The 60,948-nt window shown below is 38.9% G+C and overlaps 1 protein-coding gene across 1 annotated transcript; it reads left to right on the top strand.

The window, feature by feature from the left end:
- Positions 1–9,627: 9,627 nt before the first annotated feature.
- Positions 9,628–52,143, top strand: Atp6v0d2 (ATPase H+ transporting V0 subunit d2). The gene is made up of 8 exons (XM_057791010.1): positions 9,628–9,757; positions 25,643–25,814; positions 42,700–42,878; positions 45,851–45,930; positions 47,150–47,227; positions 50,315–50,491; positions 51,776–51,850; positions 51,953–52,143. The coding sequence occupies exons 1-8, from the start codon at positions 9,628–9,630 to the stop codon at positions 52,112–52,114; spliced, it is 1,053 nt and encodes a 350-aa protein (XP_057646993.1). The 3' UTR covers positions 52,115–52,143.
- The last annotated feature ends 8,805 nt before the right edge of the window (positions 52,144–60,948 follow it).

The raw sequence follows: 60,948 nt of genomic DNA on the forward strand, positions 1-60,948 counted from the left end.
CTAGAACTTCTGAGAAATACACTGCTTTGCTCAAATAAAAGGCACTTTATTCAATACTGTTAAGTGGGGTTTCGTGTACCAAATAACTGAAAAAAGAATTCTGGTAATTTGACAGTAGAAAAAACAGTGGGGTTCAAGACAAGAATTAGAGTATCAAATATAAGCAGACTCACACTGATAAACAAAACATGTCTCATAACAAATTCCTGTGATCATAGCCATGCTACAGTCATTTTCTGAATACATACTTCTCTGAGACACCACATGCACTTTGAAGACATTAAGTAGGGATGGAATCCAGCAGGGGAGAATATGTCACATTGTCTTTCCAGATCCGCTATCTCTTCTCCTCCACCCCATCTTCCTCAAAGCAGCCTCAATGCCAGCTTAATAAAAAAACACAGTCATCCCAGAGTTTGTATAAATTGGAAATATCACTTCAGCTGCTCTACACAGGGGTTCCTCAACATGGATTTTTTGAAATAAAATATGGAAATACTGTAATATCCCTTTCTGTTTGACAAAAGCAATTAAAATAAGTTTCCTAAAATAAAAATTAATAAAGTCAGATTTAGATTCTTTCATCAGGCTGGTGATTACATTTAATTGGCAGGGTACTTGCTTAGTATGTGTGATGCTTTGAGATAAATCCCTAAGACCACACACACAGAAAGATAAATTCTCTCATCCTTATTCTGTAAGCACTGTAAGTGGAATACAATAGGAAGGATGGGTGTGTTCTAAGATGCAATTTAACTACCAAATTGGCAAGTAGCCTGAGCATTGGGGACTCAACTCCATGTAGGTTAAAGATAAGTGTTAGTTTCTGATGCACTTAATCTGTTGAAATCCCTTTACAATATGAAAGTGTTGCATTAAAAGAGTTAATACCTCTAGAGTAGAATCCCCTCCCTGGTTACAGATGACCAGATGGGTCATTTTGCTAGCTTAGTCTTTAGAAGATCCCATATCTACTAACACATTTCCAGTCCCATCAGTCACCACTGCTCTTCTCTAAAATTAGCTGCTACTGGGCTTCCTGTCCTTCTGTCATCATTGTACCTAAAATACTTTAGAAAGCAAGAAAATTGTTGTACATAGACTCTTGGCAGAGGACTATGATAAAGGGAACACACAATGCTAGGACTTGAAGTACTTGAGAAGCCAGCTGGGCTTCCTTTTACTGCATCTTATCAAACACTGAAGAAGGAAAGGAAATTTTATTTCTTCTCTCAACACGTCCAGCATGGTACATGCTACTCTGTCTTGTGCTCATCAACCTTCAATCATCCTACATTGGGCCAGTGAATGTATTTCTATTCAGTGAAGACAAGCATTGCACTAATAACTAAATGAGGACTTGGAACATTCTCTGTACAGTGCAACTTACTTACATTGCTTTGGTTATGGTTATGACAGCTAGAAGCTGCTATTGTTATTTTATAAAGATGGAAGCATAGGAAGAAGAAGGGCTAAAGAACATTGCAAATGACACAAGATAGAAGAGATGAAAATGGATATAGGTTGGATGTCCAAACCAGAGAACAATTTCTGTTCTAGTAACTACACTCGTACATCCTAGAATTTAGCGGTGGAAATTTCCCAAAGCAAGTCTAACTGGGTGCAGCAGCCCACCCCCCGTGAGTGACAATACCCCTTTCTTCTAAGGAGTTTATAGGAGTTGGAAGGTTTCCTCCTTTTAACTCCAAGAACAGGGGTTCCCTCCCTCTCGCTGTTTTCTTGCTCTCCTTTCCTTTATCACTGCCCTACTTTCTTAAAGATATCAAAGGTAATTGTGCTGGGCATGGTAAAAAACATCAAGAAAGCCTATATTCCCACTATCTCAACAGTGTAAAGACTATTCGAGTAAAAGAAAGGGGGGCAAATCAACTCTATTCAAACAAAAATTTAAGAACCAGGTCCAGTGCCAGTATGAGCCAGTGCAAAAGGCATGGAGGTCACATGGGGAAGGATGTGTTCTCAATTATGTCATTCATACTAGATAACTGATCTTGCATAAGCTTGGCTGATGTGGGATTCCCCTCTGTATGCTGTGAATACCATTGATTAATGAAGAAACTGTCTTGGGCCTGCTCAGAGCAGAACTTAGCTAGGCGGGGAAACTAAACTGAGTGCTAGAAAAGAGAAGACAGAGTCAGGGAGACATGAAGCTCCATCGGACACAGTCGTAACTTTAGCTGGTAAGTCACAGACACATGGAGATACACAGATTAATAGAAATGGGTTAAATTAATATGTAAGAGTTAGCCAATAAGAAGCTAAAGCTGATGGGCCAAGCAGTGATTTAAATAATATAGTTTCTGTGTGATTATTTTGGGTCTGAGCTGCTGAGCAGCTGAAAACCAACAAGCAGCCAACAAGAAACCAACATTTGGTTTTTCTCTTCCCAGGGATACTATAATGTAGGTGTTAAGTTGAATTCCTGGTTAATGGGAATTCCCCACTGTGATGTAATAAGCCGATTAAACCAAATTAATAAATCCAGGTTTATTCTGAGCAAAACATTCCTGGGTGGTCCCCAAGGAGGTTGAGGAGACCACAAGGAGAACCCACAAGGTGGGGGCTTTCAATACCCTGGATGGTGGAGCCACTGGGGGCAGAGCCCAGACTGAGGCAACTCCAGGGGAGGGGGTTTGGAGTGGAGCTTCCACCTGAACAGTAGGATCGAGTATTTCTTGATTATTCAGAAGATTTGTGTTTCAGTAAGGGAAGAGACAAGACAGAAAATTTAGGGACATCCAAGTTGTACAATCTCAAAAATCCTATTTGGTCTTTAGGTAAGTAAAAAGGGAGTATTGAGGCTGTATTTGCCACTGTTTTACCTTTGTCAAGTCCCAGGCTCCACATGGCACTTTTCCTGACAAGGACCTGAAAGTCCAACTTGTTCCATAGTCAAACCTGCATCTTACGCACAGTTGGGCTGACAATGCCAGTTTGGGTTCTACTGCCCTTGCAGTATCTAGGTTTTGATCCTCTTGCTTGACTAAACCCTTTTCCCTCCCACTTTATTTTTGTTATGGTGTTTATCACATCAGCAGAAAGCAAAAAAGAACATAAGCATTAATATAGTAGGCTACTTAGACTGAAGTGGGAAGATCATGAGTTTGAGGAAAGCCTAGGTAACATAAAGAGATCCAATTTCAAACAAAAAAATGTACAATTTGTCTTTTTGAACTTTGCTGGTGAATAATCTGGTAATTTAAGGAAGGAGATATTGATTTTCTTTTCTCCATCTCATCACAATTATTTGTTCTATGTTATTTTTTTTAGTTTTTTTGGTTTTTCGAGACAGGGTTTCTCTGTATGTAGCTTTGGTGCCTGTCCCGGAACTAGCTCTTGTAGACCAGTCTGGCCTCGAACTCCCAGAGATCTGTCTGCCTCTGTCTCCCGAGTGCTGGGAATAAAGGCGTGCACCACAACCACCCGGCTGTTCTATGTTATTTTTCTTCCCTTTATAATTTGTTCCCCTATTTTTTCCTCAATAGTCCTTTTTTAATTCAGTTTGAAATAAAATCTCATTAGTTAGTCAAAACTGGCCAGAAACTCACTTTGTAGACCATACTGGTCTGGAACTTTCAGTGATCCTCCTACCTCAGTCTCTTGAGGACTGGAATTACAATATGCATGACCACACCCAGCTAACTTGTTTTGGGGACAGGGTCTTATACCACAGGCTGTCCTGGGAGTTCTTTTTGTAGTCGAACCTTGAACCTCTAATCTTCCTGCCTTTCTTTCCTGAATACTAGACTTACAAGAAATGTGCCACCACCACCTGGTTTATGCTGGTCTAGGGATTCAAATCCAGGGCTTCTTGCAAGCTAGGCAAACATTCTACCAACTAGGCTACAGCTCCAGGCCCTAATTCATTATTTATAAAAATATTCCATTTTTGTTCGACCTGCTCAGGCCTGCCCATTGTCATGTTCCTTTCTCAACTGATGATATAGTCTACGGAATCAATACAAATGTCTTTCCTTTCCATTTGGTTTTCAGTAACTTAACACAGATACCTTAACATTTATGTAGGAATCATTCCATTTTCCCTCCATTGTTTCTGCCTTTTGTGTAGTACTGAGAAGGACTTCCTGACACTCAGATGCACTGTGTAATAATGTCTGAGTTCTTTTGACAAAAAACTTTCTCATTTTGTGCTCACCTCCCAGATATGAGATTTACAAATTCATCACAGAGGTCACAGATCATTAAACTGGTTCTCATTGCTTTTAATAATGTGCAACAGGAGAGTGGTGACCTCACTGTCTCCTAAAAGTTTGCTCACCCAAATCTTTATAGTCTGTCCCTGATACTTTGTGTTTTATTACCAACCATACATCCAACCTGTTGATTGCCTCTATGAAGTCCCACATGAGCTCTTCACCTGCCTTCTCTCTATTGTTCAAAGCAGAAAAACACAGCTCCCAACTACAAGTACAGCCCCATTTCAGAAAATAGTAAACACAGCTGTGAGTCAAACTGAGCAATGCTCGTTCTTTAAAAATTGCATAAATAGAATGAGCCAGAAAATTGGAATAATAACATTTTTGTTTTCTTCACATTTCTTCCTGTTTAACTTTTTCTTGTGTTTTAAGATCAGAAGGCTAGTTTTTATTATACTGTTCTAAGTTCCCCATCATTTCCTGTATGCTCAAAACTTCTAGTTCATGCATGTGGTTTTTAAAAAAAAGCCCAATCATTTCAAATATCTTAAAGCCACCTCATAGTGATTTTTAAGAGAATTTGGCTAGCCAGATCTTAAATAAATAACATATATCCTGAAAAATAAAACTAACAAATTCTAGCTTCCATGGAAAAGTGTTTTATTTTGCAAATAAGCACACCACAAGGGTGTTTTCCTGTACAGCAATGACAATCGTAATCTCATGGTTCATTGATGTGTAGAAATGGCATGATTTCTTTGTTTTTATAAAAATTAATTTTGTGTGTGAAAAGGAGAAAAATTTCCTGACGTCGCTGGACATAAGAAATGCATGTGGTGCACATTCCATGTGTCATTGCCATACATGTTCATATTGAGTAACTCTTGAGAAATTACACAAATACTAGTGCACAAAAAGCACTTAAGCTAAATACTTGTTTATATTGTTCTTAATAAGCAAAAATTAGGACCAGCCCTAATGCCTATCAGCTGAAATCTGAATGGACAAATATACTATATCCAAATATAGACCACTAAATCAAGATGTGTACACATGCCTATAATCCAAGCACTGCTTGTTCAAAATTTACATGGGCTACATAGAAAACTCTAGTCTCAAAACAGGAAGAAGGGGAAAGGGGGGGGCTAAATAAATCTAATCTACTCTATTAATAAAAGGTGTTAATACATGCAGAAAAAATAATAAACATATCAATTTCTTCATACACCCATTTGTTGATGAATAACTCAGATATTTGCAAGTCTTAGCTATTTTGAACAGCGCCACAATATAAACACAGAAGTATAAATATCCTTTTGAAATACTGGTGTCAATTTCTATAGCTACATATATCCAGTTGTGGACTGAGAACACAATTACTGTTTGATCTCACTTACATATGGAATCTGAAAAAGCTGAATTTATAGAAACAGGGGTAATAATTACCAGGGATGGGAATTGGAGAAATGTGGAGATACTGGCTGCAGGGGATACACTTTTGGTAATAAGGTAAATAAGCTCTGAGGTGCTCATGTCTAATGTAATGACTATAGTTAATAATAGTGTTTTGTATACTTGCACTAAATGTGAAAAAAATGACTGCATGTGTCTGAATTTCATTTGTTCTACAGAATGTGAATGTGTTGTTGTTTTCTAGTTCATATAAAAAAAACTTTTAAATACTGTGACTAGAGAGGAGGCTCAGAAGTTAAAAGAAAACAGAGGACTAGGGTTCAGTTCTCTGCATCTACATCAGATGGCTCACAACTACCTGCAATTCTAGCTCCAAGGGATCTGATGTCTCCCCTGGACTACTCAGATATCTGCACACACTCAGCAGACATATAAATGTATATGCATATGTATGTATATGGGCAAATGGTATACTTTGCCCAGCATGTTCCAGGGTCTCATTCAATAATCAGCACTGAAAAAAGAAAAGAATTAGAAAAGAAAAATTACCAAAGAAACAATAACCTCATACACTTAAATAATAGTGAAACAATAATGTGATAAAAAAATTTTGTTGTTTTATGTAACCAGAGACTGCTCTTTTGTTTCCCGGCTGCCCAGACCCAAATAAATACACAGAAAATATATTAATTACAACACTGTTTGGCCAATGGCTCAAGCATACTCCTAACTAGCTCTTATATCTTAAATTAGCCCATTTCTATTAATGTGTGTATCACCACAAGTCTGTGGCTTACTGAAAAGGTTCTGGCATCTTTCTCCTTTGGCAAGTATATGGCATTTCTCTGACTCCACCTTCTCTCCCTCTCTCTCTCTCTCTCTCTCTCTCTCTCTCTCTCTGTTCATATTTCCCGCTTAGCTGTACTCTGCTAAATCATTAGTCAAAGCAGCTTTATTTATCAACCAATAAAAGCAACACATATACAGAAGAACATCCCACATCAGTTATATGTTACTTGTAACATCCATTCATTTTTTATTAAATTTTTTTTAATTAAAAATTTCTGCCTCTTCCCTGCCTCCCTTTTTCCTCCCTCCCCCTACTCCCCATCCCCCACTTCCCTCCCCCTTCCTCTCCAGTCCAAAGAGCATTCCAAAGTGCCCTGTGGGCAGTCCAAGGTCCTCCCCCCTCCATCCAGGTCTAGGAAGGTGAGCATCCAAACCCGCTAGGCTCCCACAAAGCCAGGACATGCAGTAGGGTCAAAACTAAGTGCCATTGTCCTTGGCTTCTCAGCAGCCCTCATTGTCCACCATATTCAGAGAGTCCGGTTTTATCCCATGCATTTTCAGTCCCAGTCCAGCTGGCCTTGGTGATCTCCCAATAGATCAGCCCCACCATCTCAAAAACAAAAAACCCAGGATAGCCAAAACAATCTTATACAATAAAGGAACGTCTGGAGGCATTATCATCCCTGACTTCAAACTCTATTACAGAGCTTCAGTATTGAAAACAGCTTGGTATTGGCATAAAAACAGAGAAGTCGATCAATGGAATCGAGTAGAAGACCCAGATTTTAACCCACAAACCTATGAACACCTGATTTTTGATAAAGGAGCTAAAAGTATTCAATGGAAAAAAGAGAGCATCTTCAACAAATGATGCTGGCAGAACTGGTTGTCATCCTGTAGAAGAATGAAAATAGATCCATATCTATCACCATGTACAAAATTCAAGTCCAAATGGATTAAAGACCTCAATATCAGTCTTAACACACTGAACCTGATAGAAGAGAAAGTGGGAAGTACTCTACAACATATGGGCATAGGAGAACACTTCCTACATATAACCCCAGCAACACAGACATTAAGAGCAACATTGAATAAATGGGACCTCCTGAAACTGAGAAGCTTCTGTAAAGCAAAGGACACTGTCACTAAGACAAAAAGGCAACCCACTGACTGGGAGAAGATCTTCACCAACCCCGCAACAGACAAAGGTCTGATCACCAAAATATATAAAGAACTCAAGAAACTAGACGTTAAAATGCTAATTAACCTAATTAAAAACTGGGGCACTGAACTGAACAGAGAATTCTCAACAGAAGTCCAAATGGTCAAAAGACACTTAAGGTCATGCTCAACCTCCTTAGTGATCAGGGAAATGCAAATCAAAACAACTTTGAGATACCATCTTACACCTGTCAGAATGGCTAAAATCAAAAACACCAACAATAGCCTTTGCTGGAGAGGATGTGGAGTAAGGGGTACATTCATTCATTGTTGGTGGGAATGCAAACTTGTGCAACCACTATGGAAAGCAGTGTGGCAGTTTCTCAACATCCATTATTTTAACTATATAAAATGACAGCATACAGTCATTTTATGACAACACACAGTCATACAGACCTATCAAAGTGATGAATAAGCTTGCAAGATTCTTGATAAAAACATATTCAGGCTATTTATAGATGGCAGAATTGTGGGAGGGCTGGCCATGGCAATATAACAAAAACCTTGGTTGTCCACCAATTGCAGACTTTCAGATGTGAGCACTTCATAAACCTAAGAGTGATTCTCTATGGTTCTTAGAAACTATGGTGAAGCACGATTAAGAAAAACTCAGAGTCAGAAATTGGGGTTCAACCTGGATATCTGAAAAGCAAAACAACCAGACCCTGGCTCTTACCTTGACCTCAGTCTAAAATGACGATCCTGTCTCCAGGAATCTCTGAATGGATGGTGTCTGAGAGCTGTCTTACCCCATTTTATATTCTTCTCTAGAGCTGTCATTAAAGCATGCTCCACTGGGATTAAAGGTATGCACCACTCGATTTCTATGGCAACTAGTGTGACTACTAGGATTAAAGGTGTGTGTTTCCATAACCTGGTCTGTAAGGCTGACCAGTGGGACTGTTTTACTCTCAGATCTTCAGGCAGTCTTTATTAAAATACAATTAAAATGCCACCACACTACAGCAGTATTTACATTGATTGGATCTCTTCTACTCCCAGTCAATGTGGACATGTTGAGAAAAGCCCAGAGCAATTCTGACTTCTTAACTTTATGTGAGCATTTGGCAGAATACATAGGCAATCCTACCTAGGAAATTCACACTGAAGACATTTGTTAGTTTGTGATCTAAGTATATTGGGAAAACAAGTAATCCTTTTGGAGCAATTGTGTGCTGGCTTTGTTGATACCTATTGCATTGCCAGCTGTGCTTTCTGAGCAACCTCATAGCTTTTGAAATCTGATCTTTGTGACTTGGGGAGTCAAAAGTGTCTCAAAGTAACCAAAAAAAAAAGAATATAAAAAGTGCATTATAATCTGCCCAGTTGTGCAAAGGAAGTTGTGGCTTATTGTTATATAAATGTAAGGCTCTGGTCCTAGACTAGTTAAGAAATAACCAGCAGCCCTTGGCAATTGCAAGACATGACTAATTATTTGTTTAACAAATACACTATATTACAGAATTATCCCTTCTATCTGCAAACATTTGTTATTTTTTTAAAAGAATGCTTTTTGATTATTTTATTTTTAGAGACAGTTTCACTCTTTAACCCAAGTTGGTAAATTCATAGCAAATCTGCATAAGTCTCTCAAGTTATACTTCTAAAGGAACAAACCATCACACCCAGCATTTTCAGTGTTTTAAAAAGAAACTTTTGTTCATATTAACAATCCTCAAAAAATGTAACATAATTAAAGTTCAACTGTGGAAAAGGTGTATTTACACAACGTCTTGGTCTTTCATTGAGTCTCTCATTGGCAAAACTCTCTTGACCTTGACTATGGGAGAAAGAGATGACCAGGACCCTTCCTCTCACCTTCGCTCCTCCTAATAGTGAATTTCTCCTGGGGTGTACTTGGACCATCTGACTGACTCACTGTTTATATAAAAACAAGATCCAGGCACTGTGTTGAAAGCTGCTGAAACTGGAGCAAACTAGTCAGTAGCAGCCTGACTAACTGAGACACCCACACTTTTCCAGACCAGGGCCAGTGTTCTGTGGCAGCAACTTCAGCCTGAGCACTATGCTTGAAACTGCAGAGCTACACTTCAATGTGGATCATGGCTACCTGGAGGGCCTGGTGAGAGGATGCAAAGCCAGCCTCCTAACTCAGCAGGACTATGTCAACCTAGTGCAGTGTGAGACCTTGGAAGGTAAGTCCCTCACTTCATCCCATTAAAAGAAACACAAACAAAAATGATATTGCCCTCTGGAAGGGAGGAAAGGGGGAGGCAATCACCTACTCAGAAGGTCAGAACAGGTTCTTAGTCCTGGAATTCAGATGCCTTTGGTTTAGGGACCTTGGATGTGAGAAAAAAAAGATTGATATCCATTTATATAATTTAATAGTTTAACATTCCCTTCCATTGTGAATGCAGGAGATAAACCATGGCCAGTGGTCTGAGCATCACCTGCTACTGATACCCACCCAGAAACCCACAGCTATCCCCTGATGTTCTTGCAAGTATTCTCAAATATATTAATGCTTCTTAGTTTGAATTTAGATGTTACTCTAATTTCAAGGATATTTTTACCTTGATTTGTAATGTCTCAGTTAAGAGCATATTTTACACATTTTAAATATATTCTGATAATTATACTTTAAAATATTGTGTTTTCTTTGTCATCCTAACTCTCTTTTTATCCATATAACTATAAACACTACTAGGTAATACCCTTCACCAACATGAGTCTATGGAGAAAGAAACAGCTAAGAGTTTTGGTTTAGAGAGATTTTTGTCTGGCTCCAGCTTTTCAGTACTGATTTGAGAATTTGTTTGAGATTTGCCTTTAACCGAAAGACAAGTGAAAAAGAAAATCCAGGAGTGTGGTGGATTAAAAGTCTTGGTTTTAATCTCTGCTACATCTAAATTGGTGACTGAGTTTTCAAAGTCTCTGAGCCTCAAAAGTCTTCCCTTATACACAGGGAAAGAATTCCTACTTAGTTATTAAGGAGAAAAATAGATATGTACCCAGTAAATGATAATTTTCCTTAAATCACATTTTTCTTAAACCTTAACAAAGAATGCACATCTGTAACTGTTTTATTATTAAAAACAGCTTTGTTTACTCATTTTGAGAAGCATACAGATTATACTAGAAGTAAAAGCAATAAGGGAAAAATTCTTGGAAGAGTAATGAATTAGGTGGCATACATGGGTTGAGGGTGGACAACAAACCATGTTTTCAAAAAAACCTTTTGAAGGTGACTTTGATAGTTAACTTCCTTGTAAGGCTGAAGGAAGCTGAGATCACCATTTTATAACAGTGACTAGTTATAGCCAGCATTAAGGGCTCAAGGTGATATCAGCCTTGTCCTGCCTTTCAATTTACTTTATAAATAGATCTTTCAAATGATATGTAATTCTATTGACTACAAACAATGATACATAATTCCAAATACAGTTCGGAGTTTGGTGACTAGAGAATGTTAATTGCTTATAGAAATGTCTGCATAAATTAAAGTACAAAAAAATCTTTAACACAGGGAAGAATGCATGCTTCAGAGAGAAGTCAGCCTTTTGGATAAATTCTATTTAGTTTTGAGTCAAGCCTCTACAAGCAATAAAAAATGCTAATTTAAATGGAAGCAAAACCTGAGCTGCCATTTGACACCAGACACTCACTGCTCATATCAGAGAGAAATCAAAGAAGTTGTATCAAAGTTGGAGAAAGAATTCTAGGGTAAAAAAAGTAAGGAGGACACAAATAAAGAAATAAAAGTTACAAGAGGGGCTGAAGAGATGGCTCAGTGGTTAAGAGTAAAAACTGCTCTGGCAGAGGACCTGAATTCAGTTCCCAACACCCTCACTAGGCAGAAAGGTCACCATCATCTAGGAACATCAGCTACAGGGGCATCTGATGCCTCAGGCCTCCAAAAGCACCCCCACTCACATACACACATATCCACCCCTCACACATGTGAGTACACATAATTAAAAATGAAATAAAAGTATTTTTTCTTTTTTAAATTTATACAATGATTTTATCATGGAACATTTTAACCAAAAGATTTACTGAAAGAGGAAAGGGAAGAGAAGAAAGAAATTTATGTAAAATGTATCTGGCCTAGAACAGTTGCCTAACTGGATTTAATATCTTTATTTTCAAGGCAAGTTTTCAGACCCTTTTTGAGACCTCAGGAATGATGCTTCTTGGAAAACTGTACATGTGCCCACATATATAACTTCACAAAAAACACTAAGGGGTAGTGAACCATGAGAAGGCATCCCTGTATCCTAGTTGAGAAATGCTGCCCAGTTCATCATTGCTTTATTATCATTATATCTCATGATTTTTTTCTTCTCAGTACAAATTTTTTTTCAATTATTCAATTTTCAGATATCTGTTTACACACTCAGAACTCAGAAGGGTGAGCTGACCAACCACAACCTCATAACAGCTTATAGGGACTGCTTCCAACCTTACATACATTTGTGTGACAGACAATTATTGGGAGATACCCAGAAATTCAGACACCAAAAACTAACCACATTTGAGTTATCATAGTTGCTGAAAAAATCCAGATGAGAAAACCTTTTAAGCATTTTTAAAGTATGTACCTTTGGGTATGTGTACACCACATGTGTGCAGGTGTCCACAGAGGTCAAAAGAAGGCATAGATGACTTAGAGCTGTAGTTGTAGAAAGCTGCACATCACTTGATATGCTGAGAACCTACATATAGCTCTGCAAAAGCAGCAAGCACTCTAAATCTCTGAAATATACCTCTAACTCCTTAATTAAAAACTTTTTGTCCTCATACACCTGAGTACACTGAGGCTTAGACTGGCTGTGAGCAACCTACAGGCTACCAACAACAGAAAATAGAGATATCAGTGCTTCTTTTTCCACTTAATTTATACTAAGAGACATAGGGTACATTGTGAGATTCGGCTCAGTGATAGAGTGCTTGCTACTTGCCTAGTCATGCATGAAGCTCTAAGGAACATCTCCAGCAACACACACACACATACAGAGAGAGAGAGAGAGAGAGAGAGAGAGAGAGAGAGAGAGAGAGAGAGAGATGACTCAAACTGTGCTGTTTTGATGCCAATTCTGTTTTACTAATAGAAATAACACAGACTGCCCTACTTAGTCTATTTCTAGGATGTTAGGAAGTAACAGCTCTGGAAAGCAAGGTATTTGTTGCCTTTGTGAATATGCAGGTACCCTTTGAGCCAACTCAGGGCTAAGAATCAATCAAGAGGATCTTCTGGGATGAAAGTTAAGTACTCAAGGACTTCTGTTTACCTTTGCAGAGTATGCACTATGTGAATTGTGAATAAAGAAGGGAAGGTAAAACTGTGCTGTCACAGTACTATGTTGAAGCAGGTGCATTTTGCAGAGGAAAAGCTAACTTACCAAAAATTGAAATTTTTTTCACTGTGTTAAATCCTGTAGTCTTTAAACCTGTTCTGATGTGATAGCAGCAGATTATTTTAGAATCATTTACAAAGAATACATAGTATTCAAGTAACTTTAGAAGACAGAAAATAAAATTGTCCAGTAAAAAAACTTTGGGAATCTTCATATTCAGGATTGTGCTGTCTTGTGGATATCACTGGACAAATGTGGTCAGAAACACTCACCCATTCCAAGTCTGACTCTGACTAACTGAAGCATGAACTAGTCATGGGAGTCAGTGCAAGTCAGTCTTTCCTGGGAACAAAAGAAGGAAGTGATTACTCTTGAAAACAACACACCATTTTCATCAGAATGTCAACTACAAATAATTGTGGAAATAGCTATACCTCTTAGAAAAAGACAAGGTGGAGATGCCAATACCTGAAGTTCTGTAATGAATAGGCTTTTCTGAACACAATGAAAGAGTGCACTGGCTCTGGGGTGTGGACAATACTCTAGATTGGATTTTCACATTATTCTCCTTGACACAAATTTTTGGAAGGTAATGAAAGATGCTTACTTCATATTCCTGACTATTAGGTCTCTTTAAAGGGAATTGATCTCCAGTCTTTTCCCAACTGCGCCTTTAAGTAGGAACTAATGCAGTTGGCATACATTAAACACTTTCTGGCTAAGTCCAAAGAAGAAAATATGGATAAGATATAATTCCTGGGGGGCTGGAGAGATGGCTCAGAGGTTAAGAGCGTTGCCTGCTCTTCCAGAGTTCCTGAGTTCAATTCCCAGCAACCACGTGGTGGCTCACAACCATCTGTAATGAGGTCTGGTGCCCTCTTCTGGCCTTCAGGCATACATGCAGAAAGGATATTGTATACATAATAAATAAATATTTTTTTAAAAAAGATACAATTCCTGCCTTAAAAGAACTCTCATTCTAGAAAAGGAAATGGTTAGGCGAATAAGAAACCCTTAAAGAGGACAGTTGAGCAGAACCCATCAAATTTCCAAATGCATAAAAATAGTGCCAGGAAGTTTCGCATTCCATCAGGAGGCTTACACACATGTGAGAGGACATATGTGCAAATGCTCTTCATTGTATTATTATTATTTGTATTATTATAACACAGCAAAAGATGGATGCTGTGTTAGTTACTTTTCCACTGTTGTGATAAAATGCCATGACCATGGCAACTTATAGAAGGGATAGTTTATTTGACCCTCTGGTTCCAGACAGATGAGTCCATGATGACAGACAAGACACATGGCAGCTAGAGTTGAAGTTGAGAACTTAACATTTTGAACACCAAACAGGAAGCTGAGAAAGAACCAGAAAGGGCACTGAGGCCTTGAAACCTCAAAGTCCACCCCCAGGAAGTACCTCCTACAACAAGGTTACACCTCCTTAGGTTCCTGTAACATTGCCATCCTCCATCTTAGGGACCAAGTATTCAAATGACATAACCTATAAGGAACATTCTCATCCAAACCTCCACAGGTGCCAATCAAATGACCCTCAGTAGGGAACTAGTTAATTAAGTTTGGGAACATTCTTACTGTAATGGAAAAATTAAAAATGCTGCAGGTCCCTGAGCAGTGGCAGTGGGTCCCAGGACCAATGTAATGGCACAGCACCAATGTAATGTATTAATTAAAGTACTGCAGGATCCCTGGATCCACAACAGCTTCAGCCGCAAAAAAGCTGCAGGTCCCTGAGAAGCAGCAGTGGGCAGCTTGTCCCAAGAGCAGGCAGTCCTAGGCAGCGACTGGTGCAGGTCCCTGAGCAAAATCAGTGGGCCATGTGGCAGCAGGCAGTGAACAGCAGGTTCTGAGAGCAGCCAGTCCCAGTTAGGGATGGCACAGTTCCATGAATGGCCGCAGTGGGCCATGAGGAGAGACAGACAGATGAGCATGCTATAAGACCATACCACGGGTCTCTGAAGGCAGCTGGTCCTGGGTAGGGAGCCATGTGGTGGGAGGTGAGAGACAGAGACATGGATAGGCACACCATTCAGAGTGAGGCTGAATATTTATTTAAGTGGGTTATGGAGGGGGAAGGGAGAAGGGGAAAAGAAAAGGAAGGCAGAGAAGGGGGAGGGAGGGAGGGAGGGAGGGAAGGAGGGAGGGAGGGAAGGAGAGACAGAAGTGGAAAGGGGAGAAGTGGGGAGAGGCAGAAGCTGCCTCTTAGAGAGGGAGACAGAAAAGGAAGGAATTCAGGCTAAAAGCAGGAAGGAAGATCTGCCTGCCTTAGTGGAGGGGGGGAAGTGAGTGTGGCTTGTCTCTTAAAGGGACAGAATAGATCATTACACTTATAATGGAATATTCTACAGCTGGAAAAACTTAAAACTAAAATAAGAAACTCCTGGATACTGGAAGTGAAAAGATTACCAAGATTAGCTCTCATGAAGTAAGCTAAGCAAAGAGGACCATTTGTGGGATGATATGTCTTAGCTTCTTAAAAGGTGTTATATTTTTGAAAAAAAAAAGTTATATTTTTATCTAGATGCAAAGAATATGTAATGATTTAAAAGAAACTAAATACAGTTATTATAACAATATATTAGAATATATAATATTATATATTACCTGAAAATAAGAGTAAATGAGTGGCACATAAGAAATATTGGAAATTTTTCACTGTATACACACACATACAGATTCCTTTTACATTTAAAATACGGAGGCCAAAGAGATGGCTCAGCAGTTAAGAATACTTGCAGTTCTTGCAGAGGACTAGGTTTTAGTTCCCAGCACCCATATCAGTTCACTACTCTCTATAACTCCAGGACCATTTGGAGTGGATACCCACTTCTGACCTGTGGACACAAACACACACACACACACACACACACACACACACACACAACTTTCATGAAAAAGTAAAAATACATATAGGAGGAAGACTGTTATTACAAAGACTTTTCTCTGAATCATTAGACACAATTTGTGCCACCTTCTGGGATTTACTTTTGTTTTATATTTAGATGAATATGCAACACTGTTGCTGTTCCATGGTACACTAGTGGCTTCCACTCAACTGTCAACTGACCTCTGCCTGTCCATCTTTCAATCCTTGGGTCAGAAGCTTTTGACATTTTTTTATACATATCTCTTCAGTCACAAATTCCCTTTACCTAATTTTCCTAGAAAATATGTTTCCCTTTTAACCCTCATTTCAAGCCTATTTCTAGAGGCCCTTTGCTATAGTGGCCCTGGTGACACAGAATTGGCAAACTTCAGCTTTGTGATCCTTAACATGCAGTGAACCTAATCCTGTACAGCATCTATGACATATGCATATATAACCTGCCAAAAGACATTAACCTCACCATCAGGGACCAGCCTCAACAAAAATATCTCTCGCCAGGGTAGAGGCATGGAGATTTAGAAATATAGTAAAGAATATGAAGACACAAATGAAAATAATAAAATGGAGAAACATATAGGATAGTATCAGGAGGGAATTCCAGTGAGTACTGAAAATATGCCCACATTTAATTTCCAACTGCTTAAAATACCCCCAAAAGGTAGGAGTAAGATAAAAGACTGTATTAGCATGATACAAAGAAATGAACATACCAATTGAAGGTCATGAGCTACATTCATAGTTAAACATTCTGTTGGTAGAACAAAACAAGTCACTGTCACACACTAGATCAAAACATTCTGTAGGTAAACTGCTCTCTGGGTGGAATCCCAAGTTATCTCTCTCCATAAAGGGAACTGGAACTTAATTTGATCCTTAGACTCTTATTTGAGGTAGGAACAAACTACTTCTCTATTCCTGGAGTACAAGAGCTGGCTATTAGCCACACCTGTTGACAATAACCTTGAAAGAGCAGAATTCTCTGCTCCACACCTTGGTGGGACCTTTGTCTGAGGTAGAAGCACAATAACCTTGAAGGAACTAGAGGTAAGTTTCAACTCTCTGACCTTTGATCAATGTGAAAATAAGCTCACATTTCCAGGCCTCCACACCTCACTTACCTTTCCTGCTGCATACTGAAGTGTTACATGAAGAAATAAAATACTATCTGTTGTGGATATTTGCTTTGTGCCGCATTTGTTTAACTATGTAAAGGTGTGTTGCATTTATTTATGTTGCAGAATAATTTTCTAAGTATGTAAAGATGTGTTGCTGTTTTACCTTGCCTGACTAAGGCACCTGATTGGTCTAATAAAAAGTTGAACAGTCAATAGCAAAGGAGAACATATAAGTAGAAATTTCAGACAGGAAGAATAAATAGGAGGAAGAATTTAAGCTTGAAGGAAGAAAAAAAAAGAGATGCCAGGGACATGCCAGGGGCCATACAGACAGACACATAGGAAGCAGGAAGGAAGGATATACAGAAAGAAAAGGTAAAAAGCCCCAAAGCAAAATGTAGATGAATAGAAACAGGTTAAATTAAGTTAAACAAACTAGTAGAACAAGCCTAAGCTAATGCTGAGGATTCATAATTAATAATAAGCTTCAGAGTCTTTATTTGAGAGCTGGCTGGTGACCCCCCCAAAAATTTCAACTACACCATCTTCTATCCATAAGCTATATTATGGTACAATATGTGTGTGTGTGGGGGGGGAGATAGGGAGAGAGAGAGAGAGAGAGAGAGAGAGAGAGAATATTCTTCCTTTTCTTTTTTGCACTACTGGGACTTGAACCCTCAGCCTGGAACATGCTAAACACATGCCAGGCAAGCACTCTACTACTAAGCTTCCTCCTTAACTGTAGTGTAAGCTTCTATAGGCAGAAAGTATACCTTACTCTGTTCCTTCTCCAGCCTCCTGAAGCCTAAGACTGTTTTGTGTAACACAAATCCAAGCTGTGTATACTTCCTAGCTCTGGGTTAAGCAAGCTGTGGAGCCATTGGCTTTGGAACTTCCTTATCTGATACTTAGATTTCACTTATCGGGTTTATCTCCCAATTTAGGAAGGGACCTAAAATACCTGGAAATGTTTTGTGAACTGTGAATTTGGTTCTGAATCATAATGCCTACACAACATGAATGAGATTTTTTTATTCTGCTAGATCATAAGTCCTGAAACAGCACTTAATTCCAGGTTTGGATTCTTGGTATTTGACATATGACTGTTGATTCTGTTCTACTTCAGTGAGAACTGATTTTAAAAACTCTCATTCCCAGGAATAAGAAAGTAGAGAAGGCTTTATGGTGCCACATATCTGCAATGCTAGTACTTAGGAGACTGAGGCAGGAAGATAGAGCTTGAGGTCAGTCAAGGCAAGTTCCTTTTTTAAAACAAACAAACACCCCCACTGAACTTCATAATGAAGCCCTGTACACTGATCTTCTGGTGCCAGATTTTAATCGCAAATTAAACCTAATGTTGTGGGTCATACATGTAACAAAATTTGAATTAAGTGCTATGAGGAATAGGAAGAATAGTAAGACTAATAAGTACCTAAGTGACTATTTAGCTCAGGATATCATTGGTAAGGAAAAAAATCACTAAAAATTAAAAATACAAAAATACTTTCAATTTACACATGAAAGTAAACCAAACTTGAAAATTGAGGAATACTTGTCAGAATGGCTTTGGAGGAAGGCTTAAAACAGGTAAACATTCTGGACAGTAGGGAAAGTCAGTGACTTACAGAAAGCAAAAGTCAAGTGAATAAGACTGGCAATAGCATTGCAATAACTGCTAGAGTTTAGGTTGAAAAAAAATGTTAAAGTTCCTTTAAAGACTGTGAAAGTCAGGATGCTGAGTGTAACACTGGGTGAGAATGAGAGTCATGCCCAGGAACAGACTTGCAGGCATGGAAAACATGGACACAAAATCTCGCAGAACCTCAGTTACTTCATCTATGAAAAGGGGATCAATGAAAAGTTAAGAAATGACCCATGTTAATCCAGGCGGTAGTGGCACATGCCTCCAATGCTGGCACTTGGGAGACAGAGGCAGGCAAATCTCTGTGAGTTCAAGGCCAGCCTCGTCTACAAGAGCTAGTTTCAGGACAGACTCCAAAGCTATAGAGAAATTCTGTCTTTAAAAAAAGAAAAAAAAAAAAGAAATGATACATTTTAAGATCATTTTATTAGTGGTAAAAACACTTTATACATCTAAAAAACTTGTTTTTCTTTAGGATTTATGAATCTTTTTTAATTGTTTTTGTTGAACTATATATTTTTCTCTTGTAGATTAGATCCATGTATTGTTGAGGGAGGATGTTTGTTCATTCCCAGTTGCCCATTATATGAAATAATTGCACAGAAACTATATTATTTACAATACTGTGTGGTCAGTAGATTAAGCACATTTCTGGCTGAATCTTAACCCATTTCTATTAATCTGTGTATTGCCATGTGGTTGTAGCTTCCTGTATAAAGTTTCATCTGATGTCTGTCTTTGGTGGGGCTACATGGCACCTCTCTGATTCAGGCTTCTCTCTCTCTCTTTCTCTCTCTCTCTCTCTCTCTCTCTCTCTCTCTCTCTCTCTCTCTCTCTCTCCTGTCCTCTATATTCTGTTAAGACATTGGCTGAGGGTAGCTTCTTTATTAACCAATAAAAGCAACACATAAATAGAAGGACTTTCCACACGAACTTATGTCTCTATTAGGGTCCTCTTTGCTTCTAGGTTCTCTGGATTGTGAATTGTAGGCTAGTTTTTCTTTGCTTTATGTCTAAAAGACACTTATGAGTAAATACATATTATATTGGTCTTTTTGAGTGTGGGCTACCTCACTCAATATGATGTTTTCTAGATCCATCCATTTACCCACACATTTCAAGATGCCATTTTGTTTTTTTCCACTGTATAATATTCCATTGTGTAAATATACCACATCTTCTTTATCCATTCTTGGTCAAGGGGTATTTATATTGTTTCCAGGCTCTAGCTATGACAAACAATGCTGATATGAACATAGTTGAGCACATGTCCTTGTGGTATAATTGAGCATCCTTTGGGTTATGCCCAAAAATGGTATTTCTGGGTCTTAAGGTAGGCTGTTTCCTAATTTTCTGAAAAATTGTCACACTGATTTCCAAAGTGATGGTGCCAGTTTGCACTTCCACCAGCAAGGGAAGAGTGTTTCCTTTACCTCACATCCTCCCAAGCATAGTTGTCATTAGTGTTTTTGGTCTTGGCCATTCTTACATGTGTAAGATGGAATCTCAGAGTTGTTTTGATTTGCATTTCTCTGATGGCTAAGGATGTTGAGCATTTCCTTAAATATCTTTCAACCATTTTAGATTCATCTGTTGAGAGTTCTCTGTTTATATCTCTACCCCATCTTTTATTGGATTATTTGTTCTTTTACCAGCAAAGTTTTAGCACATCTGTCTCTGCTGGTGGTTTCATGGCTTCTCCCCTGACTCTGTCTTCTCCCAGCATTCAGTTTAGTTTTTCCCACCTAGCTTTATTTCACCCTATTAGGCCAAGCCAGTTTACTTATTAACCAATTGTATTCACAACATACAGAGGGGAATCCCATATCAGTTTCTATTTGCTAATTTCAGCTCTCAATTTGTTTATTTCCTTCTGTCTAGTCCTTCTGGGTGAGTTTGCTTCTATTTGTTCTAGAGTGTTCAGGTGTTCTGTTAACTCACTGGTGTGGGATTTTTCCAGCTTCTTTATATAGACATTTAGTGCTATGAACTTTCCTCTTTACACTGCTTTCATTGTGTCCCATAAATTTGGGTATGTTGTGTGATCATTTTCATTGAATTTTAGGAAGTCTTTATTTCTTCCTTTATTTTTTTCTTTACCCATTTGTGATTCAGGTGAGCATTGCTTAATTTGCATGTGTTTGTGTGTTTTCTGAAATTAGTGTTGCTGTTTAATTCTAATTTTAAGTCATGGCGTGGTGTGGGAAGTCCTTCTGTCTATATGTTGCTTTTATTGGTTAATGAATAAAGAACTGCTTTGATCCTATGGCAAGAACAGAACAGAACTAGGCAGAAAAAGCTAGGCTGTATGCTGGGAGAAAGAATGGTGGAGTCAAAAAGAAGCCATGGAGCCACCGCCAGAGTCAGACATGCTGAAACTTTGCCAGTAAGCCACTGTCACATGACAATACACAAATTAATAGAAATGGGTTAAATTAATATGTAAGAGTTAGCCAATAAGAAGCTAGAGCTAGCCGGGTGATGGTGGTGCACGCCTTTAATCCCAGCACTTGGGAGGCAGAGGCAGGCGGATCTCTGTGAGTTCGAGACCAGCCTGGTCTACAAGACCAACAAGCAGCCCCTCTTACTACAATGGTGATCCAGTAAGATACATGGGGTTATTCCATTTTTTTTAATCTGTTGAGATTTGCTTTGTTACTTAGTATGTTGTCAGTTTTTGAGAAGTTTCCATGAAGTGCTGAAGTTATATTCTTTTATGTTTGGATGGACTGTTCCATAGATGTCTCTTAAGTCCATTTGAGTCATAGCATCTGTTAGTTCTCTTATTTCTCTGTTAATTTTATGTCTTGCAAACCTGTCCAATGGGATGCTGAAGTCTCCCACTATTACTGTGTGGGGTTTAATGTATGATTTAAGCTTTAGTAGTGTTTCTTTTAGATATGATGGTACCCTTCTATGTTCAGTATTGAGATTTCCTTTTGATGGATTTTTCCTGTAACTAATATGAAATGTCCTTCTTTGTCTCTTTTGATTGATTTTAGTTTGAAGTCTATTTTGTTAGATAATGGGATAGCTACACCAGCTTGTTTCTTAGATTAATTTGATTGAACAATTTTTTCCCAATCTTTTACTCTGAGACAATGTTTGTCTTTGAGGTTGAGGTATGTTTCTTATATGCAGCAGAAGGATGGATTCTGTTTCAATATCCAGTCTGTTACCTGTATCTTTTTATAGGTGAGTTGAGTTCACAGAGGTCACTTGCTTGAGCTCTGCTCTGGCAGAGGTTGCTGGCTTGGGCTTGTTCCCACAGATGTCTTTGGCTTGGGCCTGTCTCTGTGAAGATCCCTGACTTTGTCCTGGTCCCATAGAGGTATCTGATTTGAGCCTGCTCCCCTGGCAGTTGCTCTCTCACACATGTTCCTGCAGAGGTTGCTTTCTCAGGCCTACTCCAGCAGAGGTTGCTTTCTCAGACCTGCTCCCACAGAGGTAGCTAGCTCAAGCCTGCTCCCACAGAGGCTGCTGGCTCAAGCCTGCTCCCACAGAGGTAGCTGGCTCAGACCTGGTACCACAGAGGTAGCTGGCTCAAGCCTGCTCCCACAGAGGTAGCTGGTTCAGGCCTGGTACCACAGAAATCTCTGATTCAGGCCTGCTTGTTTGGCAGTCACTCCCTTGTACCTGCCCTGTGGAGGTTTCTGACTTTGGCCTGTTCCTGCAGATGTCCCTGGCTCAGGCTTACTCCCCCCTGGCTTAGGTCCAGTTCCATAGATGTCTCTGGCTCAGCCCTGCTCCCTTCATGGTCACTCCCTCTTACCTGTTCCTTCTCCTGCAGAGGTTGATGACTCATGCCTGCTCCAGTGGAGGTCACTGGCTTGGGCCTGCTCCAATGGAGGTTGCTTGCTCAGACCTGTTCCTGTGGAAGTCCTTGGTTTGGGCTCAGTCCCCTGGAGGTCCCTGACTCAAGCCTGCTCTGGCAGAGGTCACTGACTCAGGCCTGCTCTGGAGGAGGTCACTGGCTTGGACGTGCTTCAGCAGAGGTCCCTTGTTGAGGCTTCTAAGTCTTGTTTTAAATTACTCAGAGAAGCAAGTGACTATTACACGCCACTTATAAGAGCAGGACAATGTTAAAACAGTTCTTAGAAAAGAGTAAATTTTATGACAGAAGTTCATAAACAGGAAAGAGCCTAGGAAAATCAATTAATAGATTGGCAAAAGAATCTATGTGTCAGATGATCATCCAAAACAAGAAAAGGTAGGAGGGAAATTTTAGTGAAGAAATAGATGCCTATAATTCCAATAGGTGGGAGGCTGAGGCGGAAGGCTGTTGAGTTCAAAGCTAGCTTACCTACATGTGAAAACCCCCAAGACCATAGAAAGGAAGGGAGGAAGAAGCAAAAGAGGGAGAATTGGAGAGAGAGAGGAAGAGGAACTGGGAGAAGGAGAAGGAAGAGAGGGGGAAGAGAGGAAAGACAGGAAGGGAAGGGAGGAAGGGAGAGAGGGAGGAAGAGAAAGAAGATTTGATATACTAAAGCACTGAGGAGAATTATGCAGTTTTAATATTATATGGATAATATTAAGTTAGCAAATAGATGAAGTGCCTTGTTTTATATTAATTAATTTTCTCATAATTGTGAAAAATATCTGACCTATGCAACTTAAGGAAAGAATGTCTTAGTGTGTTTTACAGTTTAAGGAACTGTGTCACTGAAGACACAGTGAGTCAGTCTGTGGTCTGTTCCCATTTTTAGGATTAGAAGCAGAGAAAGGTCTGTAATTTTACTGAGCTTTACCCAATGGGCTTAGATTCTATGACCCAAAGTGTCAAGAGACACCTTTTTGGGGTGACTTCTGCCATAGTCCAGCCACAGCAGGCTTGTATGCTTCAGGGTAGGGGGCATGTGGAGTACAAATGTTAGGTGGAAGGAAGAGAGATAAGGAAGAAACACAGAGACATAGGATAGATAGTACAGGGAGGGCAACTCAGTGGATTCTGGTTACTGAATTCACCCACATTTACTTGTTATATGCTTTTATATTCTACTACAAAGTGGGGGAGAAGGCAAAAGACTGCTTTAACATGACAGAAAGGACAACCAGAACTGTTACTTTCTTCAGTACTTGAGACATCAAGAAATTATTTCCTGAGTAAAGCATTTGATGTTTTGAGCAGGAATGTGTAGTGAACACATCCCAGACCAAGTATCCCATAGGCAGTCATTCTGCATGTCAAACCTCTCATTTTAAAAGAAGGAACAGAAATGGGCTTGAACTCTCTGACCTTTGGTCAGGGTGGACCAGATTCACCCTTATGGGACATCTTAATGTTCAAAACACTAAGTAACCACACCCTAGGTCAGGGTGTGTAGTCACATTTGTTGGCAACAACTTTAAAAGAGCAAAATAAGCTCAAACTCTCTGACCTCCAGTCGGGGTGGAACAGGCACACATCTGTGTGTGTCCCCACACCAAAGGTTCTACAATCTCCCAAACAGTGCTACCAAACCCAAGAATCTGCGGGGGATATTCCATACTGAACATAACACGACATAACAATTTAATATATGTATTAAAATCTAGATAATTATTAAATCTAATAATGGAACTGAGTATATCAGTTGGGAAATTCCCCATTTAGAGAATAAAAGTCAACGTTCTTAGACAATCAAACTGTTTAGGGAGTAGATTAAGAGAAATTAACATTTTGAAGTAGTTTCTATATACTACACTTGCCTTTTTTTTTTAAACTGGTGATTAAATCAGATCTATTGCTTTATTTCACCCTTGCCATAGCCTGACTGTATCAACTCTAAACCCTTCTCTCTTCCTCAAGGCTTTACAGAGTATATGATAATGATTACATTGATCACAGCAAATTATAGCTTTTAAATGACTTTTTAGTCAATTAAATATGGCTTTGAATCCCAAGGTACTTACATGATTCTAGAGAGTGGGGTGGGATCAACAGTAACAAAAGTACGGCCATGGCCTTTCAAACAAGAATAGACAATAACATGAAGCTGGAATTGAGGCCAATTCTCTGCAATATAAATCATTAACATTTAAAGAATGAATGATGTAGTGGTGAGACTTGATTCTTTGAGTAAAACGTCTTCTACTTTCAAGACAACCTCCATATAAATCCCTCTGGACTTCAGCTTCTTCATCTGTAATTAAAGGATACTAAAATTGAGCTACAGAGGCTGCCCATCCCACCCTATATCTGTGTCAGCTGTTACTGGTCTCTTCTTTTCCTCAAGTTGTATAAAGTTTTAGCATTTTCAGATTTCTCAAACTATTTACTAAAGATTAAAATTGGCCAATGTAAAGCCATCTGTATTATTGAGAGTTCTATATAGGAACAGAACTAACAGAATGAGTGAATATTGTAATGGGTACTTCACTAGAATGTCTTACAACCCATAGGTCTGGGAAGGCCTCTGCATAATGCAAAGGTTGACAACCCTGTCGCTGTTTGAACTATGAAGCTGGATGGTATAGCGGTCCCAATGTGGTGGTGAAGGTCTAAAATATTCCTGGAGTGTCCCCTGGTCCTGAGTTGACAGGATGACAGCACTGGTGGTCAACAGCAGCAAAAGAGTAGACACACATCACCAGCATAAAGTGAAGGCTGCCAAGCAAAGGACACTTTTCTTTTAACCTCTGTGTATCTTGGTCTCTACCAGAAGGTGAAACTTAGGGTGGGGAAGAGCCTTCTCCCATTGAAAAACTTGGAAATCATCAGCTCAGAAGACTGCCTCTCAATTGATTCCAGATCCTTTTAAATCGACATTTAAAATTGATGACTCTGGTCTAGGTTTTTTGTGTTTGTTTGCTTGTTTGCTTGCTTGCTTGCTTGCTTGTTTTTAGCTGTGTGAAATAATACCGTTTCTTGGGTAATTTGAAATTCTTATGGTATGCTACAATATCAATATTTATAGTGACCTTTTCATTTCTTTAGAGATCAGCACTGTAGTCTAATTATATATACACTTATGTAAAAATCTAAGAAGATAATCAATATGTCTTCATTTTAAAGTTACCACAAATACCTCTTCAAGTTTAACTTGACTTGGGGGTTCTTTACATTTCAGATCTGAAAATTCATCTCCAGACCACTGAGTATGGCAACTTCCTGGCTAATGAAACAAACCCTCTCACTGTTTCCAAAATTGACACAGAGATGAGGAAAAAGCTCTGCAGAGAGTTTGACTATTTCCGGAATCATTCATTGGAGCCCCTGAGCACATTTTTCACCTACATGACGTAAGTGAAACTCTGCTAAACCCCAATATGATGGATGATGACCCCTAACGCTTATAAGTGGAAGAACAGGCCTGAGTGTCTGTGTTAGACCTCATTGCCTGCAATTTTGAATGCGTACAGATTTTAGTGACTTTTGAATTCACAACCTGTTTTTGTAATAGAGAAGACTTCATGAATATAAAGCTGATTGTGGAGGTGGTGATAACCTCCATCTACAGTGCTTTTGTTTTAATGAATACTGAGTGGAGCTAATCCTTAAAGTGTTAGTACTGAGGTAAATCTTATGTGACTTTTTATATCATTTTTAGGGTGGGAGAATGTTGTAGGAGGTCGCTTTTTTGTTCCAAGCTGCTGAGTCCCGAAATAATCACACAGAAACCATATTGATTACAATACTGTTTGGCCAATAGCTTAAATGTATTTCTGGCTAACTCATATCCTAAACTAACCATCTCCATTAATCTGTGTATTGCCACAAGGCTGTGACTTACTGGGTAAAGTTTAGGTATCTGTCTCCGGCATGGATACATGACTTCTCCTTTTACTCCACTTTCTTTCTCCTAGCATTCAGTTTAGTTTTCTCAGCCTAGCTCTATTCTGTTAAGCCACTGGCCAAAACAGCTTTTTAATTCATTAACCAATAATAGCAACACATATACAGAAGGACCTCCCACACCAGGAGAAGACTCAAAAATTGTTTTAAAGGTCATATTTACCTTTCTGGTCCCTTTCTCACAGTACAATTGCCTCCTGTCATAGTTGCACATTTTATTCTTTTCCCTTTTCAGTAGTTTCAACTTTCCATTCTAAGGTAAATTCTAATGCTAACAAAGTAATAAATGACAAACTATACCAGTTCTCACCTGAGACATTTGAAATAGCTTTGTACCACTCTAGCCGTCCCATCTAAAAACACTTACAACAGATATGCTGTGTATTACATAGATCAAATTTAATTAGAAGCAACAAAGTTATAACTAATAGACCCAAGTTCTACCAACGCTTAGCACTCAAACATGCAATGTATTCACAGAAAGATGTTAACAATGATGTAAATGCTGGATTGTATGGGTCTAAAAGTAGATAAATGAAATAAAGGAACAGGACTTGGTATAGAACAATGTGTTTAGCAGTAGACAGAAATCAGGAAAGTGTCTATGAATCAATGTGAGGATTGGAGTGCGTGTAAGAAGGACCTGGGAGAAAACTATAGAATGGAGAGATAGGTTCTGAGGAGCAGGAGAGGGTTAGGACAAATAGGCAGATGGCAGAGGGGTCTTCTAAAGGGGCAGTTCCAGCCTCTGCCTTTAAGACTGCCTCGTAGTATAACAATAAAGGTGCTTTTGTGTTCCCATCTCTCTTCTATTTCTTCATCATCTATTTTTACAGTATGTAAATATCATCGGCTCTGACTGTGAGTCTAGTGAATAGACAAAGGGACTCTGCTGAGCTGAATAAAGCTGGATGGATGCTGGCTGCTGTGCCTCACTTTAGATTGAGAGGAAAATGTCAGTTAGAAAATCTTCTCACACTATTTCAGATATGTATTTCAATCTAAAAATGACAACTAGAAAATATTCCATAGAAATAGAACCACATACCATAGCTAATATGGGTCAAATAATGTGAACATTCTGTCATTAGTACTGGACAAGACCAGAAATAAAGGGAGGCTTGACTGTTTGAGATTTCCTACTATTTCATGCTCTTGGAAGATCAACTTTACTTCATGATTAATAAATATTGCCAAGAAAAATATGGCTGAATTTGTTGCTTAGTGCACTTGCTTGCACAGAAAAGGCCCTGGGCTCTATAATGCATGTTGCATAGGAGGAGAAAAAAACAGAAGGAAGGGAGAAAAATAAAGAGAGAAGGCATGCGGAGAAGGAAAAATCAAGGAGCATGATTATAACTTAACAGGAGTTCAGAAAAGCATAAAAATTGCCCTATTCCACATATCCCTTGATCCCTACCCAGTTCCTCTCCCCAGTGGAACCACTTCTTATTTTCTTATGTATTTTTTTCATAAAATCACTTACATGTATATGTGTCTAATAGTGCATGCCCTAACCAACACTCAATATTTCAAATGTATATAGGCATCATCTTTCATTCTGCCCCCTTTCTCTCTCTCTTAATATTTCTTACTGATATCCCTGTGAACATTGTCCTCCTTAAATAATCATATAATTCTGTGTTATAAATATGCCATGACTCCATTTACCAGTCATTTCTCAACATGTAGCTAAACTATTTTTATTTCTTTACATTGAAAAATTAAATTGTAATTATCTAATTTCCATGAAGATATTTCTTTTCAGTGCACAGGACCTTATGTTTGCAAGGAAAGGGAAGTGCTCTGCTAGTGAGCCACATCCCTAGCCATCTAGGCATGTCTTGAGTTGATTTCTAGATTCAGTTTGTTGCAGTAGAAGTGATAAGTCAAAGAAACATGTTTTTCTTGATTTGTTTTGAGAAAGGTTCTCTGTATCTAAATAAGTAGTCTGAGACTCACTATGTAGCTCAGGCTTGCCTTAGACTCGTGATCCCCCTGCTTCAGGTTAGAAGTGCATTTTAAACTTTGGTAAATATTTCTAAACTGCTCACAACAAAAATAGCACCAGTTTGAATCTCCAAAATAGTATATAAGAAGGCTTGTGTTCTTATACAATTGCCAGCATTTTGTATTCTTTTAATAACTTTTACCAATCTGATAAGGTAAAAGCTCGCAACCTCTCCCTTTGATTTTCTGTTCCTTATGAGTAGAGCTGATTACTCCATACTTATATATTACTAGACTAAATTATTTACCTATTTTATTAGGGTTTACAGAAATTTTTAATTGATGTGCATACTTTGTAAATTAATATAGTAGTCTTTTTTAGAAATAATGTGTCAAAAAACATTGAATGTGATTTAATATTATAATACTTAGCATTGGTATTGTATGATTTTGGTGCTGAAGACCAAATTCAGGACTTCACACATACTAGACAAAGTGCTCTACCACTGACTATACCTCAGATACAGTAATCTTTATTTTTTTATATTTATTTATGGGCATTTGCATGTGTGTTTAGGACATTTTATGAATTTGTTTGTTTGTTTGGTTGGTTTGGTTTTTTGATACAGTGTTTTATGTAGCCCCGTGTGGTCTAGAACTTAGAATGTAGTCAAACCCACCCTCGAATTCCTAATCCTCCTGCCTTCACCTTTCAATTCCTTGGGTTATAGGGATTTGCTGCCCTGTATTGCCTAGTTTTTTGTTTTGTCTTGTTTTCTTGAGACTGTCTCACTGTAGAGCTCAACCTGACCTTGAATTTGTGTTCTTCCTTCCTACGCTTCTTAATGGTAGGATGACAGGCATTCAGCACTGCGTTCACATCTAGATCTGTAGGACTCTTTCAAAAAACTGAAAAGAAAGGAAAAATCTGTTCTGGAGATTCAAAGCATATGCTTCCACCACTTTATTTTGCATTTTCTCACACAATCCCACTAACAGCCAGGCTTATCTAAACTGTCTGACCGATCCAGAATTTACAGTCCTCTTGACTCAACCTACCAATTATCTGGGATTGATATGGGAATGTGCATCTAGGTCTTATGACTTTTGAACTTTTGGGGATTGAACCAGGGTCATGAGCATGTTAAGCAAGCACTCTCCCACTGAGCTCCCTCCCCACCCTTAATATTTTGAGACTAGGTCAAACCATGTACCTACCTGATCCTACAGCCCAAGATGGCTCTGGTCTTTTGATTCACCTGCCTCAACTTCCTGAGTGCCAGCACTGCAGATGTGTACCACTACATCTGGCTCCTACAGAGCGATCTGTGTTTTATCTCATCATATATCGTGCTGTGACTTTTCATTTCTGGCAGAAGCCTGCTGCTTTCTGCAGAGCTTAGAGATTTATTTCAATAACCAACTGTGTACAAATGTGGGAACAGTGTCTCACAGTTCTGAAGTATCTTCTCTTAAACTCCCTCCAAAATGTTCTGTGAAGTCAAGTGCCTATGTAGCCCCAATGAACTTCCAACGATCAGAATTCTATCTTTCCCTAGTAGAAAATATCCTGAGACAACACTGTAGTGCTGTTAAAGTCAACCCTAAGAAAGACAGTCTAAATTTAAATTGATTATCTTAAGCTGTGCACATTTTATGTGAGATAATTACTGTACATGAGAAACTTATTTTAAAAATGTGGAGCAGATATTTTTAAATTCTTCATAGCAAGAATATATGAAGGTTTTTCATACCATAATTATGCACAGTTTATGAAACAAAGGAAGAGATCCAGCAGCATGTTAGTGAAGATTGCTTAGTATAGACTAAAATTGTTTTTCTTCCTTCCTACTTGGTACTTTACAGAAGCATTTCAGCTGCTCTTCTCTTTTGGATGAGCATCTTTTTAAAATAATCTTTCAAGCATTCAAAGCATTCTACTACCAAGATGATAAAAATTTTAATACAATGACCAGAAAAATACAGCCTTCAAGACCTATGTAGCAGTCCTGACCTCCATCAAGAGTAGATCAAGAATATGCTGATAAATATTGTACCTACTGTACTGAACATGTACAAATTTTTGTTGTCATGCTGCTTTAAAATATAACTACATATACAGAATTTATATCATATCAGTTAATAGAAGTGATCTGGAATATAAGTTAAATATATGGAATGATGCATGCAGATTACATACAAATACTATGCTATTTTACCTACTTGAATGTCTGGGAATATTAGGTATTTGGAGTAGGGATTTGGAACAGTAGGCACAGGGATGAATACAATGAGAAATCTTGGGTTAAAGATGAGAGATACTGAGAATCTCAGGCTAATCTGAAGAAACCTGAAAGATTCATTTATAAGGGGTAACCAAAGTTCTTTACTGTCTCATCCATGGCCTACAGATTATCTGAAGGCTTTGCTCTTTGCTGTGTGTTCAGGTTCTATAGACTTGGGCCTTTCAGTACTAAAACCAGGCAAGTCCTTAGCAGTCTGGACAGGAAATGAACACCATGACTCAGGTTCACTGAGAATGTCTATCTGAACGAAGTAGATGTGTCCTTGAATGGTGAAAAGCCAAGACAGGATTAGGCAGCAACTGTCACAAACTCGGGCATTCAGTCAGGCAGGGGCGCCTACAGACTTAGAACAATAGCTATGATGTTAAAGGATCTGCAGAGAAGGCAGAACACAAGCAATATTTAAAATGTGCATATATTGAGGGAATAACTGAGACATGAAAAGAATTTGTGCTTAGAAAGAGGAACTCTTTTCATCTAGGTCTGGACCTAGATGTTTAAAGAGAAAGGAGTGGGGATAAGAAAAGAGCCTGGCCAGGTTCAGGGCTTTTATCCTAAGTAAAAGTCAAGAAAGGAGGACTTTCCCAAAGATGCCCAAGTTGACATGCCTTCCCTGTGCCAAACTGTGACCCTCTCTTGATAGTCACTACCATATATGACAAGGACTGCGTTCCTGCTGTGAGACCATAAGATGAAATGATTGGACGCTTCCACCGCAGCTGGCCAGATAACAAAGTAGTTTAATGTTCTGTCTTTATGCTCTTTTCTCATATAACCAGTGAGAGGGTACCAGCTCTTAGGACTGTTGTGTACACAGTGCTCAATCAATAACTGCCAATGCTGCTATCATAATTATTTACTGGGACACATTGAAAAATAATCTTCCTAAGTCTGCAGAGCTGTTATGTAAGTACCCAGTATTGTACTCCAAGAAGCCCTGTTCTAAATGTGCTGCATTCCTTCTTGTTTACTTATTTGTTTTTACTTGTTAATTCTTCCTACTTCATAAAGTGAGTGGAATGATGTATTTAGGGAGATAATTCTGTTGTTATTATAAAAGATGTGTTCAGGAGCTGAGACAGAGCATAGAAAATACAGAGGAAGTTATTTCTTAAATTTGCACTGGAAATCTTGGCAGGGGAGATAGGAAAGAGGGGATAGTTACATTGTGGTTAGACACTTTTAGGAGTTAGAGGTCTCAGAATTTAGTATCTAGATTTGTGATGAGTGAGGGAAAACAGCAGTAGTTACTAGGCAGTCTAGGAAAAAGGAATAAATAATTTACAAGGGTTTTATTTTTCTCTGTAGACAAAAGAAGTTCAAAATCCAATGTGAATTAAAGCATATACTGTAAATAAATTACCATTTATGTCATCATTGCTTGACATCTTTGTATAGTCTCTTTCTATTCATTTTTAAAGGACTGAAATCACTGTTGATTTGAAACGGTAACTTTCTTACATTCACTGTCACCTTTTTTCCAACATAAATAATGTTCTGACATTGTTTTTAAATGACTGTAGAGCCTTCCCTCTGGTTCAGACTATTTAGATATGTTAAGCTTTGTGTATCCCTTTCTCAAAACTTTGCTTATTATATACTATGTTCTTATTTCCACAGTCAAATTTCCAATAATATTTTGTGATAGGCAATAGTGGCAATCAATCTTGACTATTAATTTGACTGGATTAAAAGATGCCAAGAGAAAAGCAAAGCACCCCTGTAGGTGTGTCTGTGAGAGACTTTTTTTCCACCAATGGCTAGAACTTAAGGCCTCTCTCTGATCTAATCAATAGTTGACTCTATGGATAGGCTAATATTTTGAATAAATTATTGGAAGGTGATGGAGCTGGGCCCTGGTTGAAGGAAGTAGAAGGCATGTCTCTAGGGCATGCCTTTCCTGCCCCCTTCATGTCTTCATGATGTCACAGGATGTTACAGGTGTCACCTGATGTGTTGTGGTGATCAGATAAATATTATTAAACTTCAGGTAGACCAAGCTTTACTTCTGGCAAGCCTTTCTCAATTCACAAAAGTTGTGAGCGGTTTATGTTCAGCCTGTGTGAGCAACTGCAGCGAATCCAGCTCCCAGGCCAATGTGAGTGGAAGGCTCTGCTCTGCCACTGCTTCCCACCATGGTTAAGTAAAACTTCCGAAATGGTGAGTCAGTCAGTCTTTCTCTTGACTTGTTTACATCAGGCTCTGTCACAGTGATGCAAAGTCACTTACCTCAGAATCACTGTTCATTCCTGATTGTGAGTTTCCAGCCGAAAAGTCTTTCTCCCAATTTTACATAAGGCTCTGCCTGAAAGCTTTCACCATCTCCAGAAATTCCACCAGAAGCAAGGACGTGGCTAAACAGTCTCACCTGCAGTGACTAATAACGGCCTTATCATTTTAACCTCCCCAGCCCTATAAGAGCTGAAAACACCAGTGCTATTCTGCAGAATTGAAATCTGGTCTGCCTAAACTGGGTGATATTTGTTGGATCATCACATGTTTTAAGAACTACTGCAAGTAAGGATTTGTTCAAGAGTCTAATATTAAAAATAAATTCATAAGGGTTTTGTTTTCTAACTGTGAAAGAATTATTAAAGGTGCAAATTCCAAGATTGTGCTTCCAAAAATCATGGCTTAGTGGGTCTTGGAACATGTCTGTGAATCTGCATTTTATTTATTAAGTCTTACAGGTGACCCTGATGCAGGTTGGGAAATTCTCATAACCACGACTCTACACTATGCTACTTTGGGATCCCCCAAGAAAATGTCCTTTAGTCATTCAAAGCCTTGGTTTCCACTTAAGGAAGAAATGTCATTTTATACAATACAGAGTTGTAAGTTTAATTCTAAAAAGGGGTCAGCTTCGTATTTTGTGATAGCAACTGCTAATAAAATGCAGAGTCTTTGGTTTAAAAATGTTTAGTAATTTCAAGAGAAAATGGGATATGGTTAAACCAAATGAGGGTCCCTGGGTTGTTACATAAATCACAGATTTGTGAAAAATCACCAGTAAACATATGCACTTACACAATAATTAAGCACATCCAGTCTACCTTCACTCAAAAATCTTCAAACATGCAAAAAAAAAAAAAAAGTAGCAAATTTTACTTGTGAATGCCAGCACAATGTTCACCTGGGGGAGTGAGGAAAGGGTGCACAAAGAGGCAAACATCCAAGCCAAGCTTGTAGGAAGAGGTTGTATACATATGTGGAAGCGGTGAAACGAACAAAGAAAAAGAGACCAGTTTAATACTGCTGCTAAAATTAGCAAAATTCGCTCCCGAGGATTAAGGATATTAAGGGACTGGGTGTGGAGGAGTTTAGGATGTCTTCCATTGCAACAGATTTTCAAGTGGGATACAAATCTGGGCCAAAGGCAAGCTCTTTCCTTTGGGCTTTGTCCATGAGCTGCCTAACCATGAATTGTCCACCAGGGGGCGGGGTTGATCCTGGTAACCTGGTTTCCAAACTGTTTCTCCTTCTTTGTGATTGCTTAAAGAGATTTGAGGCTGTTTCATAACCTTTGTTCTTAGGATACAGATTAACATCTACCTTGGTAGCGATCCAGATATCTGTGGTCCTAGTTTTAGTTTATCTTCCTTATTTTTTTTACTGCAAAGAATCACTATGTTTTAAAAAATTAGTTTTTAATTAGAATTTAATACACACTACAAGGTAGTGAATTTATAAATGCTTTATATGTATTGAGCTCACTTAATTCTCACAACAACCATACTGAGTGGCACTAACATTACTGGGTTTTTTAAAATATAGGAATACATTAAGTACCGATGTTCCAAAATTCCATGGTAACCATACATATGTTTTGATTATATCTTTCCTACATATTCCATGTGAAAAGTTTCAGGTATACACATGTTTACATAGAAGGACAATTTTTTAAAATATTTATTTATTTATTATGTGTACAGTATTCTTCTTGCAGCACCAGAAGAGGGCCCCAGATCTTACTACAAATGGTTGGGAGTCCCTATGTGGTTGCTGGGATTTGAACTCAGGACCTTTGGAGGAACAGTCAGTGCTCTTAACCTCTGAGCCATCTCTCCAGCCCCAGAAGGACAAATTTATATCATTAGCTTTATTGTTTGTTGTAGACTATAGCACTGCATTATAGACATTGTCTATAGGTTGTCTATTTCATATTTATTATGAATTTTCCAGATAAATACATGTAAAATGTATTTTAGACAGTGAACATAGTATATTGTATTATTTTGGGTACACCATGATTTATTTAATCATTCCTTTTTATCTGGATTGATTGATATATCAGTTTTAAAAGGCCTCTCTGTAAATCTCAGATGACTGTGACTTCACAGTCCTCCAGCCTAGGATCCAGAGCACTGATATTACAGGCACCACCTCTAGCTTGTTTAATTTCTTTGGTATTTCAAGTGGCTCAGTAATCAATCTCACCGCAATTACACCTGTTCTTTCATGTGACATCATTTCTTTAGTATAGATTCTCAGAAGTGAAATTGCTTTGTCAAAAGATAATCATTTTTATATTTTACATATTAGCAGATTATACTTCTCTCCGATCCTCTACTATTCACTAGGATTTGTTTCTTCTCTGTGTCAGAAAGAAAAAATAACCGTCTATAAAACCTGCTCTGAGTGATAATTGAACACACTAAAGATGAAATGTTATTGTGCTTTACTATGAGAAGCAGACTGTAAGAGATGGTTCCAGCATGTTTAACTGATCTAACTGACCAAAAACATACTTTTATCTATTAATAGTTTTCTCACTTCCTGAGAAGCTTCAAGTTTGCTTGAAGAGGGGGAACCATCTTTTTCATATAATGATCATTCTGTGGATAGAAAAGTTACAGAAAATGCAGGAAATGGGCAATTTCCACTCCCATAGAAGGATCAGTTCACACACTTGTGTGAACATAAAGAAAAGAAAATGTTTATTGCATCCCTGTTCTGCTCTAAACCCGGAACACTCAAAAACATACTTAGTAAAGTCCTTGTCTTTGCAGATGGTTAAGAACTATGAATAGCTATATTTCAAATGAACACATGAAATAACTTACCCAAGAGCACACAGTTGGAAATGGCAAAATTAATAATCAACTCCAGATGATACATTCCATTAAATAGGTAATGAATATTTGTGAATGAATGTGCTGAGTATTTCTTACACTCATCATTGCTTCTGCCAGTATACATGCATAGAAACCAAGACACAGGGACAGAGAGAATAAACAGTCAGACAGACAGAGATTCCCTTCCAGCTGAAGGCATCACTCAGGTTTATTTTTATTTTATGTGGATGTGTGAATACCTATGTATGTATACCAAGTGATTGCCTGGTTCCAGAGGATGCCAGAAGAGGGTGTCAGATTCCCCTGGAACTAGAGTTACAGGCAGCTGTGAACTACCTGATGTTGGTACAGGGAACTCAATCCCAGTCCTTTTCAAGAGCAGCAAGGGCTCTTAACCAGCCCTGAGTTGTAAACATTTTTAAAAGCTAAAATAAAAATGCATCTGACTATTGCCTGAGAAGGTGAGAGGGGTTTGAAGTTTCAGCATTTTATGCACGGGGAAAAGACAAAGAACGTGACAGAGGTGTGGAAAAAATGTAACTAAGTTTGAGGAATTTTCAGCAAGTCTGGTCACTCTCTTAAATACTAAAGAGATGAACAGTTATAAAGTTTGTGTGATGCACAGTAAGCAACATCCTTATTTTTGATGTTTGCTATTATAGGCAATGCTAAATGAGAAGTAATTTTTCAGTATGTTATTTTTAGAAGGAAAATGAATGTGACAAACAAAAATTAAATCATTGTGAAAAATTAATTTTCACTTCCTCTATTTTTAAAAAGAAGCTTCAGGGAAATAGAAATGTTACTGAAAATGCAGAGGGAACAGAATGTTTGTGTGTGTTCTGATTCTCAGCAGTGTATTTGCAAACAATTCAGAATGTCAGGACTTCCCCATGGCGTACATCTGGTTGGGTCTGAATTGAGCAATTCCACGACTTAATTAGATGTTTATCAAGTCAAACCTTCACTTGAAAAATTATTAAGTCGAGAGATACAGTGTGGCCCTTATTGAGTCATAATGAATGACAAGTCAGCCTGTATGAGTAAACCAGTAGTTTCCATTGAGGAGTTTCACTGGGGGCTGAAATAAATTGTTTTAAAATGTACCAAATATGTCACACAACACACACACACACACACACACATATCTGTTGGTGAACAGTTATATCTGAAATTATATGGTATGTTCCTTTCTCTGGTTCCCATATGTGCAAACATGACCTAGTCAACATATCTAAGAACTCTGATCACCTAAGACAGTTGTCACAGCACAGATAGAAGGATGCTGGTGTGGTCTCTTAGGTAGAAAGGAACTGGAGCAAACTTTATGTAAAAATGTAAAAAAATCAGTCCACAAGATGACTCATTGAGTAAAGATACTTATCTTCCAGAACCTAGTGGAAGGAGAGAACTGACACCCTCATAGTGTGCTCTGACCTCCACACACACCATAGCATGCACACCCCAACCCATGAAGTAAACCTATGTAATAAAAACGTGACTTCCAGGATCGAGCCACATCAAAATAGCATACCTTTAGACCATATATCTAGTATAATCACCAAGTTATACACTGTTCATTTGAGGCCAAAGAAAGGAGTTCAGACTGAGTCTTCAGTGCTTCCATCCAAAACAAGTTCAAGTCTTTTTATGTACAAAAGTGACTGTCACTTAGGACAGCCACTGGTAAGCACTGCTTCCATTTTTGTCTGGGGGGTTTCATATTAGCATATGTCAATTATAAAATATAATGACCTCATTATAACATTTTTATTTATGCATATGATATACTTTAATAACACTGTATTAAAATTAATGATTTCATTGCCAAAGAGAAAATTAACATTTAGAATAATGACCATCCAAAGACATGAAGAGTTCAAAAGTACAGAACTGGCCACAGAGAGATGAGAGAGAGAGGGAGAGAGAGAGAGAGAGAGAGAGAGAGAGAATAAGAATTTCAACTGCTTTTTTCAAAATACCTATAAATTAAGCACTTAAAGCTAATCCCCCAAAGCATATCCAGCTTTCTGTTTTAATTATCTTTATTATTAGTGTGCGCATGTGTGAATACAGGCACACTCATGTAGATTTCAAAGGATAACTTTGGGGAATTGGTTCACTCCTTCCACAGTAGGTTGGTTCCAAAGATTAAACTCAGGTAAACAGCCCTGAACTATGACATCACCATGGCTCATGGTCTTTTAGATGTCTCAGCCTTCTACACAACTGCTAGGCTTCTTATTCCCACCTCCTACCCTCCAAGAGAAACGGTGAAAATTGAAAGGGTTCTTTTAGGCAATCTTGTCTCTTTCCAATTTCCTAGTGAACCTATATATGTTTTTCTTTAGGTTCACGTTATTATCTAGCTTCTCTAGCATCATAAACAATAGTGCAATATCCTATGTTTATAGCTAGCATCCACTTATGAGTGAGTACATGCCATATTCTTCTTTTGGGGTCTGGGTTACCTCACTCAGAATAGTGTTTTCTAATTCTATCGATTTGCATGCAAAATTCAAGACATCATTGTTTTTTACCCCCGAGTAGTACTCTAATGAGTAAATGTGCCACATTTTCTTTATCCATTATTTGGTTGTGAGGCATCTAGGTTGTTTCCAGGTTCTGGCTACTACAGATAATGCTGCTATGAACATCGTTGAACAAATGCTTTTGTAGTATGATTGAGCATCTTTTGGGGCATGATGGGTTCACCCACTGAAACAGTCTACCTGAGCTAATGGGAGCTCACCAACTCCAGCCAGACTGGGAAGGAACAAGCATAGGACACAACTAGTACCTCTGAATGTGGTTGACAGTTGCACGGCTGGGGCAGACTGAGGGGCCACTGGCAGTAGCACCAGGATTTATCTCTACTGCCTGTACTGGCTTTTTGGGATCCTATTCTCTTTGGATGTGTACCTTGCTCAGCCTAAATATAGTAGGGAGGGCCTTGTACCTTCCACAAATAAATATGCCTTACCCTCTCTGGGGATTAGATGGGGGTGGGGTGGGAGGGTGTGTGGAGGGAATGGGAAGAGGGGAGGGAATGGGAACTAGAATTGGTATTTTTTAAAAATCTAATATGCCTCCGAAAAAAAGAAAGGGTTCTTTTATTTAAAAGTAAATGTAAAACCACATATGAAGAAATCTCCAGCTCAATAAAAAGTTATAAACATTGCAAAATTTTTCATATTAAAGATGTGGTTTTTCACGTTCTATTTCCACTGCTGCAGACACCAATTTGTAGAAAAATCTCCTCTCAGAGTGTATGGCCTTCTTTAATTCGAGGCACTCTCCTGTGTTTTCTTATTATGACTAATCCTGAGGTCAACCATTCAAAACTGAATAAATATTTCCATTCTTAAGCTGAGGAAATGGAGTGCTTGAGAACTGACTTTTAAGTGGCAGAACTTGCCTTAGAATCATATTTATCTATTCCCAAGTCACGGCTCTTTCTAATGTGACGATCTTATTATGATTTAAATACCGCTTTGATATGCATGGGTTACTTTAATCTGCCCTATCGCCCTAGCAAGTCTGCCCCTCATGTTCTCTGGTTCCAAATTTGTTTAAAAGAACACTCAATTTCCCTCTGTTTTGATACTTGTTTACACACCCCCTTCAGTGTTGAGCCGTGCTCCTCTGTGTCACCAAACACATGTAGGTTGCCAAGCATGCTCTCACCTAACCCAGGAGTTTGCAGTTGCCAACCTCCCCCCACTCACTCTGATGACTGTCAACAAATTGCTGTCGGATTTGACCGGGTTGATCTGCAGGCACATACTCCCCAGCCCTAGCCTCGGTGCCTTCATCTGTAAAGTCTTGGCAGTGAATTGTCAGGAGGCTTGAATGAGAACTTGCAAAATGTTTACCACATAATACAAACTCTAGAATGACTAGTATTTACTTATAAGTTTTGAAGTAGGGTCTCACTATATGGCTCAATTTGACCTCAAACTTTTGGTCATCTACCTCAGTCTCCCAAGTGTTAGCATTACAGGTGTTTTCCACCACACCCAGCCTAAAATGTATTTTTTACAATTTAAAGTAGTTCTGAAATTGAGTGACTACACTATGATTTCCTCAGATGCCAATATCATAGGCATAGAATAAAATAATAAGAAAGGGGCTAAGAACAGGGAGGTTGGTGTAGACTGTGAATAGTAGTGAAAATTACCCTGCCAGAGAAGGTACTGATCCTGGATCTGTGACCAAATTTATCTAAATCTATCTGTGAACAAAATTACCTAAAGCAAGAGTTTGAACTAGGTAAATAACCAGGTGACTTGAAGTTAGTGACCATATTCATGGCCACAGAGCTTTATGTATATTACAGCAGGAGAAAGTAATCTATCTTCTGAGCAACGTCCTACCTCCAACAGCTGATGGTATTGATGTGTGATGGGGACAAGGAGGGAAGGAGGAGGACAGGAAAGAGATATCTCCTAATCATTCCTTTCCTAAACAATGCTATAAGAACTGGTGTTATTGCTATTTTAGAAACAAGTCTACTCGAAGAATGAGTTGAAATAAAATTCAAACGAATCCGTACTACCCTTGTTCTTTGTGATAAGATAAGAAGCCAACTTCTGTATTAGCAAAAACATAAGCACATGTGAAAAACACAGTCCACACCCTGTGCAGGTGATTACATGTATGCAAACCCTCCTCACAGTGCTGACTTAAGCTGCAGAATGTCAGGAATACATATGCTGTTATATTATAGAGGTGCAGTGGGGAATAGCAAGGGCCCGAAGCTCACCAAGGACTATTAAATGGTAGTAAATCCTCTGTCAGGTAATTGCCTTTGAGCCTAAAGGGACAGTTAGATAAACAATACCATGCAAGTATCATTTTCAACAGATAAAGAAGATTCTAAAATTTAATAATGTCTAAATTTGTTACTGCTGTTTGGGAAGCAAAGAAACTTTTTATGAAGGATAATTAACTACTTCAAGAATGCTAGTTAGAATTCTCAGTGTGGTAGACTGTAGACTTTCCATGGCAAGGCAGACTTGCTTTTCCACCATAAAATGAATTGGTGAGTAAGCATGCAACCCATGCACCAGGCTCCTGCAACAGCATTTCCAGTATCCAAATTCACCGCAATCCACTGCAAGGTGTCACTTTTCAAGTCTATATTGTGGTGCAGTCCCCACCATTGTCAAACATGGTTTGTTTGTTCATTTACCAGTGGACTGTCCCTTTCCTCCTCCAACCTCTCACCTCATTTTCTCCACTGCTTCTCCCCCCTTGGCATTACACATTGCCCTCTCTCCTCTTTCACATGAAGCTAATACTGACCTTCTAAATTGAAGATGTCCAGCCCATGCAAGGCTATTTTTTCCTTACATTAAGGTCAGCTTGTCTCCAAAGCTACAGAGAAACCCTGTCTTGAAAAACAAAAACAAAATAAAACAAAACAGAAAAAAAGGTTAGCTTGTGGTATAAACTCCCTCTCTTTGTCCTTCTCATTTCCTACTCATCTAAACATACACTGATCATCTTTGCCTTTCTCTCCCCCTTTCCTCTCCCACAAACACACTCTACTAAGTGTTTTTACTAGCTTAGATGGTCTCTTAGTTTCTGTAGCATATGGATGTCTGTGTCAGTGTCTACCTTAATGTACCTGTGGCCATTGACACTCTTTAATATCTCCTTATAACTTTCTAGAACTTTTTGGAGTTACTGCCCTGGCTATCCTCCGTCTGGCCATTTTTCTTCATACACTTTATCACAGGTTCCTCCTGTGGTCACACAGAATGAACTCTTTGCTATTATCTTAGTTAAGGTCTCCATTGTTGTGATGAAACACCATGAGGCTAGGAAAATGTTTATTTGGCTTTCATATCCTGAATCTCTGTTCATGGAGGAAGCTAAGGCAGAAACTCAAATGTAACAGGAACCTGGAGGCCGGAGCTGGTGCAGAGCCATGGAGGAGTGCTGTTTACTGGTTTGCTCAGCCTGCTTTCTTACGGAACCCAAGGCCACCAGCCCAACTGTGGACCTCCCACACCAATCAGTAAGCAACAGAATGTCCTATATGCTTGCCTACAGGCCAGCCTTATGGATGCATTTCTCAATTGAGGTTCCCTCCGATCAGATGCCTACAGCTTGTGTCAAGTGAACATAAAACTAGCCTGCACACATACTCTCTAGGGAGTGATCTTAATCCCTCTCATTCTTTGTCTTATAGCTTTAAACTGCCTCCCCTTGTCTCTAGATATCTTTAGTTTACACTTCTGAGGGTTTCTGGCTCTTTCTTGGTTAGCTCTTGTACACCTTAAACTCATTCTGTCTAGAATCTACATGTTTTGTAAATGTCTTCTTCCCACATTGTCTCTTCTCATCCAAAAACTTCCCAGTCTACTCATGGTCCTAAACACTGAAAACAGAGTAATACAAGGACTAAAAAGTACTGTACTTGAAGCAGACTGCCAGAGTTTGGGTCTCAGCTGTCCTATTTGTTAGATGTAGTTGATATCATGGGCTACATTTGCATCTATCTGGGCCACAGGTTCCTCAAATAGAAATTGGAAACACTAATAATACCAATATTACAGTGATGTTATGGAGAGTAAATAAAATAACTTTTATGAAGCACTACACCCTATATGTATGTATTTACCTTTTCTTCCATTTTAATATTAAACACATAGACCATAACATTCCCTATAGTTGAAAAATTCAGCATTCACCAATATCCTTAATACCCAACCTCCTCCCTTTATCTATCATGACCTACCATGAGCAATCTTGGGCCTACCCCAGTGATCTAGACTTTATGTGTGTGTGTTATCTCAGATGTTCTTCCTCCTTCCTTGAAAACCTCTATCCTCCAGGACTCAGCACTTTATGTCAAAAACTCAACTCATTCTTTAAACTTGAGTTTGAATGTCATTTCCCAGGGAATCTGACCTGTGGACTTCTTCAGGGCCCAACTACAAAATCACCACATACCCAGTTAATTGTTCTCTAATGCTTGGGTATTATTCCAGATGCAGCTATATGATAGACAATGTAATTCTGCTCATGAATGGAGCATTGCAAAAGAAGTCTGTGAAAGAAGTTCTAGCCAAGTGTCACCCACTGGGCCGTTTCACGGAGATGGAAGCAGTCAACATTGCAGAGACCACCTCAGATCTCTTCAAGGCTGTGCTGGTTGAAACACCATTAGGTATGGAAACTTATTTTTGTTTTTATTTGTTTTTCTTTTGTATTTTAATTTTCTTATTCATTTTACACACCAGTCGCAATTGCCCTTCCTATCCCTCCTCCTGTTCCCCCACCCTGTCTTTCCCCACTGACTCCTGTAAAAGGGTAAGGCCTTTCATGAGGAGGCTACAAAGCCTGGTTACATTCAGTTGAGTCAGGACTAAGCTACACTACTGTCTCCCTCATGCAGAAAGCCTAGTTTGGTCCCATGCAGACACCACAGCTGTCCATCTAGAGTCCGCGAGTTCCCTCAAGACTGGTTCAGTTCTCTGTAGATCTCCTCATCTTGATCTTGTCACCACCCCCTTGCTCATATACTCCCTCCTCCATCTCTTCAACTGGACTCCTAGAGCTTGACCTGGTGCTGGCTGTGGATCACTGCATCTGCTTCCATTAGTTACTGGATGAAGGTTCTATGATTACAGTTAGGGTAGTCACCATTCTGATTTCAGGAGAAGGCCAGTTCAGGCATCCTCTCCAGTATTGCTAGGAATCTTAGTTGGGGTCATCCTTGTGGGTTCCTGGGAGTTTCCCTTGTACCAGGTTTCTCTTTAGCCACATAATAGCTCTCTCTATCAAGATATCTCTTTCATTGTTTCCCCCTCTGTCCCTTCCCCAGCATGACCATCCCATTCCCCCATTTTCTCATGCCCTGTTTCCTCCTCTTTACTGTCCCACCCCCTGCCTCCAGTTTACCCAGGAGATCTCATCTATTTCTCCTTCCCAGGGTAATCCATACATCCCTCTTAGGAGCCTCCTTGTTACCTAGTTTCTCTAGTACTGTGGGTTGTAGTCTGTTTATCCTTTGCTTTACATCTAGTATGGATACTTATTTGTAAAATGGCCTGTGCATGTTAGCATAGTCATTAGAAAATGTACCTTCAATATGAAACATTTTTATGAAAGTAGTTTTATACTATACAGGTTCATAGTTGCTGACAGGACGTCTGAGCTGGGCATGGTGGCACATACATGGTGACTAAAGAAAGAGGTTGGCAAACCTGAGGTCAGTTTGGTTACACAGAGAGACTCTACTTCATAAAAAAAAATATCAAAAGAATAATCTACTTTAATCCCAGCACTTGGGAGGCAGAGGCAGGCGGATCTCTGTGAGTTTGAGACCAGCCTGGTCTACAAGAGCTAGTTCCAGGACAGGCTCCAAAACTGCAGAGAAACCCTGTCTCGAAAAAGCAAAAAATAAATAAATAAATAAAAATGAAAAAAAAGAATCATCTAGGCCTAGGGAGATGGCTCAGTTGGTAAAGCACTTTTCTTTCAAGCATAAGGACTTAAGTTTGTGCCACAGAATCTTGTAAGAAAATAACTAAGTATTGTCGCACATTTTTCTAATCCCAGAACTAGATAGGACTTGCTGGACCCCTAGCCAAGCCTATTTGGCAAGCTCCAGGCCTATTTCAAGACACGAGGTGGGTGCCTCTTAAGGAATAATACGTAAGGTGTCCTCGGTCTTCTACTTGTGCACACACACACACACTCACACACACTCACACATGTGTGTGGGCATCCATGTACATAGGAATATGTATACAAATATACACATACACAGAAAAATCATCTAACCTTGCTTTCTTGTCTCTCAGATGAAGACACGTGAAACAATCTGGTCTCAGTCATTTATAAGCCATTCAAATTAAGGAAGGGACTGGAGCTCATATCCCAACCACCAAATCCATATGCTTTCTACCAGGATATAGCAATTAAGTGATAAACTTGTACATGCTCAAACTATGTGTTCCCTTTCTGTTTTCCTTATCCTTTCATATTAAACTCTTATTTAATTCAGGTCATATCTAGGGAATATTTTGTTTAAAGAAGTTTATAAATGTCTTTGCTATGAGCTAGTTGAGAGCCTCTATTAACTTACCTAGATCAATTATGAAATGACTTAATTTCAGTATAACTGAAAAAATAAACTGATAAAAATGTCATTGTTCAAAATGTTAATGGGAAAAAATTCAAGCATTATTACCGTCAGAATTCTAGATGGTAGCAATTCATTATTAATCATAAGCAAAATAGCTTTCATTTTAAATTGGGGACCAGGAGCTGGAGAGATGCGTCAGTGGTTAAGAGCACTAGCAGCTGCTTTGTAAGACCTGGGTTCAATCCCTAGAACCCATGTGGTGTGTTCTAGAGAACATAGCAACCTCTTCTAGTCTCTGCAGGTACTGAGAATACTTGTGGTGCAGACATACATCAAGTAAAATACTCATGCATATAAAATAATAATTAAAATAATTTGGGGAGCAGGGTTAAGCATAGGGTATTTTGCATGCTAAGAATATGCTCTACCCATGAGCCCACACTCTGAGCCAAAACAGCCTTCAAACAGATATTCTAAAAAAAGGCAAGGGTGTGCTAGGTCACATTTAAGTATCTGTGGCTTAGCTAGTGCAGCCTGGTGGAAACAAGGTGAGTCTGGGATGAGTGAGCTATGAATCTGAAGCGAGACTTTGCAAGGTCCCAGTATAAAGACTTGGGCAATTTAATTTATCCCCACTTTCCTCATTTCAAATCCTAACAGTTTTGAAAATGAATTTAAACATAATTTTAGTAAAATAATGTGCCTGGTATAAATTTGGTTGCAGGTGGTAAATATTACTATAAGGTTGTGTTAGGGTATAAGGAAGGAATTGCAAAAAGGAAGCAAGTCTTAAATGACTGTTTCCAAGGTTGTGAAAATTAAATAAGTTAATGTGTATCTATTGTTTGGTACAACATGTAGTGCCTAAGGTTCACACATGGTAAATACTTAATGAATAACAAGTTCTATCATCCTTATCAATATTTGCCTTACCCAGTGTGGACTGCTACTCCACAGAGTTCTCATTAGCAGTGAGCACACATGGTGGCACTATACTTATTTCCTACACTTTATAGTCTGGCTTGTGATTCATATTCTTTTGCTTTCAGCTCCTTTCTTCCAAGATTGTATGTCTGAAGATACTCTCGATGAACTGAATATTGAATTACTGCGCAATAAGCTATACAAGGTAATTGTTCTTCCAGTTGTATTTTTCTTGATTACACAATATAACATACTGGAGTTCTTTATTATCAAAGTTACTTTGCCCATTGACCAGCTTCTGCAATTATGAAGTGATGCATATTTGGAACATAGTTTTTATTGTTTGGGCTCATGCATGCATGTCAGTTTATTCTATCCTTTGCTCTATATACAGTGCCTGAAATTCAAAATGTGTTTGTTAGATGATGGTAGATAGGCAGATAAATTTGTGGGAAAACCATATCATAGGCAAGCAGCATAGACAATAGGCATTCTCTTTTATAGTATCCATCTTTGCTGTAGATCTTGTTATAAAATTTTGAATCTTAAAATTAATCTATGTAATTTTAAACCTATGCCAGCATTACCAACTTGTTGACACAATGTCATATGTGCCACTGCATGATTGCCAGAATGTCTGAATTCTGTTGCCACCATTAGCATAGACTGTGTGCTATAGGGCAAGAAAAGTCTTCCAGTGGACACTCTCATAAAGTATATTAATATATACCACTGTGGTATATAAATAGTGTGTTAAGCTAAAATACATAGTCCTTTCAAAGGTATTTCATTATAGGCATTTTTGTTTTATAAAGAGACACTTGAAAGGAGGCACTCATGAGATGTAACTAAGAGAACATAGTGTTCTAAGCCGTTCATGGGCCTTAACTCGCTCAGCCTAGCAGCAAAGCTGTGATTTATGCAACTCTTGTTCCTCTTATAAACATGAGAAATGAAGAGAAATGAGGCTTCCTTGGTAGAAGGAACTTAGTATTGAGTTAGTTAAGTATTAGATCTGGAATACAAGCCCAGGCAGTCTAACCTGACAACCTAGGCTCTGCTTTTCAATATATTCACATAGTCAAAACCAATGTGTCTCATGAAATTTAATATCAGAGTTACTAACTCATTTGCAGAGTTCAGCAAAGTGCTTGGCACTCTTGTTGGAATAGCTGGAGTGAAGTACATAAATGCCTGTTAGGTAATTAGACACTGTAATAAGTGCAATTTTGTTCTTTTATTGAGTTCTTTTTAGTCTGGGTCACAGGTATACTAAATCTCTATTAAATTTACTGTGGAATATCTCCTATGTTAGGAACAATTCAGTTTCCATTAGAGCATTTCATATGCTATGAAAAGATGACCTAGACATTTCTAGAAGGAAATTATTCATTTCATGGTTTATAATCTTCTTTCTTTATAAGTCTTATCTTGAGGCATTCTACAAATTCTGCAAGGATCATGGTGATGTCACAGCAGAAATTATGTGCCCCATTCTTGAGGTAAGAAGGACCCTTTGGCTCTGTTTTTGCCAAATGAGACATATCAAGTAGGATGGATACAGAAGCACTTGTTATGATAAAGAGAGCTTTTGATGGGAATGCTCCTTCCCCCTCAGTGCAGGGAGTGTTCCGGTATGCAGACCTATGGAATGGAACTTGTGCTTACAAGCTAAGGAATAAACTATAAGGAATAAACTTTGTTATTACAAAGGCAAGGCATGGGAAATGAATGGATTATTTGGATAATCCATTATAGTCAGTTAGAGTCATCTGTCCTTAGCCTGGCATGTGAAGTGCTTCCTGGTGTCTTCCAATCTACCTGTCTATCCAATTTTACAGTAGCTTCCTTAGGTGTTTAAGGTGTAACCATCCTCCAAATACATCATGTGTTTTCTACTGCAACAATCTCCTCTGGTATGGCCTCTGCTGACTTGATGTCTGCAATGTTGCCTACCCTGTCATATTTCCCTTCTTAAAATTCTAACATCTTGCAACTAGAAAATACCAAAGAATATCTGGGACAACTATCTACATGTTACTTATCCTACCCTATCTTTCATTTCAAGGATTCTTATTGCCACGAACAATCCACTTGCAGTTCTTCTCTTACCCCTGGAAGTTCTAAAATGCTTTACAGGATTGGCTATATGCAGGAGCCAGAATGTAATTGCCTTTGCTTCCAAATAAAGCTACCCTGCTTCTGACCCACCCATAAGTCCCATGAGAGCAATCAAAAGGACCAGTGGAAATGCACTCTCTCCTGATAAGAAACACCTGTTCTAACAAAAGTGTTCCAGTTGGAGGTGGGTGGTCCTTGGACCTCCCACAGGGCAGGGAAACCTGCTTGCTCTTTGGGCTGAGGAGGGAGGAAGACTTGATTGGGGGAGGGGGGGAATGGGAGGTGGTGGCGGGGAAGAGGCAGAAATCTTTAATAATTAAATTAATTAATTAATTAACAAAAAAGGAAAAAATAATAAAATGAGAAAAAAAAGTGTTCCAGTAGAGCTGTTGCAAGCCCGGCTTTGTTATTAGCTAGTAAGTGTGGAAAGTGATGAAGGACAGCTCCAGGTCGTTCTTTTCAACTTTCTTAGGCTGGTGAACAGCCTTGGAGTCTTCTTAAAAGGCAGAGTGTGGTTCAGTAGGTTTAACTATAGACTGTGGTTTGAGAGTCTGCATTTTTAACTTTCACTGATGTCAAAGCTACTGAGTCACAACTTCAAGTAGCACCACTGTAGGAAATATTGTAGAGAATTCAAAAGTGATGAAATCAGTCAGGCTGTTCTGTTAAATTCAGTAGAGAGTTAGAATACTCTGTGTGATGAGCATTGACTCCAAAAATGAACAGCAAATAAAAAAGACAGGGCTCTTCCAAGAATTAAGAGTAGGAAAAGGAAAAGTACAGAGATAGATGTTAGAATGACATAGTAAGAATAAAGTACTTTAAGGACCTGGGAAAGAATTCCTGAGCCCACCAATATTTAAGATAAGAAGAGGAGGGCCCCTTGAGGGAGAGAAAAGGGGCCTAAGAGAAAAGATGTAAGAACTAGTAGATGGGGAGGAGTGTGGTGAAATGCGTTCCTCTGGACATGACATAGCTGGTACATACACAACTCACAGCAGCTGTGGTTACCTATGTGTAAGCTGCATGGGACCATCTCAGCTTCCAATCCCAGGGTGGAGTAGAGAAGAGTACCTGAGGCCCAACCCCTGCTGAAGAGCTATTGGTGGCTGATGTGGCTGCTGGAGAAGAGAGAATTACTTTTCTATAGAGATGTGGTGTGGTAGGAATGGGTGAATCTGGTGAATGACCTCATACCCATTCATATATGGGAAGCACAAACTCAATGGGTTAAAGGTAAATATATGTTTATATATTTATATACATATATATGGAATATATACAGTTATATATTTCAGAATAAAAGAGAATAGAGGATGATGGAATATTTAATGTGGATATAAGGAAAACAGAGAGATAGCAGAAACATGGAGAATGAAGAAATAGGAACAAAATCTCAAGAAAGACAGCATGATTATTGGAAACAGAATTGATGGAGTAGGAGCTCAGCAGTCTATGGTGTTCAGCATTGGTCATCAGTACACACTGACCTACTTAAGGATCATGAGGAATAAGACCTTACAAGGAAGATAAATCACCCCAAGTCACATGATTCTTAGTTACAGAGATTCTTAGAATCAGAGGTCGGTCATTTAATGGTAGGTCATTAAACACACACACACACACACACACAACCCAAACCATGAAATAAAGATGGTCTGTAGTATGACATTTAATTCTATAAAATAAATAGAACTAGGTATGTGGCTCAATGGTAGAGCTGGTGTGACAGGCATGAGGCCCTGGATTGGATGAAAGGACCCTGCCAAGGTATGCCAGCCACTAAGAGAACAAACACACCACATACAGCAGAGTTAATGCAAGAGGTTTATTGGGAGACGGGGATGAGGATAGCGGAGTGTGGATGCGAGAAAGGCAAGCAGATAGACAGAAGAGCAAAAGAGCAAAAACAGAGAACTGTGACAGAGGGACACTTTTTAAGGGGTACATGGGTCGCATAACTAAGGCAGCCTGGCCATCTTGGCAGGAACTGACATTGGTTCCTCAGCATCGCAAACGATAACACCAACAATAGTGACAGGAACAGTTAAAAGGGGTTAGTAACATGTAGTGTTGCACATTTTTGTTGTTCAAACACCTTGGCAGACATGTTTACTTGCATTGCCTTATTTTGTCCCTGTGTGCACTTTAGTGGTATTCTTACCACCTTTACGGAAAACACATTCATTACTCTTGTGACCTACGTGAGCATAACATGTAAGTAACTTGTTGCAGGGAGCCTGGGAAATTAAGCTTGGTGGGGTTTCAAGAGTCATAGGCCATCACAGGGCTGGGCAATCTCTCCAAGCAAATTACACCTTTTCAAGGGGAGCTAAAGGGACATAAGTAAGACATGCCTACATTGTAAGTAAACATGGAAAGCAGATCACTTCAGAGATGCAATTTTGTATGTGGCATGTGGTGTAAAAGATTATTGGATTTGCTGTTTTCATGCCTTTCACTTTCAGTTTGAGGCCGACAGGCGTGCTTTAATCATTACTCTAAACTCATTTGGCACTGAATTGAGCAAAGAAGACAGGGAGACCCTCTTCCCCACCTGTGGCAAGCTCTATCCTGAGGGACTGCACTTGTTAGCTCAAGCTGAAGACTTTGAGCAAATGAAGAGAGTAGCAGATAATTATGGAGTAAGTGATTTCCCCAGCACCCTGAGTGCTTTGCATTACTTCAGCATGGGCCCTTTGGAAGCTCACACATCCATTTAAACACCTCATCCAAACTGATATCCAGATGGCAACAAGCAGTGCCTCTTTCTGTAATTATGCCTCCCAGAGAAACACTTCAAGTTTTTAGGCCAAGCTGGCTGGCATCTTTTAAGATTCTGCCAAGAAAGCCCTTGTTTAAATCTCCCAGGAGTGGTTATCTACTGAGTACGTCTTGAAATACCTTATAAAGCAACTTCCCCAAGAGGCTGGGACAAGTTCCTGGAAGTGAGAGTTCATGTCAAAGTTACATCAAACAGCCTGACCTTAATCATTCTTTGAAATACCCACTGGAAGAAAAATATAAGATATCCTGAGTCAATTGGGAGCATGGGGATCATGGAAGAGGGTAGAAGGGGAGTGGGGAGAAAAGAAGGGGAGTGGAGAAAAATAAATTGTTCAATAAAAAAAATTTAAAAATATATCCACTGGGAAAGCAGAGTCAGTACAGAACATCTATAGGGACTAAAGGAGAACATGGGATATGTATGGGTTTCCCCATCCCCTTTGCTGAGAGGCAGAAACTGGGAGAGGAAGGGAACTGCCCTCAGCACTCTAAGACAGGCTGGAGTTCCTCATACATGGTTATTCTTCTTCCCCAGATTCACTTCCTCAATTTTGTGGGTAGTCACATGTATATCCCACAGTTCACTTCCTCAGTTTAAGAGTGACCCTGGTGTTTCCTTGTAGATTTCCAAATCCTTCCAGTAAAACACCCAGCAAACAGTATCTATAAACCTTCTTAGTCTTTCATCTATGATTGTGGGCAACACTTTAGTATAATGTTAAAATTTGAGCTTCTCCCCAGTTTTTACTCTTTCTGCACTTGAAATTCCATGAGATATATCAGGTGTCATCTCAAAGACTCACAAACCTACACTAGTCAAACTGCAAGGGTTCACTAAGCCTAGTGTTTTTATGTATGAAAATGACAATGTACATTAGGAAAAATATGGCATTTACCTTGTACTTGTAGCCCATTCAGATTACAAGTGAGAAAGTAAAAAATTTGTTCACCTCTTTGTTTGTTTGGATTTGTTTGGAGAATAGGGGTGTCAGGAAGTGAAAGGGCATTCAGGCCTTCTGTACAAATTTTCTTTAAAGGACGCACACACACACCAATATCTATATTTCTAAGGAAATGCATTTATATGAATTTATAAGAGATGAAATATCCTTTACATTTAAATTTTTGTCTTTGTTTTTAAGGTTTACAAGCCTTTGTTTGAGGCTGTAGGTGGCCCTGGGGGAAAGACATTGGAAGATGTTTTCTATGAGCGAGAGGTACAGCAGAAATGGAAATATTATGGTTTATATGCTTTTGTTGTTATCATGGGCTTTAAATGTTCTTTCGCTGATGGTCCATGTCACCTTTTCTTTCCTTAGGTGGAAATGAATGTTCTGGCATTCAACAGGCAATTCCACTATGGTGTGTTCTATGCATATGTAAAGTTGAAGGAGCAAGAGATGAGAAATATCGTGTGGATAGCAGAATGCATCTCACAGAGACATCGAACTAAAATCAATAGTTACATTCCAATTTTATAAACCAGTAACAAGACCTCAAATGCAGAAAATTATACATATTGAAAAGAAGCTATTGAGGAAGGAAAAGTGATTGTGTCTTACATTACCTAGATCATACAAAAGTACGTCATAACTCCTTTCCATGAATTGTATGTTCCCTGGGAGCCCAATAAACTGAACATGAAACCAAGTAGTACCTTCTTATTTTCAGCAAATCTTAATCATTTTTTCATGTTTATATCTCATTGCTCACTGGTCCTACACATTCATTTTAATTGACTTGATAGCATTTTTCATACTCCCATTTAGTTATGTTAGAATCATACCTAAACAAGTATTTCACTCTTCCTTTTCTATTCTCCCCAAGCTCAAACACTGAGTGTCTGATCTACTGGTTAGCTGTTCACTTTTTCCATCCATTCACAAAAATGTAAGGCTGTGTGTAGCCATCATACACTACGTTTGATGAAGGCACTAGGATTGATAAGCCTGGGAAAGACAGATTTCCAAGATGTTAGTGTTGCTAAATATGCTAATAAATTAGATTTTCTCTCTCCTTCTCCCCTCCCCCCCCACACATACACACACATTATATACATATATGCAGAAGAGAGTCAGAGACAGATCGATAAACAAAATATATACATATCTATGCCTGAGGTTCTGTTACACTTTATTTAAGAAGAAAATTCCACTAATTATATTTTGTTCCTTCAGATGAAAAAAGTCACAGATTTAGTATGGTTGCCTCATAAAGCCTGGAACCAGGGGAGAGAGCTGAAAAAAAAAAATCAAAGTATGTCCCCAATCTTGCTTTAAATAGAAAAAGTGTTCTTAGATATAGTCTGTATTTACTGTGCTTCAAGAATTAAACATGTGGGGGCTGGAGAGATGGCTCAGTGGTTAAGAGCATTGCCTGCTCTTCCAATGGTCCTGAGTTCAATTCCCAGCAACCACATGGTGGCTCACAACCATCTGTAATGAGGTCTGGTGCCCTCTTCTGGCCTGCAGACATACACACAGACAGAATATTGTATGCATAATAAACAAATAGATATATAAAAAAAAGAATTAAACATGTGCAGTCAACAAGATGACTCAGCAGGTAAGGGAGCTTGCTGTCAGTCCTAACTACCTGAGTTCAATCCCTAGGAGTTCACATAGTAGAAGGAACTTAGTACTGCAAGATTACCTTTAACCCTTACATATACAATACACAAATACACAAAAAAAATTTTTAAATAAAATTTAAAGGAACTTACAAAGATAATTTGAACATTCTTTGTATAAGCATACCTAACAAAGTATATAAATATACTATCTAGAATGAAATGCATTAAAAAAGGAGCACAACATTTTTCTGCAGAAAAAAATTATTTGTAAGTATAAGGAAAAGTAATGATTTGTTGGACTGAGAAGAAAGTCAAGTGCCTACTTCCTGACTGCAGACGCAATGTGCCCAGGTGCTTCACGCTCATGCCACCACACCTTATCAACAACGGCGCACTGTTCCCTCAAACCATGAGCCAAAATAAACCCTTCCCTCCTCTCTAAGTCCTTTCATTGAGTATTTTTGTGACAGCAACACAGCAAAGTAACTAGTACAGAAAACTGATACTAAAGTTGCTGAGATAAACTTTTATGTGTTTTATAGGCCTTTAAAGTTGGTTTTGTGAGAAATAGATTTGGGAAGTTATGGATTAGAATAGCCCTGGAATGTTTTAAGCAGGGCTTAATAGACCATTCTGATATGAAAAATCAGAATGTTTGAAAAAGCAGAATGCTAAGAAAAATCCAAACTGTAGAGTCACATCTCATGAGATTTCTGAAGCACTCTAGTGAGTACTCAGCTAGAAGAAATTCGTGTGATATTCTGTTAAAGAATCTGGCTGTATTCTGCCTGTGTCATGAAAACTTGACAGAAGCTGATTTCAAAGGAAAGTGACCGTTTATTTGGAAGAAGAAATTTTAGGTATAACATGCAGACCTTGTTATGGTTACTACTCATTGCTTTTATCAAAGTCTACAATGAAAGAAAGCAACAAGAACAGAAAGACATGAAAACACGGACTCAGGGCAAAAAGTAGTATGAACAATTTGAAATAACAGTCAAGGTAGGTGTATATTTGCTATATTTGCTAAAAAGATTAGCACCATTAAAGAGAGTCCTCTTACTTTGCCCTGAGACAATGAAAAAGGTGCCCTGAGGACATGACCCAACTCGTCAAAGGATCTCATTTGTGAAAATTAATTTGAAAGAATAATGTTTGAGTTGGGAATCCCAGAAGAACTGAAGGGACTCTACTCAAAATCAATTCCCTGGGGAACTGTTTGAATTTTCTTTTTGTTATTTTTGCTTTTTTTTCAGGCTCAGTCTCAAAGGTACAGCGAAACTACTGCAACCAAGGGACAGAGATTGGGAGGCATGATACTTCTTAAGCTAGGAGAAATCAGTTTGCATGTATGAAATATGTAAGAGTGATGGAGTCAGAGAGCCTTGCACCAAGGATCTAGAAACCTTCTAAGGCCAAGCAATACTTGACAGAATTATATTCCCCACAAGGAGGTCCTGAGAGACAACTGTGTGGAAGGAAGATAAAGGCCAAGCTGTGATGGGGGTTCTAGGATGTTGTAGATGCTAGGGATGTTATGGGATATCTACTGAAGTAAGTTATAGACACAGAGTGGAACCAGTCAGAGAGAGAGAGAGAGAGAGAGAGAGAGAGAGAGAGAGAGAGAGAGAGAGAGAGATCATAGGTGCTGAAGTCAGCAGAATGGGAGAAGCAAGAATGCCAAAGGCCACTGGAACCTAGATTATTCTATCATGAGCTCCAGATGCTGCATATGGGGAAACAGTGGTTGACATTTTCCCTTTTGGGTTTCAGTATTTCTTTTATATCCTCCTGTTCTTCATTTTTGAAATGGAAACACTTATTCTATGCCATTAGATATTGGACATATGTAACCTATTGTTGTATTTTATTTTATAGGGGCTTATAGTTAGTAGATTGTCTTGAATCTTAAAAAGAAACTGAACCATAGCAAACAAGGAGACAAGAATTTATTTACTATTCTACGTGAGGGGTTTTGGCTGGCTGTGTAGGCTTTTTATTTCTATCTTTGTGTTTGTTTGGAGACAGTCTTGATATGGAGCCGTACCCTTGGTCTTTGTGCCTTTAGATCCATGTATTCAGATTACAAAAATATGCTACTACACCTGATTTATTCTGTTTTTGAAGCTGTCACCTTCACCATTCTTTTCCCTATCCTGTTTCCAATACTTCATTAACCTCTTAGTTTCCATCTCTTTCATCTGTTTTACCACATCTTGGAATAGTATAGTCTAGTGAATTCCACTCCCCAGATGCCTTCCAATCAGCAGCCAGTCCTACTTACTGATTCATTCCTTCTACATATTTCTCATACCTTGTCCCTCCTCACTCCTTTTAGCATTGTCATCATGATCTTACAAGACCTCTTTCCAACTATCTGTGGTCAGGAACCTGTTAGGACTGGAGTGAGATTTAGTAGTTGCACAGTTAAGACATTTGCTGAACATCTAAGAACAAACACCATTGTTTAATGAGTTCTGGTGCTTCAGGAATGTGCAACAAAGAATGAGACAGTGCAGTTGGCCTGGATCCTGGTAAGCTTGACTTAAGAATAGTGTTTTTGGCAATAGAGGCATTCAGTTAATCAGTCGGAAACAACCAGCATAATGCATCTTGCTGGCTGCTCAGCATAGTGACAGTGTAACAACATAGAGAACAAGAGAAACCTTCGGACAGTGATGACTGCATGCATGCTGATCAGCTCTAAAGACTTCTTTAATATTAACAATCAGGATTATCACTTTGAAATGTTGTGGGTAATGTTTTAGATCCACAGCCAAGACAGACATGAAATGTATTGGGCTACAGTTGAGCAATAGTTGTCTGTTTGGTCTTGTTACTTTCAACCAAAATTCTCCTTATCGTGCGAATAATATTATGATTTATTTTTAGACACTTTTTTTCTGTTTGGAAGTACATACACACACACACACATTTCTAGGAAGTATAAATAACCTTTTCAAAGGACATCATTCTAAATGATTTTATCCTTTATACTCTATAATAGTTGAGTCCTGGACTTTTGATATCATTTTGGATGACAATATACATTCCACAAAACATGTCTTATATATACACAAAAAGAAAACGTAAAGCTTATATTAAGGGCCAAATCTTTCCTAATCATTTCTTTTTCACATCTTCATTATTTCATCCATGCTATCATCAATTATTTCCCACCTGATCTTCAGTTCTCAGTCACCTTGTGATGTAGTTTCCAGGTTCTACCACTGACTGAGAGCTAGACTGCTAACTGAAGTCCAACCCACTAGAGAGTGGCTCAACAAAGATGATGCCCGGATACTTATACTAGGGAAAGAAGAGAGGAAAGAGAATAAATAGGAAGGTCCATGTAAGAACACTGTGGACATCAGTGTTTTACAAAAGAGATTTTCCACAGACAATTTGAGTCTACCAGATTCACAAGTGCCATTTTAAAATCTATAATCATTGACCTCATCGAAAGTATAGTAAGAGTTCTTCAATAATAGCTGACTTCAGGCCTTGCAAGACTGGTTAGCTAAAAATTATAAGATGCATGTGACTTTCTTAAAACAATAAATGCACATGGCTTTCTGACAAACAACATGGCCCATGGTTTACTTATAAACAACAATAACACAGCACATCGCTTATGAACAAAACCATGACTATAGCAGAGTCACTAATACTAACTTGCTCTTCAGCGGTGAAAGTCACAATTAACATTTATTTTGTGAGTGCTGGCAATTGATATATGCTAGACATGTGTTGTACCATTGAGCTACACACCAGTCCAACTTCTCTTACGTTTTGAGCAGTGATTTCACATTTTTAGTAATTTGTACATTTCTATTTTGTAAAGGGCATGTGGTCCTGTTCATAGACAACACTAGGGAAACTAGGAATGTTAAACATGCAGACTTGTTTCCATGATAGGGATGTGTATACCATTTTTCCACCTAGAAGACTGGGAGTGGATGTACTTAATAGGTAATCTGTGCTATACATAGGGCCAGGCCACACTGGAATCCAGAGACTATTACGTTTATCTCATACTCTTCCTACCTAACCTTTATCTTAAACATTGCTTCTCAGTCAATAGAGCCCATCCTTAGGGGAGATGTCACATGTACCTTATAGCTTGGTGACCTCCTACCTCTACTCTATCTATATGACTGAGACCACAGCATGTCCTAGATCCTTAGGCTATAAAGCCCATCTTTGTGGAAGAACTCACTTGTGTTTTGCCAAAGTTTCTACGTAGAAATGCCTTAAGTTTTGGTGTGCACATGGGGTTCAGATAATTGTCACCGGGAAGTTTTTCTCCAAAATTGTGCTCTGCTTAAACATGTCTAAAATGAACTGCCTGGCCTCAGCATCTAGAAGATAGAACCAACAACAGCTAACTAAATTGTGTGGGACTGGATTCCCTTCTTGTCTCAGGCAGATAGTTACAGTGCTAGCCATGATGTTTGCAGAGACCACTCCCCCCGCCCCCAACATACATGCATTATTTGCTTTTGTAGGTTTTCTAAAATTAAAGCATATGATTATCCAAACTGAACTTGGCTATTAATGCTGAGATGCATGACTCACTGTTTAAGATGTTGTCTGGTTTACATTTGAGTTTGTTTCAATTTAGACTTTAAAACAATTTTGTTTTTCAAGAGAAGTTACTAATGCCTTTTGGGTTATCTCAGTAATATCATCAAGAACTTTTAAAAATTTAGATAGTTTAGGAGGCCTTTCCCATGTCCATGGGGTCACTGGGGCAAAAGATATTTTAAAAAGAAAAAGGAAACAGCTGAGGGTTTGGAGAGTTTTGCTTTGTTTCATTTTGGTTTTTTATCAGCTTGCCTTGTTTTGTCTTGTTACTGATGTGCAGGATATCACACTCGCTTTGAGCACATGAGTCAAGCACTAGGATACTCAGCTGTATCCACAACTCAGACTTTCGTAATAGTTATGATTAGGTTTTTAATTCATTTGCATATTTCAGAATATTTGAAGATACCTGGAAGGTAAAGGACCATGAATCTCACTTCAGCAGGCTAGATCCTCTGATTTGCCCTGTATCCTATCTGTGGTACATGCTGAGTAAATCATCAGAACCTCAGAAACCTGTTAGGAGGAGAAAAAGGGGGAGGCGGGGAACAGACAAAATCGTACAGTAATGTAAAGTGTGTGCTTTACACAATCAATATCACAATTTATGCCCTGTGCTGGGTGTAATTTATGAGATACTAGCCTTATATCAGCAATGAACATTTTAACATCAGTCCTTAGAATAAATTTAATAATTTGGATTCACACGTAGTTTAGGAATCTGATGGCCACTAAGACATAGTCTCTTAGAATAATGAATATCTTCTTCACAGCCACATAGTTTTGCATAAAATCTTTGACTGTAGGGCAGAAAACTCAATTGCAGAGACTGAGGAAGGAAGAAAAATTTCACTTTAGGCAGAAATGGAAAGGATTTTAATTATTAAAATAATTGACCTGTGAGATAGCTCAGCAGGTGAAGGGTTGAGTACAATCCCCAGGTCCCACATGGTGGCAGGGAGAGAATGGATACCACGAGTTGTTCTCTGACTTCCATGATGGAGGAAGGTCATTTGTCAATAAACAAACTGCCTTGGCCCATTTGATAGGCCATCCCATAGGTGGGTGGAGTAGACAGAATAGAATGCTGGGAGGAAGAGGAAGTGAGCTCAGATGCAGGGCAGCTCCTCTCAGAGACAGCCACCATGCTCTCCTCTCCAGAGCAGATGCGATGAAGCTCCTACCCAGGATGGACGTAGGCTAGAATCTTTCCAGTAAGCGCACCTTGGGGTGCTACACACATGAATAGAAATGGGCCAAGCAGTGTTTAAAAGAATACCGTTTGTGTGTCATTATTTTGGGGCATAAGCTAGCCATGCGACCGGGAGCTGGGGCGGCATGAACACAGCCAGCAGCTCCCTTCTACACTTCCACACCTGCTCTGTGGCATTTGTACCCCACCCACCCACCCACAAGTAAACAAAATGCAAGTACTCCATGTACTTTTCTTAACCAAGAGTGAGATGCTCTTATGTACTGAGCAGAACAAGCAGGCAGCAAGGAGGAGACCCCTGTGTAGGTGGAAAAGTACCCCACCCCTGGCCAGCAAAGTCCTCCTCCAGTCCTGAGGTGGGCGGAGGGGCTGAGGGCATGACTACTTTGAGCTCCAACTAAATTGAAATTATGATTCAAAGTACCTATAAGCTGCTTCTTAAAATTGATGTAGACACCAATCCTAGTTTTTGCAAGAATAATAGATGAAATTTTTGTGAATAGGTTAAGATAAGTACTGATAAGAGGTATTTCCTGAAGCCCATCTCTAGAATTGAATAATCGATTGGAGAAAATTATTTTTGAGGCTTTATCATCGGTAGAGAACGAAAGTAGCTTTCCCCTACTCCCTCGTTTTAACCTAGAGAAGCAGTTCTATCTTGCAGTCATTTGCTTGCTTAAAACTGAGTAAAATGAGCCAAGTGGGAGAGTAGGACACAGTGAGGACCAACATGGGACCTCCTCAGTAAACACTAGAGATCTAGAAAAACAGGTAGGAACTTCAATCTATCTGTTTCCAGAGGCAGCGTAAGTCTCGGCGTTGGTGTTGAGGAAGTGGTCACTGCTGTTCTGGCTGAGGACACTTTCAGGAAGGAGTGGGGAGAGAGTAATTGGTTCAAATCGGTAGCAGCTGGACTAGGCTGCCCCTGCCAGAGTCCCACAGAGAGGTACACTAAAGTCTGGAGTGGTTGGAAACACAACACAGGAAAAGGAAAGCCTCTGTACAAAACAAAACAGAAAGCAGAACTGCATTCAGAAGAAACCTCAGGAGGGCAGGACTTAAGAAAAAATAACTCCAGGTAAGAGCCATGAGAATTGCCAACTGAAGAGAAGTTTAGGAAAAATGGGCAAAAACCTATCTTATGGATGTCAATATTAATCACTTTTGAGTCAACAATATTTTAACAATTTTTCCTTCCTTTCCCTTTTCCTTTTTCTTACACTTTTGGGCTTTTCCTACATATTTATCTACTAGGTTATAATTACTACCACATAAGCACTTAATGTAATTAGGGAAGAATAGACTCAGAACAAGAAAATAAAAGCTCCTTTAACTGTAACTCACAGGCACTGTGAGAGCAACAAGGTTGGGCCGCTGAGGAGCAGAGGAAGCCAGCCTCGCCCCCAAGGCTGTGGCTTGGCATCAAAGGGTCCCAGAAGCAAGGACTTGAGCATTCTGCTGGGTTTCAGAGACTCACCTCAGACCCAAAGGGTGAGCAGAAAAAGGTTCCCATTTCTGTGGACAAAAGAAGCCTTCCTTTAAATAGAAAGTGTCTACTTTATTGCAGAAGCTGACATAAATTGCTAGGTTTTCTTTTTAGACAAAAATAAAGTGAAAACAGCCCCATTAACTTTTAGGAATCAAGTAATACTGTCAAGTGTCAGCCCAGAGCCAGAATTTAAGAAAAGGACATTTTAAATATTCATTTAAAAAAAACTAATGGGAAAATATATGGCACATTTATTTTTAAACCCAGAGCATCTCAGCTAGTGTGTCAGAGCACACAATTGTTCCTCCTGTGGATTGCAGGGTAGAGAGGGGTGTTCATCTCCCAGCCCTCAGGGTGCCACTACCTCTAGTATCCTCCTTTCTGTCTATCCCAGAGTGCTGTACCAATGTATCATGTTATTCATATGCAGTGATGTGAAAAACACTTGAGCAGT

The sequence above is a fragment of the Chionomys nivalis genome, chromosome 16 (genome assembly GCF_950005125.1).
Source record: "Chionomys nivalis chromosome 16, mChiNiv1.1, whole genome shotgun sequence".
In the NCBI taxonomy this organism is placed as follows: domain Eukaryota; kingdom Metazoa; phylum Chordata; class Mammalia; order Rodentia; family Cricetidae; genus Chionomys; species Chionomys nivalis.

What these genes read in the sequence shown, in the direction of transcription:
- Atp6v0d2 (XM_057791010.1), top strand. Translation starts at nt 9,628, where the DNA reads ATGCTTGAAACTGCAGAGCTACACTTCAATGTGGATCATGGCTACCTG. An exon ending in GCTGGTTGAAACACCATTAG is followed by an intron (nt 42,879 to 45,850) that starts GTATGGAAACTT and finishes TTTTGCTTTCAG; the next exon opens with CTCCTTTCTTCCAAGATTGT. An exon ending in TTATGTGCCCCATTCTTGAG is followed by an intron (nt 47,228 to 50,314) that starts GTAAGAAGGACC and finishes TTTCACTTTCAG; the next exon opens with TTTGAGGCCGACAGGCGTGC.